Source organism: Mustela lutreola, chromosome 4, assembly GCF_030435805.1.
Source record: "Mustela lutreola isolate mMusLut2 chromosome 4, mMusLut2.pri, whole genome shotgun sequence".
In the NCBI taxonomy this organism is placed as follows: domain Eukaryota; kingdom Metazoa; phylum Chordata; class Mammalia; order Carnivora; family Mustelidae; genus Mustela; species Mustela lutreola.
Window position 1 is genome coordinate 135,084,170 of NC_081293.1, and position 72,089 is coordinate 135,156,258.

General features: G+C 35.9%; 1 protein-coding gene across 1 annotated transcript; it reads left to right on the top strand.

Annotated features, from left to right (window-relative positions):
- The first annotated feature begins 402 nt into the window (after positions 1 to 402).
- Positions 403 to 60,338, top strand: SDHAF3 (succinate dehydrogenase complex assembly factor 3). Its single transcript, XM_059171188.1, has 2 exons — positions 403 to 646; positions 59,561 to 60,338. Exons 1-2 carry the CDS (start codon positions 473 to 475, stop codon positions 59,762 to 59,764), a joined length of 378 nt encoding a protein of 125 aa, XP_059027171.1. The 5' UTR covers positions 403 to 472; the 3' UTR covers positions 59,765 to 60,338.
- Positions 60,339 to 72,089: the final 11,751 nt, after the last annotated feature.

A 72,089-nucleotide genomic window follows, 5' to 3' on the forward strand; every position in this document is an offset into this window, starting at 1 on the left:
GAGAGATTAATCCTAATCCCACTCTGATTCCTCTCGGACAACACAGGAATTTGTAAGATAACTGAAGTGGGTCTAGCTAAACATGGAAGAGGATTTGATGAAGGCTTTCTCAGGCCTTTATCAGCAGAGAAGGGTGAGATGAATGGAAGACAGGATGCGGCGTGACTGAGGTGGGTGACAAAAGGCCCACGTCAGTCCTCTGGCCGGCTGCCTCTCTCGTTGGGACAAGTTGAGCTTTAGCAATCTGGCCCGACCGCAGGTCCGTCTCCACCGAGGCCACGCCCCCTCCAGGCAAGAACCCGCCCACTTCCACGTCAGCCGCAGCGGCTCGGTTTCCGGAAGGTCCTGATTTTAGAGCGGACCAAACCGGATGAAGGTCGCGCGCCCTCTTCCGCTAATACCCGGCTTAAAAGTGCGGTAGGCGCGCTTCGTCCCTTTGCGCAGGCGCGGTGTGCGGTCCACGCGCGGGGCTATGCCGGCAGGGCACGTCTCGCGGGTCCGGGCCTTGTACCGGCGCATCTTGCTGTTGCACCGGGCTCTGCCCCCAGACCTCAAAGCCCTTGGCGACCAATATGTGAAGGACGAATTTAGGAGACATAAGACCGTTGGTTCTGACGATGCCCAGCGTTTCTTGCAGGAATGGGAGGCAAGTGAATGCCAACTTTTCTTCGTCCCAGACCCTAAAAGGTGCCCCTGTTTGTCCCCGTGAGAGACAGCCCGGGCGCCGCGCAGGATGCAGCAGCGGCAGCCTGTTCCGTTTGAATTAAACAGCGCAAAGCTGTTCCAACAGTACTTCCCAAAGTTACATCCGGAGCCCGTCTTTCTCCCCGGGTTCCTGGCTGCCGCTGATCCCGTTACCTCGGCGTCCCCAATACAGTTCCTCCTTGTAAGCTCCTGCGCGTGCCAACACCGGAGGGGTGAGAATGGCAGCTTACGAAACCGAATAAATCACGCCAAGTAGCTTTTTGCCCCTCCAGTGCCTTGCATATAGCAAGCTCCTGTTAATAAGTGAATGGTTTTCTCATTATCTAGTTTTCAGATTTACAGGATTGTTTCCGTAATTACTGTTTTTTAAAAAAATTTCCGTGCTCTTTCTTGGGTCTTAATGTTCTCAGTTGACTGAGACGGGTATCGGATACGACCATAAGCGGTAGAGGAGAAAAATGCTCAGTTAAGTCAGGCGAAAGTTGGTTTCTCCGGAGTCTCACATTGCGTTACTTTGTTTCATTGCCCTGTCTCTTTGCCCTAAATCTTAGACACCTGCATTAGCGATTAACTCTTTGACTACCCCCCACCCCCTTTTTGAGTGAGGGAAAAAGAGTATTTCGTGGGGTTGTGGGCCTAGCAGCATTGCTCTTAGATATGATTTGCAAATACCAAGAAATGAATGGAATTGGAAATTAGAGCGACATCTCAGGTATTTGAAAGCAGGAAGCAGTGTCGGTAAAACAGCAGGTAAGCGATTATTGGAAAGCCTCCCAAATTGGTGGCTAGACTGTCTTTTTTTTTTTTTTTTTTCTTTTTTTAATTATAAAGTTTTTGGTTAGGGTGAATACAGACCGTTTTCACTGTATCTTAGATTCCCGATTGTAGCTTGCAAGAGGGTTATTTAGGACAATCTTGAAATTTAGAACTTTAAAATCAAGTTTGTGAGCGGTAATTAGCCTGTATGGAGCCCGGGGAAGTTGAATCTTAAATGCAAATTGCTTTTTTTTAGTATGGTTACTTGGTCTTAGAGCGAGAAGAACTGGATTCAAGTTCAGATAATGGAATTTGTTAAATGTCATTATCACTTAATTTTTCCTAGTCTTCTTATTTGTGAAATAATAAGTATTTATGCACCTCTAAATTAGTGTCTGTAAATTCATTTAAAAGCGCTTTGTAAATTGCTAATTGCAGTGAGTCTGTAAGAAATTAAGAGTGTTTAAGTGACATCTTTTAAGCCAAGTCAGTTTGTGGCAGGACAGGAAGGAGAGGCTAGCTTTGTCTGAGAAGAAATAAGGGCACTTTGAGAGTTCCAAAGTATAAGAACTTGGAAGCTTTTTAGCAAAAGAGTAGAAACTCAGAATAAATTGATAATAAGCTGGAGGAGAGAGTATGGGTGAATGTGTTGATTGACTGAGGAGGTTTGGTATCAGGAATTCAGCTTTTTTAAAAAAAATTTAATAATTTTATACTTACAGAAGAATTACAGAGACAGTACTGAGTTTTCCTCCATACATCCTACATCCACCTTCTCTGTATATAAACATGTATGTAACCATGGTGCAGTTATCAAAAATAAGAAATTGACATAAAGAGATTAACATTGCTGCAGTGATGGTAACTACAGGCTTTATTCACATTTTGCCAGTATATCCAATAATGTTCTTACTCTGTTGCAGGATCCAATCCAGGATCCCACACTGCATTTAGTTACCCTGTCTCCTTAGTTTTCTCTAGTCTGACAGTTCTTCAGTCTTTTCTTATCTTTCATGTGCTTGACACTTTTTGACTATCTCTCAATTTGAATTTGTTTGTTTTTGTTGTTGTTGTTCTCATGATTACATTGATGTTGTGCATTAGTGAGAGGGATAACAAGCGTGAGGAGTTTTTCTCAACATACCATATCAGAGGGCACATGTTATCAATACAACTTACTACTTGTGATGTCAACTGTGATCATTTGGTTAAGTTTCTCCACTGTAAAGTGACTGTTTTCCTTTTTGAAATTATATATGCATTTTGGGGAGAAACTCTGAAACTGTACAAATATTCTGTTTCTCTGATTTTGCCAACTAGGTTAGCATCATTGATGGATCTTGCCATTGTGTTCTCTTGGTGATTTTCTATTTCTCTCATTCCTTTTGAATTTATTTATTGGAAAGTTTCAGTGGGTAAAGCCATGTACCTTCTTCCCCATTATTGATCTAACATTTCCACTTATTTTTTGGAATGAAGAAAAGTGTGTTCTGTGGGAGTAGGGCTCTGTAGTTAATGAGTTAACAGCTGGGTAAAGTTCAGTTTAAACCTAGTAATCTAACTGTTTGGATAGAGTATTAATTCTCACAGTTGTAAGGCAGCTCAGTCTAAGCCTGGGAGTTGGAAGGGGTGATGTGGGCTCTGCCAAGAGAGCCAGTTTCTCTTTTTTTCAAGGATGAAGGATAAAGAAGATTCTAATGACTTGGAGGGGAGAAAATATTGGCTAGGGCAGTGATACTGGAAAGTGATATCCTCCAGTCTTATGGGCTTTTCCCTCCTATGAGTTCTTCAAAACATCTAATTTATGATTATGTTATACCTGTTGTGACTAGTTATGGCCTGGATTTCTGTTGTTTTGGTTAATGATGATTACATATTTGGCACACATGAGTATTACTAGCTTGATGCCTATGTTTCTGTCAAGCTAATTGAGAGTAACACAGTTGTGGAGTTCCTGTGCTTTGTGGACTTTGGGTTTTGATACTCTCTCACTTCTAAAATTACTTACGAACTTGAATGGGTTCTGAATTTGTTGTACTTTACGGGGCAAACTTAGGTATGGGTCCCACTGGAGAAAAGAGAAAGCTCAGGCATCTTAGAGGCCCCAGCATTAGGAGGAAGTTTCTCTGTTCCTTTCATTTGTAATCATGGAAAACCATGTCAAATGATAGAGGGAATTCAGCTGGGGAAGTTTCTGTTCCAGGACCACTTAGGGGAAGGTAGGAGAAAGTATTTCATTTTATCCTAAGGATAAAAATGTATATGCTTATTTACAGAGTAAATTGTGAATTTATATAGTATTTTACCACAAGAGAAGAAAAAGGGAGGTTCAGAAGAGCTGTTGGAAATATTTGAAGGAGAATGTTTGATATCTGGTTGGTAAAATATTTATTGTAATCTTAAGTCTTTTAGGAGGCAACTGTTAGAAGTGGAATTGGGTCTGGGTGGATCAGAGGTCTTATTTATTATTGCATTTTTGAAGTTCTGGCTGCTCAGTTTGGAAGAGAAGCTGATTTAGGTAATACTTTCCATTTTTTTCTCTGGTGTCTGTCCAGTTGTGGAGAGAACTTCTTACCACTTATTTTCTGGGAAATTAGAATAAGTGCTGAAGATTAACTGGCAAATAAAACATGTTTGTGATAGAATGTGAGATGAAGGGTAAAAAAGAGTGAGCTCTCGGGAGCCACTCAGAAGAGACTCCATACGTTTAATTTTTCCTTTTCTGCCCTATTTGTTTATGTCTTCTGCTTTCTTTCTTGGTTTCTTTTGCTTTGCTTAAGGAACTGTTTTGCTCTGTGTCTATAGTTTATAGATGTTTACAGTAGAACTTGTTTCTGGAAAAAGCCAAATGGATTACACATTCTAGAAGTAGATATTGATCATTTATTATTGCGGGGCAAAGTGCTAGGCATTGTGGGGCACAAAAATGAACAACAATTGCATTTTACTTTGACATGTCCTAGATTTACTTGTGTGTATTATACAATTATAATACAGTATGAATGTGTGTCTGTTAAATGTGATGGGAGCAGGTAGAGAATGGACGAAGTTGAGGGCCACATACAATGTCTGAGCTGAGCCTTGAGTAAGTCAAAATTACCATGTCATGAAAAAGACTTCCTAGGCAGAGGGAGTAACATATGCCGAGGTACTGAAGTAAGAAACAGTGTGACTTTTTCCAGGATCTTCAGTAATGAGCTTAAAATTTAGTCTCTAAAGTGAGCAATTAGGAAGAAATAAAGCTAGAGAGGTGGCCGGAGACAGGATATTCTTCTAAGGACTTTAGATTTTTATTTGGAATTACTGAAAGATTTTAAGCAGTGGTGAAATGATTCAAATTATATTCTAGAAAGACCACTTTAGCAGCAATATAAAGGAATCATTGAAGAATGAGTCAAATTGAAGGTAGGGAGAATTGTTAGAGTTGTAGTAGAGATGGTATCTATCTGTCTTTATATATGTTGAGAATGTAGGGTATGGATGTGTGTGTTATCTTTTATAAGGCAAAAATGGGACTTAACTTGAGGACCCACATAGGATTAGTGAAAGGGAAGGAAATAGAATGGAAAACTCTCAGGCTTAAGATCATGATACCAGTAACCAGACTATGTATTTAGAAGGAGCTGGGTAAAGAATGAGTATGGTATAGTACATTTTGTGGTAAGCATTCTGGTGGGACAATTGGAGATGTTCTGAGGTATATATTAGTCTCATACTCAGGAGAGAGATTGTAGCTGGAGGTAGAGAACTGAAATTCCTTATCTGTAGTTAGTTGCTGGTTCAAAGTTGTGGCTGAAAGTGCCCAGATTGGGTAAACTGTGGGGGAACGTATTCACAGGTAGACCACTAACATTCAGGAGTTAAGAGAATGAAGGCAGTAGTATGGTGCTCGCACTGTTCTGTTCTTTTCTTCTGTATCTGGTGATTTCTGGCTACTTCTGCAAAGGAACATACTTGTGTCCTTCTTGTGTTTAGTTATTTATATTTGTATGGTGGTCTAGATATCATATGTAACATTTGATGTTTGTTTTGTTGTATTTATTGGAGAAGAGGAAGTGCTTCATATTTCCTGTAACCATCCATTTGTAACTCACATGGAATATCTTTGTCTTACTTAGGACTTTGAAGTAGATCATCAGATAAAACATGTATGATTAAGTTGCCTGTTGCCTATATTTAAAGTTTCCTTAACTTAGGATAATTAGGCTTGGATGGGTATTCTGCAGTTCTTAAAATTGTATGCCTTTCTTGCCTAATTTGGGGACCTCATTTTGTTGCTTTTGAACATTCTGATTTGTAGTTTGTATTTTAGCTTGCAGAAGAAAAGGAATGAATTACCTCTCTGTTCAGTAGACAGATCATATATGTCCGGGATGCATCTGCCAAGTATGAGTGAACCTCTCAGTTGTACGTTTATTCTGCATGTTACTCAGTGTAGTGTTTTTGTGATAGTTTGTTGGATGTGATGGTTTACTGAATAGTGATGTATGTTTTCAACATTAAACTTTACCTCTTAAAATTTTTTCAGTCATATTCTGGTCCTTATCTAGTGGTTGAAAAAGGGATAAAGGAGAGGATATGAAACTCAATCATTGGAACATAAAACATTTTTTTCCCATTTCTTAGCATTTGGCTTTTCAGTGATACTTTTCAGTGATACTGTTTTTATTTAGGAATATTTAAATTTTATTGGTGTCATGAGATGTGTTCTAATAGAACTTTTGTTATAAAGGTATTTTAAAAATTCTAATTTCATCATTATTGTCTATATCGATTGTTGTTACCAAAACATAGAGGTCTATTTTATTTAAATGATTTAAAATTTATTTGAACTTACAGATTTAAAATACCGGTGATAATATAATAATAATATACTAGTGATTATGCTTCTAAAATAGATCTCTACACCCACTTTAGGGCTTGAACTCAAAACCCTGAGATCAAGAGTTGCATGCTCTACTGATTGACCAGCGAGGAGCCCTAAAAAAATAAAATAAAATAGATCTGTACATGTGTACACATAACACATAGTCTTAAAGATTTGAAATAAGTTTTTGCATAGAATTTAAGAAGATAAAGGATTGTGGGGTGCCTGGGTGGCTCAGTGGGTTAAAGCCTCTGCCTTCGGCTCAGGTCATGATCCCGGGGTCCTGGGATCGGGCCCCGCATCAGGCTCTCTGCTCCGCCGGGAGCCTGCTTCCTCCTCTCTTTCTCTGCTTGCCTCTTTGCCTACTTGTGATATCTGTCAAATAAATAAATAAAATCTTAAAAAAAAAAAAAGATAAAGGATTGTATATACATAGTTTTACTGGTTTTACTTGTTTTTTAAAATATATTTTACAGTTGCTTAATAAGAACAAATGTCTGAGATTTTACATAAAGAGTATTCGAATTTAAAGGGAGCTTCAGATTGCTGTAGTAAACTCTTATTTTTTTCAGTTAATGTACTTAAATTTAAAAAAAATCAAAGTAATGTTATGTGATTAAAAAATTAGTGTTGGAGGGTTTATAATAAAGAGCAGTATTTTCTATTCTTATCTCTTTTTAAGGTGACATTTTTCTTTTTATTTTGATGTCTTTTATGTTTCAAATATCTTAGGAATTTTGGTTTTCTGTCCTTATTTACAAGAAAGCAATAAGAAAGAGAACTCTGCCTACATATAGGCCTTGTTGATTGGAAAGTTACTTTTAGGCTTACAGAGTTTTCATTATCTGCCTTAGATTTGCTTCTCACTCCTGATTTTCTTACCTACGTGGTATCTGTGTTCAGTTGGTTATGGCAGTTTGGCTTTTTCTTAAGCTCTGTTCTTTCTTTTCTATTCTAAGCTGTAGATCCTAAATCTGCACTGTTTCATGAGTTCAGTCCTCTACCTGCTTCCTGTCTTGAGAAATTCATTGAAATCTGTTGGTGGCTAATGCCTCCATTTTTGTTCTCGGTCATTATGGATTACTCCTTTTGAAAATCCTTTACTATCAGTTCAAAGGAGTTTGGGGAGGAGAGGAAATAAGAAATATGCTGCTATGATTTCTCCAGTATGTCCTCTTAAACCCCAGTTCTACCATTTTAAAGAGAAAGTAACTGAGGCTTATAGAAGTAAAATGACTTGTTTGGTATCACACAGCTAGACAGGACCAAAGTCTTGTGTTCTTACTTTATGAAATTAATGTTTCCAAAAAACTATTAAGCTTTTGCAGTATAAAATGCTATCAATACTTTTCTTTTGAATTTTGCTTGTTTGCTTGCTATAATTTGTGTATTTGCTTCTCCATTTTTTGTATTTTTCCTAAGGGAAAGAGAAGCTGCTTTTCTTTTTTTATTTTTATTTTATTTTTATTTTTTTTTTTTTTTGTCAGAGAGAGTGAGCACAGGCAGACAGAGTGGCAGGCAGAGGCAGAGGGAGAAGCAGGCTTCCTGCCGAGCAAGGAGCCCGATGCGGGACTTGATCCCAAGACGCTGGGATCATGACCTGAGCTGAAGGCAGCCGCTTAACCAACTGAGCCACCCAGGCGTCCCTGCTTTTCTTTTTTTAAAAAAATATTTTATTTTTTTATTTGGCAGAGAGAGACAGAGAGGGAACACAGGCAGGGGGAGTGGGAGAGGGAGAAGTAGGACTCCCTGATGAGCAGGGGTCTTATCCCAGGACCCTGGGATAATGATCTGAGCCCAAAGCAGCTGCTTAACAACTGAGCCACCCAGGCGCCCTTGGAAAGAGAAGCTTCTTAATCATGTTTTTATCCTGTATACCTCTAGTGTAATAAAATGTTTAATTATTGTTTAAAAAGTGATTTAAGTTTATTAGCCCAGGGTGTGGTTTTCAAAATTCTTTTTTTTTTTTTTTTTTTTTTTTTTTTTTAAAGATTTTATTTATTTTATTTGACAGACAGAGATTACAAATAGGCAGAGAGGCAGGCAGAGAGAGAGAGGAGGAAGCAGGCTCCCTGCCGAGCAGAGAGCCCGATGCGGGACTCGATCCCAGGACCCTGAGATCATGACCTGAGCCGAAGGCAGCGGCTTAACCCACTGAGCCACCCAGGCGCCCCAGCAAAATTCTTTTCGGTAATGAAATGAGAATAGAAGTTGCTGTGATATAACTGTTAAACTAGTTAGTTAGGCACATGTATTTTCTATGAAATTTTTGGAAGCCTTATTTAGGCCTCAGTGGTCTCAGTTGGAAAAATAATGTTTTATCCTTGAAGATAAGGATGTACCGATAAGTTCTTTTACCTCTAAGATACAGTTATATTAGATGAGTTAAAACTATATCAAATGGCTTAACCTACTTTACACTTTTCATTGGTAACACAGATTTTTTTCTCTTTCTTCTTTTCTGTTAGTTTTAGGGTAATATCTTTTTATAGTAATAGAATGGTTAAAAAAATTTGTTTTTTATAATAGTTATAATTAACATAAAGTTAAAAACCCCTGAATTTTAAAAAGTTAAAAAAGCAAATGAAATGTATTTTGAATTAATGTGATACATGCTTAATTAATATAAAATGCTGGTTAGCTTGGATTGGGAAAACACAGCTTTTAAAAAGAGTGGGCAGGGCGCCTGGGTGGCTCAGTGGGTTAAGCCGCTGCCTTCGGCTCAGGTCATGATCTCAGGGTCCTGGGATCGAGTCCCGCATTGGGCTCTCTGCTCAGCAGGGAGCCTGCTTCCTCCTCTCTCTGCCTGCCTCTCTGCCTACTTGTGATCTCTCTGTGTCAAATAAATAAATAAAATCTTAAAAAAAAAAAAAAAAGTAAATAAAAAGAGTGGGCAAAAGGGACCCCAGTAAAAGAGCAGTCTATGATTTATTTACAAGGATATTAATTGTGCTGTATATATATGGTAATAATGACAAATCAAAAACAGTATAGATATCCAATGATGGAGAAGAATGAAATGATAGCATAGCCATATGATGGGTGGGTTACTATGCAGCTAGAAATAGTGTTTCAAAAGAACTAATGACTGGGAAAACTGTTCATGTTATAATTAAATGTAAACGGTGTTTATCTTTGGGTCGTATGGTAAAGGATGATTGTAATTTTCTTCCTTGAACCACCTATTTTCCAGATTCTCTGCGAAGATGAGTGCTACTTTAGTAATTACAAGAAAAGCCAATAAATGTTATTTTTAAAAATGCAGCTGGATATACTCAATATTTTTGTTACCAGTCTCATGTCATAAAGCACTTGAGGTAAACACATTAAGAGTCAAATACCAGCACCTTATAAATACATTTCCTAATTTTGCCATTTAAATTTTGTAAGTTAGGGGCGCCTGGGTGGCTCAGTTGGTTAAGCCTCTGCCTTTGGCTCAGGTCATGATTCCAGGGTCTGGGATCTAACTGGAATCGGGGTCCCTGCTCAGTGGGATGCCTGCTTCTCTGTCTCTCTCTGACCCTTACCCCCCAACCTTGTGCATGTGTGTGCTCTCTCTCTGTCTCAACTAAATAAATAAAATATTTAGAAAAAATAAATTTTGTAGGTTAACTTAAACTACTTCATGATTAATAAATAATGTCAGCTATATATTTTATGATTCTTGCTGAGTTTTGTAAATGAAATGAAAAAAAAAATCTAAACATGTATTCAACAATGTAAATGGCCACTTAAATGAGACAAAAGAAATGAAAGGTATCCAGATTGGAAAGAAAGAAATAAAACTCATTTTATTCACAATGGGATTATGTAGAAAATCTGATAGAATCTACAAAAAAAATCTAAAATTAGTCAGTTTAGCAAGTTTGTATGATAAATGATCATTATACAAAAGTTAACTATTTTTATGTACTAGCAATGCAGACTTGGAACTTAAAACTTAAAAATACTACTTACCATCAAAAAATATTAAATACTTAGGGATGATGTAAACAAAGGATGTACAAACCTGTACATTGAAAACTATAAAGCACTGCTGGAAAAAAGATATGTAGACTCAAAACAAAACTTACCTAGTTATTCTTTTTTTAATTTTTTAATTTTTAAATTAAAAAAAATTTTATTTATTTTTTAAATTTCTTTTCAGTGTTCCAGAATTCATAGTTTATGCACCACACCCAGTGCTCCATGCAATACATGCCCTTCACAATACCCACCACCAGGCTCACCCAACCTCCCACCCCGCTCCCCTCAAAAACTCTGTTAGTTCCTCAGAGTTATTCTCTTTTACCTAACCACTGGAAGATACATTTTAGAATCTTTAGTGCTCTAAACTGATATCAGAAAAGAATCATCAGGGCCATTTTCTGGTATAGTATTAAGTTTATCTATTTATTTTTAAAAGATTCTGAGAGAGAGTGCATGTATGCACACAAGCGGGGGGCGGTGGGTGGAGGGGAGACAGGAGAAGCAGGCTCCCCACTGAGCAGGGAGCCTGGTGTGGGCTGGATCCCAGGGTCCTGGGATCATGTCCTGAGCTGAAGGCAGCTGCTTAACTGACTGAGCTACCAAGGTGCCCCATGTTAAGCTTTTTTTTAAAACAACTTGAAGAATCTTCTCTTGCTTAATTTCCTAGATATCAAACTTAAGTATTCATTGATTCTCCAATAACTTAATTTGATCAAAATTAAATTGCTACTTAATAACTTAAAAAAATCTGTAGTAGTTTAATTGTTCACATTTTCTTTTTCTAAGTATTATTAGAAGATTTGTCAGGCTGACAGGTGGGACTGGAAGGGAGATTGGTTAACTATTGGTTAGTCTTCTGGTAGGTTAGTCAGAGAAGATGGAAGACCTGTAAATAGGCTGAATTGGTGGCTTGGAAGCTAGTAGGTTAAGAAAGCAATTCCAGGTGGATATATGTCACTTAACATTGTGGTTATAATTCCTGGTAATTGACCTTGTAGGTCTGGAATTAGACTTTATATACCAGTGTACCCAGAGATGATCAGATGTTGGCATCAGACTCACACTAACTAAATTTATAAATTTTGAAGTATAAACCAGAATGATGATTGAAGTATAAACTAGAATATTCATTTTTGTTGGTTGGTTATGGGTACTGGTGAAGTGGAGGGTGGGGGTAGGGCTCTTCTTTGAGTCATAATATTTATATTTACATCCAGGGAACTCTTTTTCGGATGTGTCTCAGAATACAGAATTTTTTAGATTTTTAGAAAGGTAATAAGGACTATGACTGAATTTTAAGAAATAACTGGGGTGGCACCCTGTAATCAAATACATTAATACTCCACACTAAAATATTTGACTTTTAATATTAAGTGAAGTAAATAAAGGGTTTCTGTCCATTGAGATCAGGATTTGCTGCCAGGTAAGTTCTGAAAAAGCTTTTGTTTGTCGAAACTTTTTGACTTCAGAACAGTAAGTAAGGGATTGTGGACCTCTATTAACTTTCTCGGAAACTGAATTAGTGTTTAGAAGGTTGCCGAGTAAACATGGAATTAAAATAATGGGAAGTGGGTAGGCATGAGAGATTTTTCATCAGGCCTCACTATATCTATAGCAGAGGACATCATGGATTCTGCTGCTTTCCTGCTCTTTTTTTCCTGGACAGTGTGAACACATACTAGCAAGTTTGCCCCCTTGTAATAGTTTATTATTTTATTATTTTCATTGTAAGCACTTTCTTTCTGTCAAAGCATTATTATTATTGCCATTAATGTGTTAATAGATTAAGCTAGCAAATTTCTCATCTGGGCCCTAGAGAATTCAGGTACTTCCCATGGTATGTGGATTTAATTAGCTTAATTCCAAAGGGAGGATCATATTTATCTTATTTACAAAGTTTTGCTCTTCTCAACTCCTAAATCACTAGAACTTGGAAGCATTTCCAAAATAAACTGCATTTTGACTTTTGTGCTCTCAAACATTAAAATATTTATGCTTTATTTGAATAGATTTTAAAAACATACACCCACATGGTTTATTTTCCTTTGGAAAGTTATCATTATTATAAACAAAAATTGTAAAATGTTGTTTATTGTATGTTTAAATTGGAGAGGTTTCTGGTCTTTGATGCAGTGACTCTTCGCTGAAGGTGAAGAGGTCTACAGTTTGTTTGAAAATTGTTCCATTGAATAAAAAATGCATACACTTCTCATAGAACGCTTACCCCTTCCAAACTAAGAACGGCCAGAGGTGGCATGGCAGACACACATGTACACATATACAAAATCAGCTACGATGACACCGGCGTGTAGTATCAGCGGGTGTAGCTTCACAGCAGACATTCTAAACAGTGACTCTTCAGAGACGCATCTTGTTCTAGCACCTCCCACTTCCCAGCATGGGCCTCAATGGTTTGTGCATGTTACTTTTACATTTTATAAGCAATGGATATGTGCACTTGATAACTCAGAATTTCTGGCCAATAACCTTAGTTAACAACCTTAGTTAATAACCTTTTTTAGCTTGTAAAAAAGGCCATGAACATCTTTGGATGCTTTTACAAGGCCAGGAGCAAGATGCACACAGTGAGAAAAACTTCTTATTTTATTTTATTTTTTATTTTTTTAAAGATTCCATTCATTTATTTGACAGAGATTACAAGCAGGCAGAGAGGCAGGCAGAGAGAGGAGGAAGCAGGCTCCCTGCTGAGCAGAGAGCCCGATGCTATGCGGGGCTCTATCCCAGGACCCTGGGATCGCCACCCGAGCCAAAGGCAGAGGCTTTAACCCACTGAGCCACCGAGGTGCCCCAAAACTTCTTAGTTTAAAATATTTGGAAATATGCATAACTTTGATAAAGTGTCTGAGTGTGCTGACTCCCTTGGCTACTTCATTCATGTAAATCACTTAATATTTCTAAGATTTTTTTTTAGAAACTGCAGCATGATCATATTCTAACTTTGTAATTAAATCCGATGAGGGGCTGCTCTTTTGCTGTCAGATTATTCCACATCTATTTGGTCTTCAGTGGATATGCCAGGGTTTTTGGATTCGATCATAAGCTAGAACTCTGAACAGAACAGGAAAAAAATTAGCCAGTAATGACCATTTGGGGGCATTAGGATCTTTCCTTCTTCTCTTAGTTGGCCCCAAATGCTCCATTTTTGGACCATCATGTTTGGATTTCCCAGATACTGTCTTCTACAGCTCAGAGCACTTGGAGCACTGCAAAGGAAAGACAAAGCAAAAACTGCAGTGCTGTTTGGGATCTCTGGATTTTTCTTTTTTTGTACTTCTGGCTTACTTGACTGAACAAGGCAGAACAGACTCTTTGTTCTTTAGTTTCATGGGTCACTGTTAGCCATATTGAGTATTGTTTGCTAATTTGTACATATAATTTTAAAGAAGAATTGGTAGTTTAATTATTATTATTAGGTCAGTTTTAAAAGTATATATTTATATACTATATTTAAGATAGGACTATTTAAGATAGACATTTCTATGCCATTTTTGGCTATTTAATTTGTTAGTTTCACCTAGATTTGACAAGCTTTTGGGACAGAGTTTGTAATAATAGAAGTTTCTGAAGCTTGATACTTTTTGTAACTACTTTTATGCTATATTTCTGAGAAGTTGTTTATAAATTAATTGCTTTTGAAATTTAACTATATTTTAAGTATCTTGGCAAACTTACTATTACAGGGAATTCTTTTGAGAATCCTTTTGTGAAGTGAATAATCAGCCCATAATTTGTTTCTTTGTGTAAACCTGCATTTGCATACATCAAATTTGTTTTAAATAGGGTGTGTCTACAGATGTCGATGGCGTGTGTCTAAAAAGAATAAAATTTAATTTCTGTTTGATGTGAAGAACAAATTCAGATTTGGCACTTTTGATGAGTGAGACATAACAGATCATTTTAGTTCTATTCTTTTCAACTAAATGCTATCAAAATGTGCTCTACACCCTAAATTAAGGAGGTGGCAAGTGTTCATATATTAAGATTGAACTACAGTATATTTTAAACTATATTTTCTTAAATAGTAACAGAGTTAGTACGAAGTTATACAAAGTTTAAAAAGTTATTTAGTAGTTTTATCTTTCTTAAAAGCAAACTGGATCCCAAATCCTAATGATTTGTTTTTCTTTTTGTTTTATCTTTTTAATTACAGAAGTGTATGTTGCTTTTAATACAACATGTTTGTTAGCTTTCTACTTTAGTTTGATTCCCAGCAGCTTACTGCCTTGCTTAATACTTGGAAGATACTGATAATTCATCCTCCTTTTATGGATACTGAAATGCTTTTAACCAGAATTAATCATAAACAGCTATTTAGTCCATAATATAGCATAAATATGGTACACTTATAATGAAAAAATAAAATGTAATAGCTATTGTGTAATATTCTAACTGTTCTGTGGTTAAATAGACTTTTTCTGCAGGACAATCTAGGAGTCTAACTACTATTTGTTACGTTATTTCTCTGGGAAAGGATATACAAATCAAAGCTGATGGCATTGGGAACTTGGCCCCATCTTTCAGATCCTCTGCACAGCCTAGTGGATAGTCTATCAAAGGAGAATCTTCTCAAAATTGACATGGGTACTGTTGGATCCCATGGAAAGTCAAGCCTTTCTTTGATAACTGTGGAGGGAGTCAGTGGCTTAGGGAACCATTGGAAATGTCCTGGGATTTAGGAGAAACACCTCTTTCAACATAAATAGAGCTAGCCATTTGTTTTTCCATGGTCTTTACCAATTGAGGGTGATGATAGGTAATCCAGAGGACATTAATAAGGTCGAAAACTGGAAAGGAAGCAAAGTATCAGGAGAGAGTTTTCATCACATCCAAGGTAGGACCTGAAGAAATTGTTCCAAATGTAGGCCTTGAATTTTGTAAAGATGTTGGTCACACTGTGCCAGGGAGAACTAAACAGAAGCAGCCCACCTGATTTGATTTCATTCAGTGCCTCATTCAGTGTTCATTCATTCATTCATTCATTCAGTGCATACTGTTTTTCAGGGGATTCAGAGATTAATACATGGTCAGTATCTTTAAGGAGCTTATTAAGTTTGCTACAAGTCTGTATAAGATAGTATGAAATCAGTTTACCTTAAAGAATAGTGGTAGAGGGGTGCCAGGGTGGCTCAGCCAGCTAAGCATCTGTCTTTGGCTTGGGTCATGATCCCAGAGTCCTGGGATTGAACCCCGCTTGGGTTCTCTGCTCAGCCGGGAAGTCTGCTTTTCCCTTTCCTTCTGCCCCTGCTCGTGTTCTCTCTCTCAAATAAATAAATAAAATCTTAAAAAAAAAAAAAAAGTAAAGTGGTTGAAAATGTTGGTCTTTTGTCAATGGGTACTATGAGTTAATTGGGAAGAAAACTTTTTAGCCAATTGAATTCATGATTAGTCAGTTTTCTACTCAGTGTATCAATCTTGTCACTTGTTCCTTGATATGGATCCATTCTGTTGGATTTGAAGATCTTTTTATCTTTGAGCTTGTTTAAAAAATATGGCTTACCCCTATGGGAGATTGCATTGTAAACTTTCGTTAGTAACACTTAAATGATTATCTGACATTGGCTAGCATCCAGTCACTTACCTTGTGACCTTGGGTAATTTGATGAACCACTCCAAGCCTGTTTCTTCATCAGTAAAATGGGAATACCAGCAGTAGTTACCTCTTAAGGTTAAGGAGTCAGTAAGATGATAGATTCATAACAGTTGCTTTGTATGGTAGTACTCTAGAAATGCTAGCTATTTTACCTCTAGTGTAGGGTACGATGGAGATTAAAAGCAAAGAGGCAAGATTTTCAGGGAAGACCTTTGAGGGTGCTGAAAACAAATTTTGTGATTTCATTATTTTTAATTCTTCCTTTTCTCTTATCTTATATAGCCAATTAGTTGCTAAATCCTATTGATTCTGTTTCCTTTTACCATGCCAGAACCCTGACTTACTGTCTCCACTCTCATTACCTCTAGATGTTTGTAGTAATTTCATGAATAATCTTGCTGTTAGTCTCTTAATTGTCAGCTTATAAAACACAACTTTGACCATATTATTGCCTCTGTCAAAATCATCACTGTTTTCCCATTGACCTCTCCTTAACCTAGAGTTTACAACTGCAAAATCTGGCTCGAATATATTTTATTTTATCGTTCATCTCCGTATTCTCTGCTGTGTATCCTACCTTCCGCTTCTACTTGCGTGCTGTTCTCTGGATGTGGTCGTAAATTGTTTGGCTTTCACTGTTCATTTGGCCTAAATATTTTCCTATATCTGTATGACCAAATCGTAAAGTGACTTTCACAACAGCCCTAGTACTTTCCTATCCATTCTTTCTTAATTAATTCTTCCAGTAAAAAGCAAAATTCTATTTTCCAATTTCCTGAACAGTATTTTTTTGGTATTTTTGTTTTGATACTTAATGCTTTCAACATTGTATTATAGTTATTTGTGTACATCCTTTTGGTACTGTTGGTGGTAAGTTTCTTGAGGATAAAAATTATGTTTTACCTATCTTTGTGTACTTTAAAGCTCTTAGGATGGTATTTTGCTTATAATAAATGCTCAGTAAATCTCCCCGCCCAAAGAAAAAATGTATGATTATATTTCAGATGAAGACCAAATATACTGATGTCCATAGTTAGATTAAAAAGTTAACCAATCATTTGAATGTGTGAATTGTAGTCTTTGTAAAGATTAATAGTTTAAGCAAAGGCTTTTATTCTTATATGAGAATTCTTGCATTGTATTTTATAAATACATAAGAGATTTTATTATTTATTATATTATATATTAATATATTATTATATATTTATTATTATTATTAAAGATTTTATTTATTCATTTGAGAGAAAGAGACAGAGAGAGTACAAGGAGAGGCAGAGGCAGAGGAAGGGGAAGAAGCAGACTCCCCGCTGAGCTGGGAGCCTGACATGGGGTTGATCCCAGGACCTGCAGGCAGAGGCTTAACCATGTAAGCCACCTAGGCACCCCTACATAAGAATTCAGTGCTGTATTTCATAGGGTACTATGAATTCATGTTTTTACCTAGCTATTGATAAGTCAGCAGGCATCTGAATGTATGAAAAGCAGGCTCAGTTTTTATTTTTTATTTTTTGCTATGTAATTGTTAATAAGCTTTTGGTCTTTATAAAATTTATATTCAACACCTGTGGTTCCTAATTACTCAGGACAAGTTAGTGTAGCTTTATATTCCTGTCTCCTTTTCCCCTGAAAATAGTCTTGTAAGTACCTAAAGTGGGAAAGAGATGAGGAGTGAATATTTAAGGAATTTAAGATCATGAACTGGGAGAGACCTAGGATAGCCATAACTGCTAAGAGTCTTGGAAACAAAACAGAGGTTGACTGTCTGTCTCGCAGTTTCCTTAAGCTGCAAGGAACACTGTCTTTTCTTAGGAAGAAGACAGGAGCGAAGAGTTCCTATGCATGATCATTTTCACTAAATTCTTCTAAGAATATGGATCTAGCTTATAACTGTATTCTAATATTGGGAAACAAATACTTAATGAGATGCTGGCATTTTTTTGTGCAAGTGTAATTTCAAAATTTTCCACATGATGGCAGAAGATCCTTTTATCTGGAAAGGCTAGTCACTGAAATTCAGAAAAGTTGGTTTCAATTTTATCTGAAATAGTATTTATCTTTCATATTGCAACTAGTAATTTTCATGTTTGTATTGTCTGATATAGATATGTTATTGCTATTTTAAGTATTTTAAATATTTTCACTAATTTTAAAGTGGGTTTCCTCCCCATTTTCTTGTATACAGTTTAAATCCATTTTTGAAGATTTCGTGGGTTTTCCTAGAATAGTTTTTAAAATAATTGTTTTGGTGTCTTTTTTTTTTTATTAGTGTAGGGGAAATTTAATATGGTTATTTACTATCTATGAAAGTATGAAGCTCTATAGGTAGATTCGTATTTGACTTTATTTTAGAAATTGAGGAATTGATGTAACATGCATTTTTTTATGTTAACTTGCTTAGAATTTTGAATGGCTGTTTCATGTTTCTTGCTCTCTTTACTGTTTTCCCTATCATTGTCAGGTCTTCTCTGAAATCACCCTTGTCTTAATTTAAGAAATTCATTCATTCTATAATTATTTATTAAATGCTTGCTGTGTTTCATATACCACTATAGACAGACGATAATTCATAGTGGTAAAAAATTTCACCAGATATAATCTGTTTTCTGGAGTTCAGTCTTACAAGCAGACAGCTACCCAGATACATTGTTGTGTTTGAGTTAATGTTTGTGATTCTCACTGAAATAGTATACTTCTGCTAAAATCTTAAACACCCTGCAAGTTTTATGTAGGTACAGCCGATTAACTGTAAAATTATGAATTACTCAAATGAAGACTTGAAAAAGATTAAAATAAAGATTTGAAAATTTCATAAAAACTTAAATAGGCCAATTGTTTTGCTTGTTTTGAAAACTAGATGATTATCTGGTTTAAAAAAAGGGGGAATAACATGACATTTTTTACTTGTAGCTAGTAACATTCTGGCCTTTTTCAGTGTGCAAGTGTTTTATCTTAAATATTATCTGTATCATTTGTCAAAACTGAAATGCTTGAGAGTAAAAGCACTAAAATTGTAAACAGACATAAAATGTATATTTATTAACTTATATATTTGGCTTATATTGGTAGACCTGTAAAATAGCTCTTTATGGGGGTTCCTGGGTGGCTCAGTCGATTAGGTATCTGCCTTGGGCTCAGGTCCTGATCTCAGGGTCCTGGGATTGAGTCCCATATCAGGCTTCCTGCTTGCGGGGAGCCTGCTTCTCCCTTTGCCTGCCCCTTGTCCTGTTTGTGTGCTACTCTCGCTCTTTCTCTGACAAATAAATAAGATCTTTAAAAATAATGGCTCTTTATGAAAACTGTCCAAAAATAAATTGTCAAAATATAAAAATTATATATATATATTTGTTTACTTTAAGGCAGACCCCTCACCCCATAGTGATTATATGAACAATACAAAAAGAACATTTAACTCTTGGGATACATTAATATTAGACCTTTCTTTTTAGCTGTTTCTCTCTGTAATTCTGGGTCCCCTTTTTGTGAAGAATATAGTTTTGGCCATATGGTTTTGTTATTGAAAGTTTTCCTTTAAAATTGCTTGCTGTAAGCTTTTTCAAAGTTCTGTTTTATGATTAACAGAGTTGAATTATTGATTTCTTTAATTGAGAAAACTTTTCTGTAGGTGTTGAGATATCAAAGGAGTTAAAGGTAAATTCTGCTTAATGGACGATAGTTTTCAGATCAATGTTTTGTGACATTTAAATGTATCAGTATTTAAGCCCAAATATTTTAATAGGTACTATTTTTTAGTCTCCATTTAGAATAGTTTTCTTAAGTATTTTTAAAAATATTTTATTTATTTATTTCACGTTGAGAGAGAGAGAGATCACAAGTAGGGAGAGAGGCAGGCAGAGAGAGAGGGGAAAGCAGGATCCCTGCTGAGCAGAGAGCCCGATGCAGGGCTTGATCCCAGGACCCTGAGATCATGACCTGAGCCAAAGGCAGAGGCTTCATCCACTGAGCCACCCAGATGCCCCAATTTTCTTAAATATTTTTATAAGACAGAACTTGACAGACAACACAGAGAAGTTGTCTTTATGATTATTTTGAATGTTTTGCCAAATTCAGATGCTCTAAAATCATAGGACTTTTCAATTTTTATCATTTTAGTATGAATATAAATACTTCCAATTATAAATAGCCTTTTTAAAAGATTGCTGTCAGAAATTGTGATAGATATGTAATGATAGAACTTGAGAATTAATTTTGTATACTATTTGTGCCCTTAAAATTTGATTTCTTGTTTTAGTAGCAGTAAATTTCAGTCTTCCTGCTTACAAGCTTTGTTTTTTTAAAAAATGCCATTTGTCGCAAGTTAAAAGTGTAAGCTTTTTGCCTCTTCGTCTCATATGTTAAGAATTCCTACTGATTTGAACAAAATGTAACCCAAATTTAAAGACTCGTTTACAAAAAAGCTCAATATTATTGTAGAATACTTAGATTGATTTACAAATTAGTTTTTTTTTTTTTTTTTAAAGCTCCAGTATTTTTTAAATCTGTAGATGAGAGGCAGCACAAAGAGAAAATTCATGCAGCCATGCTGAAGTGTTACATTCAGTATCAGCTTTTTAAAAAAATTTTGTGGATTACTTTTACTGTGTAAATTATGGCTTTTTTACAAGTGTCAATTTTGACAACAAATTAATGTTTTGATTAGAATATCACAGTTTGGGCACAGTTATAAATTATGTATGCATCACAACTAATTCCAAGTACATTCCTTCTCTGAGGGTCTCTAATAATAACTGTTTCTTTGGCACTCCACCAAAATATGTTCATATTATCACTGTAAAAATGATGTTGAACTACTCCCTCCCCCCCGGCAGAATTTGCAGTAGCATTCAAATGTCAGATATTTCACCTTTAAGGAGTGAATTTCTGTCTACTCTAGACTGGAAAGTTAAGAATCTTCAGCCACTGTGTGTGGGTACCCTTGCTTACCAGTCAGGTGTTGCTTGCTGTCTTCAAAAAGAACATGTTAGTTACACTGCATCAGGAAAGGGTCAGGAAAGAGACGTGGGTTATTAATTGTCATCTTCTAGATTTAACAATGCATTAAATTGAAAGCTTGTCTTTGTTGCATCTCTTACACTACTAGACCAGACTGGCGGAAGTTGGAGGTACAAATGAAGGCTATCTTAATGCAACTGCTAATACTTTGGTAAAGAGTGAAAAAATTTCAGGACAATTTTAAACTGGATGAAATGTGAAAACCATGGTAAAAAACCAGGATGATCCTTTACCATCCAGAATGTGTGGTTGTTATATTTTATCCACTTAAAGTTTATCAGGCAATAGTTTTGGTAGCTAAGTAGTGTACTATAGTTTTGGGAATAAAATACTGAATTTAGTCAAGATTTCTTAGTTCTTGACTGCACTGATTTGCTCTATCACCTTTGTCATATTTCATAGTTTATTTGTTCTTTAATTTCTCCATCTTCCAAATAAAAAGAATATTTGCCTCATCCATTTTGCTAGAAAGTATTACATGAACAAATTAGACCTGGCAAGACATTTGGATCTTAAGAAGCAAGTATAAACCTAAAAGAATTATTGGCCGCATAAGGTGAAAAGTTAGGGCTGCCAATAATAAGAAATACCAATGAAAACATTCCACTAAGCTTATGGGTTTAAATCCAGACCTTGCTGGAGGGGGCATAGCTATAACGTACTGGATGACAGAGAAATTGCTGTGGTGCCACGCTGGCAGAATGTGCTAGAAATCTGCCTTTTGAAGTTTGCCAGAAATTAGAATCCAAGCAATGTACAGGGCAGTGTCTCACTAAAGAGGGGCGCCGTTGGCCACGGTTGGTTGGCCACTGGGCACTGCTTGAGTTGAGTGTCATAGAGGAGCTCTGAGGGAGCAAGTCTGAAGAGGGAAAGTCATTTACTCCTACGGAGGCTCTCTTATGCCCTCTACTGACAAAGATTAATACTGTGCTAGCTGGAAAAGAAAAATATTTAAAGGGCCCAGGTCTGTTTTACAGAGCAGTCTTTAGGTGAATTTGGAGCTATAAATTAATAATTTGGCACAAAACCAAACAGCTTCCTCATTTTGCTCTGCTCTGGTAAATTACAGTTGCCATTCGTCGTGGAATTTGTAATTGCTTCTTCCAAGGTTTTTTTCTTTTCTTTCTTCCTTTCTTTTTTCTTTCTTTCCTTTTTTTTTTTTCTTGCATATTCTAATGTGCCTGACACTGGTGCCTAGAAGAACATCAGTTGAGCTGAAACAGTTTGTGGACACTAACTGGGTTGGTTGTATGCCTGTGTGTAGTACTAAAGTTATGCTTGCACTTTCTTCCCTTAGTACAACACAAGACAATGTCTTTACACAATGCAGGTTTTTTTTTTTTTTTTTTTTTAAGATTTTATTTGACAGAGATCACAAGTAGGCAGAGAGGCAGGCAGAGAGAGAGAGAGAGGGAAGCAGGCTTCCTGCTGGGCAGAGAGCCTGATGTGGGGCTCGATTCCTGGACCCTGAGATCATGACTTGAGCCGAAAGCAGAGAGGCTTAACCCACTGAGCCATCCACGTGCCCCTACACAATGCAGTTGTTAAAGTAAAATGTTTCCTATCAAAACAGGAAGGTTATGTTTATTGGGGAAAATATTTTATTCAGCTCAAGTCCATTTTCAAAGGAATTGCCAAACTATATTCCAGAGTGACTGCATCATTTTACATACCTGTATGTAATATATAACTAACCAGTTTCTCTACATCCTTGCCAGCACTTACTGTCACTATTTTGGTAGCCATTTTGGTAGTTGTGTAGTGATATCTCATTATGTTTTAATTTGCACTTTCCCAATGACTGATGATGGTGAACATCTTTGCATATGCTTCTCATCTCAGGTATGTTGTCTTTGAAATGTCAGTTCACGCCTTTTGTCCATTTTCTAATTTTTTTTTCTATTGAATTTTGAGAATTTTTTATCTGTATTCTAGATTTTAGGCTATTGTCAGATGTGGTTTGCACAAATTTCTTCTAGACTGATTTTTTTTTTCATTCTCTTAAAATAGTCTTTTTCAGAACAAAAGTTTTAGATCTTGATGAAGTCCAATTTATTATTTTTTCTTTTTATGGATCATATTTTTGGTGTTAAGACAAAGAACTCCCATGTTCTGAAGATTTGCTCCTATGTTTTTTCCTCCCTTGAAGTTTTATATTTTTAACATTTAAGCCAGTGAACTTAACACATGTAAGCCAGTTGAATTAACACATGCATACAAGTGTAAGGTTTAGTTCAAGGTTCTTTTTTTTAAAGCAATGGATGTTCAATTGCTTCGGTACCATTTGTTGAAAAGACTGTTTCTCTACCATTGAATTGTTTTTGCACCTTAAGTCAATTAGGCGTGTTTGTGTGAGTGTGTTTCTTGGTTCTCCATTCTGTTCCATTGATGTGTGGCTATTCCTCTACCACACTATCTTGTTTGCTGTAACTATATAGTAAGTCCTAACATTGAGAAGAGTGATTTCTTACACTTTATTCTTTTCCAAAATTATTTTGAATATTCTAAGATCTTTCCCCCTCCATATACGTTTGAGGATAAGCTTATCTATTCCTACAAAAGCATTTCTGGGATTTTGATAAAAATTGTGTTAAACTTGGGGGAGAATTGTTATCTTGACTGTGCTGAACTGTTTCAGTCTTTAAATGAAATAAAATTAAGAATACAGGTTCTCAGCGGTGCCTCAGTAGCTCAGTGGGTTAAAGCCTCTGCCTTCAGCTCAGGTCATGGTCTCGGGGTCCTGGGATTGAGCCTCGCATCACACTCTTTGGCAAGGAGACTGTTTCCCCCACTCTCTCTACCTGCCTCTCTGCCTACTTATGATCTCTCTCTCTCTGTGTCAAATAAATAAATAAAATTTAAAAAAAAGAATACAGCTTCTTAGTAATCATTATTTCAAGAGTTCAGGAGTCACATTGTTTAGTGGCTATGCTCTTAGACAACATGGCTCTTGACTCCTATACATGCCCATCCCCTTTTTCTGGAACATCTTCCTCCTTTTTAGTTTGACCAACTTCGTATACCTTGAGAGTCGGTCTAGATGGCACCTTGTTCCAGGCCTCTTCTCTGCCTCATGTCTTATTTCTCAGCCCAAGGGCTCCCATTGAACTCTAAATTCATTTCTATTTGTGGCAGTTATTCTCTCACTGCTTTTTATGATTACATTGTGTATTAATTACCTTTTTAGTTCTCTGTTTGATCACTAAATTATAAGCTGCTTTGAATCAGAAATTATATGATTATCCTCGTATCTCTAGCACCTGACATTTAATGTGTACTCAATAAATAATTGGTAATATATTAACAGTAGTATCACATCTAGTTAACCTACTCACCAGTTTTTACAATTGTGGTCTCCATGCTTTGGGGGCATAGATTTATATATACTTACTATTTTATAACTTGTGAGCATGTCTTATCATTAGCCAGTATCTGAAGCACAATATACACTTCAGGCCGAATGTTCATCATTAACAGCAGTGAATATAAATTTGTATTGCAGGTAGTCTTGATGGTTTTGAAAATTTTGGGCTGAGTTTTTTAAACCTGAATATGTTGCCATTTTTCAAAAAGTAAAGCATATTTATCACAACCAATGAAGTTCATTCTGTATTCATATTTGTTTAGTTTTAACCTAATGACCTTTTTCTGTTCTAGGAACTTGTCTAGGAGACCACATTACATGTAGGTGTCCTGTTTCTGTAGACTCTTCTGGACTGGGAGAGTTTCTCAGACTTTCCCAGTTCTTGATGACCTTAACAGTTTTGAGGAGTGCAAGTTGGGTATTATGTAGAATGTGCTTCAAGTGGGACTGTTGACGTTTTCCTCATTAGTAAACTGGGTTCTGAGTTTTGGGAAGGGAGACCATAGAAGTAAATTCTGTTCTCATCACATATCCAGGGGACATTTTTGCCATTGTTTTTACTTCATGAATCTGGTTGATGTACTAGCAGTACAGGTACTATTAGTGTGATGTACTAGTGCTAGTAGTTGGAAAAGCGACTGTTGTATTTGCTCTATCTTCTTTGCTGGCGCTTGTGTTATTTATTTATTTATTTTAAAAGATTTTATTTATTTATTTGACAGAGAGAGACACAGAGAGGGAACATAAGCAGGGGGAGAGAGGGAGGGAGAAGCAGGCCTCGATCTCAGGACCCCAAGACGATGACCTGAGCCGAACGACTGAGCCTCCCAGGTGCCCTGGCACTTGTGTTATTAATGCTGTGTTCAACCAAAAGATTCTTCATAGGCATCTTTTAAAGCCACCTCACCATTTTATGAATTAGTTAAATTAGGTAATATAAATTGAAAATCTCTTTAACTGGTTTATCAAACTAGCACACCCAAATACCATACACCAGAAGCAGACGGAGAGGTAAGAGGGAGAGGTCTCTGTCATCTTCGGTGTCACCGAGGACCTGGAAAACTAACCTCATGTACTGTGTGAATCCTACATGATTGTGTTACACAGTTAGGAGGGTGCCAGTGACAACCTGTAACTTAAATACCAATAAAACAAAATTTCCCTTATTTTTTAAATAAGAAACTTATGTGGAGATTCTGATTCTTTTCTTCCCTTGCTCTGGTGGGTTGCCTTGCTGGAATCCTGTATCTCTCAGGAGCTCACATCTCACCCTGGAGACAATGGGCTAGTGAACTCAAAGAATTTGGAAGATCATTTGTCTCCCTAAATTGATTCTTCTCTATATTCTCCAGACTTCTTCAAGTTATTATTCCTTTGTGCATGATACCCTTGTTAGGACAATTTCCTTCTGTTTCCAGATAACAAGACTGAATGTTTTGGTTTCTACATTCCAGTTAGTTAGAAGGGGGACCCTTAAAGAAATCACAGCCATTGTTAGGTTCCTTGGTTTCCTTTTCAGGGTGGGTTAATGAGGAGATTATTTCTAGGAGACTGACATACATTTCTTTAGGAATATAGAATTTGAATGCTGTCATTGTTTTTCCTTTTTTCTTTTTAAAATTTGCATTTCTTTTAAACTTATAACCACTTTCCTAGTTTCTTTATAAAGAATTCTTTGAAGTGGGAAGATACATGTGCTATAATGCTAGAAAAAGTAATTAGAAAATAATATAGAACAAAATCATTTTAAGGAAACCCAGTGTACAGAATATGAACTTAAGCTGTGGTTAATTAGGACTGATGATTTTATTTCCAAAGGGATTTTTTTAAACGTTAAGAGTTTTAAGAATAAACCCTTTCAATCTGTAGTTCATTTAATAATTCAACTTATAAAATTAGGTGCATGTGACTTTTTCAAAATTGTCCATTATAAACTAAGGTATATATCTTTAGGCATTTTCAACAGATTCCTATTGTTAAGAGATTTCAGTTAATAGATTCTGAATAAAGCAATATTTGGACAATCTGTGCTGCCATAGATTACAAATGTAATAGTTAATGAGCCATAGTTTTGGTGGGGGGCGATTTGGGTGGGCATCTGTAATCTTTTTAAGGAAAACATTTACCTTATGCATTTAGTCTATAATCTATTTTACCTCATATAATACTATATATTCTATATATATTAATATAATTTTGTTACTTTTACTTATTTTAGCACTTATGGGCTATATAATAATCAGAAAATTGAATGTACATTAACTAAATAATACCAACTATTAAAACTCCAAATAGGAGTGGTAAATTGGAAAACTCAGTAACTGGCATTATGATGCTGCTGTAAGAAAAAGAAACTCATGATACTTTTAAATAAGGCGTGTGGCAACATGCTCAAGGAAATTAATATTTTATGTCTATTCGACATTTTTTGAGATGCTTCCAATTTTTTTTCTGTATATTTTTTAGGGCATTTTGTAAAAGTATTGTTGATTTTTTTTTTTGTTTAAAAATACGAATTCAGGATGAATGCAGGCTTAGAGCTTTGGTCATTCCAGGTGAACTGTTAACAATTGCACATTTTTCATTTGTTACTTTGCCTTCTCATTGTTTCAAGAGATTCTCTTTTTATTATTCACAGTTATTCTTTGTCATATAGTTGTCATCTGAAGCATTACCATTTAGAAGAATAATTGCATGGATTTGAATACATATGAATATATTTGTATCGATTGTGTTGTTCATTTTTAGCTTGAAACTAGTTCATAGTTGTTATTTTCAGTTATTGCTCCCAGGTGTTAATGCTAAAACTGTCTGACTCAAGTGAAACTGACCTTTTTAAGGAAGATGTATTCTAGCAAAGTTAAATTTGAGTACATGAAATTCTATTTACCTAATAATATGTATTATGAAATTTAAGATGGGGGGGCTAACATGTACTGCTCTAAATAACTTAGAGAAAAATATACCTATATACACATACGAAAACAGCCTATTTTTATGTTTTCTTTTCAATATTTGTTGATGATTCAACAACATAAAGAAAATATATTTGCTGAGAGCAAATATACAGAACATAGTATAAAAAAGTCACTCATTTTCTTTAGACAAATTCTTCATTTTACAGCAAAATAGCATGCATATTTCTAGGTTCCTTAGATTCTAGGTCTGTAATATTCATATAATTAATGGCAACTTCTGTAACAATCCCAAAGTCTCAGTGATTTATAGTAAAAATTTGTGTCTTCCTCTTAAAAAGTGTGTGTGTATGTTCCTGTTCAGGCAGCCCTCCTGGAGGGCTTTCCTCAAAGCAGTGACACAGAATCTAAACTCCTTCAACATTTTAGACATGTGGCCATTGTATATGACCTTTAAATTTCCAGAAATATGTGGGTGCTTTCCAAAACCTTTATTTTGCAAAGCATCTCATTCATTAGCCTTTTATTCCAAGTTTTTTGGTTAGTCTGTTTTTTTTTTGCCTCAACTGTTAATCTCTTGCCCCAGGCATCAGTAACTTGTATGTTTGCCGGATATATTTTTGACAGATGTCCCTGTTGATCCCCCCCAGCACTGGGAGAGTTCCGAGAGGGCAGATAAAAGCAAGCCCTTTGAGCTGCTCCTCTAAGGAGTCACCAAACAGTTCTCAACAAAAAAATCCTAATTGTTTGAGAATAAGGTCTGTTCTGTTCCCTCTGATACTGGATACCTGTACTGGGAAAGTAACCTGTTGTCCTTCACCACTGTCCAGCTGGGGAGCATGGGACAGGACCAAAGTGAGTTCAAATATCACAGAGCTCCCTGAGCTCCCTGACCAAGATTTGACAATTTTTTCGTGGCTAAACGTTTCCTTGGTTGCTACAAGCTTTCCATTAGTTTCCAGAGTTCTGAAAAAGTTGGTTTTGATAGTTTTTGTCAGTGTACTTGTTGCTTTTATGGAGGGATAAACTATTGGAGTTTCCTACTCTGTTATTTTTGGTGACATCTGTTTGTATGATTTTTAATGTTTGAGAATGATTCTGTTCTGAGGATATTGGGAAAGACAAGGACATGTTACCTACTGGATGCTGATGAGAAAGTATCCAAATGGAGAACTGTAGGCAATTGTCAATACAAGATTGTAATGAAAGGCAGAGATGTCAAGGTTTGAGATTAGGCTTAGGACTTGGTAATGTTGAAACTTGGGAATTGAGAAGTAGATTTGTGAAAATAGCAAAGGGCTGCTAAGGCCTTTAGTTTGGATAACAATATATAGTCATTGTGTAAAAGGAAACCTGTGAAACTGGTGTAGTAGATTTTTTTTTTTGAATGCGAGAATGTAGGGGATTTAGTATAGACTAACACATGTGTCAGTTTCTTTGTCACCCCTTTTTTATTTCTGAAATTTCTGTATTTATTGAAATGTGATTGAATACATTATCCTATTAGTTTCAGGTGTACATCATAGTGATGCAGTATTTTTAAACTTTTTTATAAAAATATTATATTTTTATATTTTTATTATATTTTTATTTATTTTTATTATTATATTTTTATTTTTATTATATTTTATTTTTATGAAATCCCCACAATAGGTCTAGTTACCATCTGTCACCATATAAAATTATATTATTATTGACTATATTTCCTATGCTTTACATCTCCATGATTTATTTATTTTGTAACTGGAGGTTTATACTTCTCTCTTATTTTTTTAAGATTTTATTTATTTATTTGAGAGAGAGAGAGAGAATGAGAGAGAGTTTGAGAAGGGGGAAGGTCAGAGGGAGAAGCAGACTCCCTTCCAAACAGGGAGCCCAATGCAGGACTGGATCCCAGAATTCCAGGATCATGACCTGAACCAAAAGCAGTTGCTTTAACCAACTGAGCCACCCAGGCACCCAAAAGTTTGTACTTCTTAATCCTCTTTACTGACTTAGTCCTACCTATCCCCTCCCCACTCTGGTAATCAGCTGTTTGTTTCTTGTATCTGTGAATCTGTTTCTATTGTTTGTTCTGTTTTTTAGATACCTCATATAAGTGAAATCATATGGTATGTCTGGCTTATTTCATCTAGTACAATACCTTCTAGAGCCATCTGTGTTGTCACAAATGGCAATATTTCATTCTTTTTTAATGGCTCAGTAATAGTTCATCACACACACACAGACACACACACCCATATATTTATCATTGTACACTTAAGTTGCTTCCATATCTTGGCTACTGTAAATAATGCTGCAGTGAATCTAGGGTCTTTGTCATCTTAAAAAAAATAACTAGCATGTTGTCTGTGAGACTGTACTTAATAATTAGCTGCTATTGGGATTGGAAGTAAGAATGATTACAATAGCAGTGTTTCTTAGTTTTAAATCAGAGAATCACTAATTTGTACTAAATAAGAAAGACCTAAATGCTCAGAGTCCTCTTTATTTTTATTACTCTTTTCCCCTCACTTTGCGAATTCTTTCTTCCTTCCAAAACTCAGGTAGCTTATTTCAAGTTACCATTAATACCAGAACTTTTAAATCTCTGCTGAATCAACTTGAACAACCATTTTAACAAATACTTTCTGCTATCCTGTCCTTCAGGTAATCAAACTGATCTTATCCTGTTCTCCATTTCTTCTCCTTCCCATATTTACTTCTTCATATTTAACAGTTTGTTGCAAGCCTGCAGGCATTTAAGAAAAAGCAATGAGATGAAATTTATAAAAAATTCCAATATACTTTGCCAATTTCCAGGATGGAATACCAGAGGCTCTAATTATTTGGAACTGAAAAAAAAAAATCCCATTAAATTTAAAAAGTGTAGTTCATAAATATAATATAGACTGAATCATAGCCCTTTGGGAATTTCAAAATAATTTTTCTCTAGTGACTTGTAAGTTATTTGTCTTTTAAAAATCAATACATAATTAGACTGGAAAGGGAAGGATCTATCGTGAAAGTTTTAATTGCTCCCTGAGTGTATTTTACCAAAGTAATAGCATTTTTTTTTTTTAATTGGAAAAGGACGACTGTATAATATTAGATTGTGTTATTGAAATCAGAAATACCAAAAGCATTTTCCCTACCATAGTGGTCTAGTTAATGTTAACAATTTGTATATGTACTAATGAAGTGTAGAGATTTTAAGGAAATTCTATTTAGGGCTGAATATTCAATTACGTGAAAATGTATTTTTTAAAAATATTACTGTTCTATCATTGTATGAGGATTAGTATAAAAAGTTACCTCTTTACACTGGAGATTATGTATATGGTTTGGAAGCTGGTATCATTTCAAGGTCAGGGCCTAACTCAGTGAAATGGGGAAACTTATTAAGAGAGATGGGAGCATAAATTCTGTGGAGTGCGGCATTTCCATTTCTCTGTATTTTTTTACTGTCTGAATATGACCTTCCCAAAGTGGGAAGTGAAAAAGATGAGAAGTAGAGCATGCTGGCTCAGTTCCCCTTGACTCAGTAGGTGGCATGGGGGACAGGTCCAACATACTCAGTCACTGTATCATTTTTCTTGGAACCTGTAGTGATTAAGATTCTTAGTAGCTGCAGTGGTTCTGAGCTCAGCTTGTTAAAACTATAGTATAGCAGGTCATACTGTTTTTGGAAAAATAGTCTAAGGTCTAGTTCAGCTGAGCAGAGTATACATCAAATGTAACCATATGTGACTTGTATTATCCTCACTATTGTATCTCTTTGTTATTATGGCAGTTGAGAACTGTTTGTTGTGGGAATTAATAATATTTACATTTTGAGATTTTGTGGTTAAATTGTGTTTAAGAGCCTTTTAAAAATAGGGTCCTATTTCTGTTTGAGAAGTAACTTTTTAAAAGAAGAATAGATAAGACTGTATGTGAAATTGTAAATTTGTTTTGTAAAAGAAAATTATTTTTCTTAAATTGATTCTACTACAGTATGGTATAACATTGAGAAATAAGCCAGAGTTAACAGTTGGTCTTAGTACTATGTGGTATAATATTTATGAGAAATAAGACAGAGCTTTTAGTTGGATGTACTATGTAGCCAGGTGCATTATAAATGATTAGAAATTATGTCTTCATAGTTTTCACCTTGAGTCATTTTATAGATCGGCCATCATAGAAATTTGTCCAGTTTTTCTTTATTTTGATTAAAGCCTAGAATTTTTAAGGTGAAATTATTTGCTATATGTAACACAATATGGACCTCTTGTTTCTAGTAAATCTAGGCTAACATGTTTTGGTTGAAAAAATTTTCCAGAAACATTACTTTGCTAAATATATATATAAAACTTTTTTGCATAATATTTTTCTTAATAATCATTTATAAGTCTGTTATATTCATCCTGAGATCATACTGAATACATTAAATTTCCACTTTGGAGTGAATGTGTGACTCAGTGGGTTAAGGCTCTGACTTTTGATTTTGGCTCAGGTCATGATCCTAGGGTCCTGGGATTGAGGCCTAGTTCGGGCTCTGTGCTCAGCAGGAAGTCTGCTTGAGGATTCTCTCTCTCACTCTTCCCCTTCCCTGCTCGGGCATGTTCTCTCTCTCCCTAAAATAAATAAATATTTTTTTAAAAAATTCTATTTTAATATAATGAATAAAAGTTTTATTAAGGAAAGTAACCTTCCTCCAAATCCATACCACTGAGTATATTAATATATTTGTGTTTGCTTGAAAGTGTTTGCAATTTAAGATAAACCAAAGTAGGATAAAATTACAAAAAATCTTGCTAAGACTCTGACCTGTATAGCCACTTTAATTTTAATACTAATTTTTAGATACTAAAACTAGCTACATATTATGATTCCTGCAATTAAAATTTACTTTGGTACATACTAAGCTCCATTTAACTATATTGTTTTCAGATTTGTTCCAGGGTCCATATTAGCTTTTCATTGTTAGAATGACAGCGACAATTGGTTTTTCCAAATATTTATTGCTGTGAAGAATTAATAATCCTAAGAAGCTTCATTTTGGTTTATTAGCATTTATGGGTATGTGCTATAGAACACATTCTATGATGTTATTTGATGAAGAATTAAGAGAGGATGAGTCAAAGTGATAAAAAGTGATATTGTAAGTACCTCTTTTTTTTTAGTGTTATAGTAGTTGTTTTTATTGTCATTTATAGTTAAGAAAGATTTTTTAAAAAATTATTTATTTATTTGACAGAGAGAGGGATCACAAGTAGGCAGAGAGGCAGAGGGAGGGGGAAGCAGACTCCTCACTGAGCAGAGAGCCTGATGTGGGATCGATCCCAGGACCCTGAGATCATGACCTGAGTGGAAGGCAGTGGCTTAAACCACTAAGCCACCCAGGCGTCCCATAAAAGATATTTTTATTTGATGAAAAGCTCTTCAGGGCATTCCTTTCATACTGTTTCTTTTTGTGCAGCACTTAAAACATTGCAAATTTATTATTAAACATTATCAGTTTCTGGATATTAGAGGTGGAATTAAGAGCAGGGTTGGTGATAATTGGCCCCCTTTCCCAGGTATTTATGTTAAGTAGCACCAATTTTTTGCATGGGCTGTGAATGTATATCTTTGTTTATATGGATATTGTTAGGATGCAACCTTTGTGAAGGAAGAAGGAGTCAGGAAAAGAGACTGTTAAACTATTATAGTAGTGGTTCTCAAACTTCAGGGTATAGAAGAATCATTTGGTCGGCTTCTTAAACCACAGATTATTGGATCCCACTTGTAGTTTCTGATTCTGTAGATCTGAGGTAAGACTAGAAATTTGTATATTTGTAAGTTCCTGGTGATGCTAATGCTGACTCTTCTTGTCTTAGAGATTTAAGACTGATAAAGCTGACAGGAAAATCTGTAGACAGACTTCACTTTAGGAAATGAATGTGGATTAGAAATCTAAGAGGCATTAGGGTATATGGTCACCTGCCAGGAGGACATAATTATCAAACATTCTTTTTATTTTTTCAAAGCTGTAAGTTTACATAGCTTTAAATGTTAGTAGCACCAAGACATTTATAATAAACATTACTGTCCTATCCCCTTCTTTTCCATTCCTGCATTTTTTTGCTTCCTAAAGACTATCACTTTTAATTAAGTCAGGTGATACGTTCACCTGATCTTTCTCTCACAAGTGTGCACACACAGAATGCCTTTATAGTGTATGCACATTGCCTGTACAAAGCAAAGTAAATTTGTAAGCATCTAGTTGAAATACAGAGAAGGGAAAGCATAAACATTTCTAATGTGCAAATAAGTAGAATTGGACAAATTATATTAATTTACTGTCTAGCATTTTTTAAAATGTGAATCTTAAAATATGAAGAGCTCTGATTGCTGTAGTTTTAATGTTGGTCTACCAAATCTTCCCTACAAGGTTTTAGATTGATAAGTAAGAAAAAGGAGGGCATTTCAGATGGAAAGAATAGCTAGTGTAGACGTTTAGAAGCAGGAAAAAGCAGACGTAGAGATGGATCTAATGAGAAAGGTGATTTGGTATTTATTTTTGTAATTCATTGATCTTTCCTTACCTATTTGAATAAAATATCTTCCCTGCTAAATAGCAGCGTCTAGTGGCCGTGATAGATACATAAGTCAAATAATAAAACTGTGGTACATGCCAGCATAGAGTCAGATACACACACACACACACACACACACACACACACACACAGTAATATATATTATTGTGGGAGTAGGGAATACTTGTTTAAGTTGAAAATAATTTTGGGGTTGGTTCATAGATAAAATTTAAATTTGATCCAGTGGGAAATAGGACAGACACCATTGTGGTTTCTAACATAAGAGAATGACAATATTTAATGTCATTGTTTCTGAATGTATAGTGGCAAGGTAGTAATTATCTCCAAACTAAACTTATGGTTTGTTGATTCATGGTTCTTTTATATATCTATGACAGTTGTACTGCTGGTCCTCTTGATGAATTGTTTGAACAACCAGGAGTGAAGTTGTAGAGTAAAACCTATCTACCAATTTGGGGATGGAGGAGGACAGACTAACATAATTTCTCTTAATTTGTTGTACACTGAAGCCATATACTATTATATAAATAATTGAATTGTGAACTTAAAACTGTAAGAAAGATGGCAAAATAAATATATTAGGGAACATAGTTAAAAAGTTGTTACCGTGGCTATGAGGAAACTCTACTGGGAAACAGTAGCTTGGAGTTCTTAGATCAGTAATGGAGTAACTCACTTTTAAAAAGATTAAACTGTAGCTGGTTGAAAAGGAGAGAGGTGGTATCCCAATGAGAATCATCCTCTGAAAGTAATGGTTTCTGTTAAGCAGTCTTTAAATTTTAATCATCATTTGACAAAGTTTACACATACATAAAATAGCTACATTTTATCATTTACATAAAAATGAAAAGCTAAAGGAAACTGATGTGATTGTTTACTACTGAGACTATTTTAGGATATAGGTTTTACATACAGAGGAAGTGAGGAAAGTATGGATGTCCTTACATAGAGGAAGCGATGTCCTTAGAACTGCTTTTAAGTTTAGTTTTAGAAGACCGGGTTATACTTGTATTTATATATTGGCAAAATACATTTCTTGACTTCAAATTAGGTTATCTGAAAGAAATTTTCCTGTTTTTGTTTTGTTGCTTGTTTTTCTTCATTTTGGTTACTGTTTAGTATTTATTTGGATGGTTTTTAAAGTATTTTATTGATTTGAAGATTAACATTTGACTCTTAAGTATAGGATTAAAGAGACTTTTCCTTTTAAATATTTTTTGATGAAAAAATTAAGATTTTAGGGCAGATTCTGTGAAACAGTATGAAGGAGACATGAAAACCACCCCCAGACAATCACATTTTTATTAATCCTCACTGAATATCTTCATTTTATTGGGATAAATTAGGGTCTGAATTCTGATATTTAGATTTACAAGCTCATCCATTCAAATTTGTCCCGTTCTGTATGTTTTGTGACATGTAAGGGGTAATCTACAGATGGCTAAATTGGCTATTTCCCTCATAAGACAAACTTTGTCAGGTGAATTGAGAACATGGGATTTGGTAGGTCAGCATATTTTATTCCTTTTCCCTGCCTGTTTTCTTTAATAACTATATATTGAAGTTGGTGATGCTAAACTCTGAGGGCATGAGTGCCTAGCCCTGCTCCTTTGCCGGCAGGTTTTTGACTTCAAAGTCTAACCTTATAAAGAACATAATAACATAAATAATTGCTGTAAGATATATGCTAGAAGAAATATGTACAGAGTGCCAGGGGAGCACCGCAGGCAAATGGGTTAGGGATACAGATGTAATGGAGAAGAAAGTGACACACGAGCCGAGTCTTGAAGTCCTATGCTGTGGAATGAATAAGGATATTCAAAATAGAGGGAATATATTATATGCCTGTTGTTGATGTGTGAATGAGACTGGGATCTGTTTGGGAACTATAAGTGGTTTGTAATGAGTCTGGTGACATAAGCAGTTTGAAGGAATTGCATGTCTGAAAGTTATTAAGCATACTAAGAGTGACATAAAAGGGCTTTTATAGTGGTATAACTTTCTCCACCATACGGTCATGCTTAGGGGATCAAAATACTCATTTGACTGATCCAGGCAGTTGGACACTTGAAAATGCTTGATAAAGTTTTAAAAAATTCAGTGCCCTTTTCGCGCCAAGGCACTTAAAGAGGAATGTTGAGGATGGATTTACACTTTGGCTTTGTGTTTTCCTCATGCTTTTGACTTTAAAAAAAAAAAATTGTGTTGTTTATAAACTAATTTCTGTTCTCTCTTCTTGTTATTTCTCTTTTTTAATTTATCAGTAAATATCCCAAGTTCATTCTTCATATGCCTAATCATATAGTCTCTTTTATTTGTGTTTATTTTTTCATTTTTTGGTTTGTTATAGGTAAATGTTTTCTGGGTAACTCATATAGTATATCACTGTGACAGTGATAATGCTACACTCTCTTATTTGGTTCATTAGAATAATGTTTAAACACAGAAAATAACTTTTTAAGACCTAGTATATTCTAATTTTCTGTTATATTTGTCTTCTGCAAATAAAGTAGTATTTAACCTGTTTTGGATCATGGCATATGACCCCAAATTTAAATGTAAAATTGCTGTCAATTTCATGTGTGATTTAAAAAATATCTTAGTTTGATCAGGAGTAACTCACCTGATCTTTTAATAGATTGCTTTGGCAAATATCTGAGGATTGTGTAAATTATTTTGGATTTTTTGGGATGCAAGCCAAAATATAAATTAGTAATTAGAAAGTAATCATTTTCTAAAAAGATTACATCAAGGTATAATTTGAATGTATCCTGTTCTTTCTAAGTTAGTTTATGTAATTGTTCATTTCATCTGTTTTTAAAAATGGATTATCCTGCCCTGTAGATGACTGGTAAAAATATTTTAAAAATTTTAGAAAAATGTATAGACTTTATACAGCTTATTTAACAAATGTAAATCTGTAGAATAAGAAAGTAAAATAATTACAAAAATGTATATTTATTTTTTATAAAAAATAAAAAGGCATGAAGTTGACCTCTGTACATTATCTTTCTAAAATCCTGCTTTTTTTCTATTTTCTTGTTAATTATGAAACTGAAAGTAGTCTTGATGCCTAAAAATTTTAATGGTAAAGTATTTGGTAAAGAAAAGAGGTTTTTTTAAAAAAAAATTTGTAATTTTTTTAATTTTATTTTTTTTAGTGTTCTAAAATTCATTGTTTATGCACCACACCCAGTGCTCCATGCAATATGTACCCTCCACAATACCCACCACCAGGGTCACCCTATTCCCCACTCCCCCTCCAAAACCCTCAGTCTCTCATGGTTTGTCTCCCTCTACAATTTCCCCCAACTCACTTCTCCTCTCCGTCTCCCAGTGTGAAAAGAGGGTTTATTAAAATGCTTTTTGATTCTTGTCATAATGATACCAGAGTATCATCCACATAAGCTGTTTCTGTTTCCTATGAATTATTAAATCAGTTATGTATTATATTCAGTTATGTATTATATTCTCACTTATTCTTGCCATCTTTAGATATTATAGTTAATTTTATCTCCTTGCTGATTTCTTGAACTCCCCCTCCTCCAGTGGCATTCGGTTTTGAAGAGGGAGTAAGTAAGGAGGGGGTTGGCTAGTTTTTTTTTTTTTTTTTTTTTTTTTTTTTACCAACTTTACTGTAGACTATTGATCTACAGTGATTTGCATATATTAAAGTGTACATTGGATGAATTTTGACCTGTGAATCTATCACCACTATCAAGATGACAAAATACCTATCACTCCAAAAAGTTTTCTTGTGCCTCCTTCTAGTCTGTTCCTTTTATTGCTTTCCCCCTTCCTCCTTGGGCCCATGTCATCAGTGATTGTGTCACTATGGATCAGTTTATATTTTCTAGAATTTTATATAAATGGTATTATACAGTAAGAACTTGTTTTTGCCTGGCTTCTTTTACTCAGCATAATTATTTTTGGGATTCTTCAATGTTATAGCTGTGTAATGGGTGGGTAGTATTACATTGTATGGCCATACCAGAATTTTTATATCTATTTATCTCTTGTTGAACAATTTGAGTTTCCAGTTTTGGTTATTACAAAGCTGTTTTGAACATATAGGTACAAGTCTTTGTGTGGACATATACTTTGATTTCTCTTGGGCAAATATCTATGATTGAAATAGGCATTTCTTTAAATTTTAAGAAACTACCCAACTCTTTTCTAAAGTGGTTGTATCATCTTCCATTGCCAACAGTTGAGAGTTCTGGCTGCTCTGCATCATTGTCAACACTTCATGTGGTTAGTACTAGTATGTATGGTTAGCCATTCTAGTGGGTGTGTAGTCTAGCTCACTGTGATTTTAATTTGGATTTCCTTATTAATGATGTTTAGCATTTTTCCATGTTCTTATTGCAGTCCCTATTCTCTGTTCAGATCTTTTGCCCCCTCTCTTTTATTGTTGGTCTATTATCAAGTTAAAAGAAATCTTTTTATATCCTATTCAGGTTGTTTGTCAGATCCATGTTTTGCAAATATATTTGCTCAGTTTGTGGCTTATCTTTTCATTTTTCTAACAATTAAGTCTACTTTATTAACTTTTTCTTAAGCAGATTGTTTTTATTGTTGTATATAATTTTTACATATCCCAAGGTCACAAAAATATTTCCTTATGATTTTTTTTTTAGTTTTATAAATTTTTGTATGTGGTGTGAGGTATGGGTTGAGTTTCACTTTTTTGCATTTTACAATTACTACAGCTTGTTTTGTTGAAAAGATAATCTGTTTTCCAATCGGTTGCCTTTGCACCTTTGTAAATAATCATTTGGCTGTGGGGGCTATTTCTAGATACTTTATTCTCTTATTTTGTGTCTTTTTGCTAAGAATACCACATTTATCCTGCAGTGTAGCTTTATAGCTAGTCTGGAAATCAGGTAGTGTAAATCTTCCAATTTTGTTCTTGTTTCTCAAAACCATTTTGACTATTCTAATTCTTTTGATTTTCCATATATGTTTTAGAATCAGCATGTCAATTTCTACAAAAACTCTGTTGGAATTTTGATTGGGATTACATTGAGCCTATAAATCAGTTCGGGGAGAATTGACATGGTTTATTTCTCTAAATTATCTTTGATTTTTATGTGTGGGGTGATGCTGTTAATTTAGGTACTAACTCATCTTACTGAGCACCCTTACTAATTCCAATGTTTTCAGTCAATCTTTTAAAGTTTTCTTGATTGGTAACTGTATTATATGTCAATTGTTTTGCCTGTTTTTCTGTAGTTTTGTCTTATTTGTTTCATATCTTACTGAGTTGATGATTGATTTCTTCATATTTTGGCACGTTTTCTCCCAAACAGAAATTTTAGAGATATTAATCTTGTTTTTATAGATTGTATTTTTGTTAAATCCTAATAGCAGTTAGATAATTGATAACTAGAGTAGGGACTTAAAGAAAAATGCAAAGTCAAAAAGAAGAGTAACTCTTCTAGAAGACAAGTTGGAATCTTCATATTAAAGATGAGGTTTTATAGTTCTACTAATGTTTTCTCAAGTATGTGCTTTGAGATCTGTTTAATTTCTTCATTAAAGAGGTTCTGTAGATTTTTTTTTTTTTTTTTTTTTGGAACATTTGTTAAACAGTTATACAGTTTTTCTTTTTCTTTTTTTTTTTTTCACTTTGGTGCTTCTCAAACCCTAAAATGCTAACAAATAGAGTTAATTTCTAAGAGGGAATATAGGATGCAGCATTTTCCAAATCTAAGCAGAGAATTTTCTTTTCTAAGGAAGAGCAAATAGTCAGTGAAAAATACTTTGTGAAAGACTGTGCTCTAAAAGTGCAGTTGATGGTTCAGAACCAATGATGGTAAAACTGCTAGCACTTAAGCACAAATTGAGGCCATAGCACAGGTAGAATTGTATTCATCACTGCTTTGCACTTGCAGTTTTCTTTTTTACTGAAGTTTTCTTTTTTACAGTGTTATACTGGTTTCTAGTGTACAACATGGATTTTACAATTCTGTACATTAATTACTTAGTGCTTACCACAATATGTGTAGTTACCATGCAACATTACTACAGTATTATTGACTATATTCCCTATGCTGTACCTTTAATCTCCATGACCCATTTTATAACTGGAAATTTGTACCTCTTAATCCCACTCATTATCAGTTCCACTCATCCTCTACCCATCTCCCTTCTGGCAGACACAAGTTTGTTCTTTGTATTTGAGTGGTTTTTTCTTTTCCTTGTTCATTTTGTTTTTTAGATTCCAAATATAAATTAAATCATATGGTATTTATCTTTCTCTGACTTATTTCACTTAGCATAATACCCCTTCTGCCCATTCATGTTGTTGCAAATGGCAAGATCTCGTTCATTTTCATGGCCCAGTAATATTCCATTGTGTGCGCATGTGTATATACATATATATACATACATATCTATATACACCATATCTTCTTTATCCTTTCATTTATTAATGAGCACTTGGGTTGTTTCCATATCTTGGCTATTGTAAATAATGCTGCAGTAAACATAGGAGTGTGTATGTTTTTGAATTAGTGTTTTTATTTTCTTTGGGTAAATACCTAGTAGTGGAGTTAACTGAATCACATGGTATTTCTATTTTTTCTTTTCTTTTTTTTTTTTTAAGATTTTTATTTATTTATTTGACAGATCACAAGTAGGGAGAGAGGCAGGCAGAGAGAGAGAGGAGGAAGCTGGCTCCCCACTGAGCAGAGAGCCCAATGCGGGGCTCGGATCCCAGGACCCTGGGATCATGACCTGAGCCAAAGGCAGAGACTTTAACCCACTGACCCACCCAGGCGCCCCTCTATTTTTAATTTTTTGAGGAACCTCCATACTGTGTTCCACAGTGGCTGTACCAATTTACATTCCCACCAACTGTGCACACAGATTCCTCCTTCTCTACATCTTCATCTACACTTTTTTCTTTTTTATGCTAACCATTCTGACTGATGTGAGGTAATATTTCACTGTAGTTTTGATTTGCATTTCCCTAATGATTAGTGATGTTGAACATTTTTTCATGTGCCTGTTGGCTGTCAGTGTTGTCTTTGGAAAAATGTTTACTCAGGTTCTCTGCCCATTTTAAAAATTGGATTGCTTGATTTTTTTTTTTGGTGTAGAGTTGTAGGAGTTTTTTGTATACTTTGGATATTAGCCCGTTAGCAGATATATCATTTGCAAATATCTTCTCCCATTCACTGGATTGCCTTTTTGTTTTGTTGATGGTTTCCTTTGCTGTGCAAAAGCTTTTTATTTTATTTTTGTGTAGTTTCAATAGTTATTTTTTATATTTTGACAGATTTTATTTACTTGAGAGAGAGCACAAGCAGGGGGAAGGGCATAGGGAGAGGGAACAGCAGACTCTTCCACTGAGTGTGGAGCCCAATGGAGAGCTTGATCCCAGGACCCTGAAATCATGACCTGAGCCGAGTCAGACACTTAACCTATTGATTGAAAAACCTATGATTTTTAAAAATGTATTTTTTATTTTGGTTTGCTAATATTTAGTTGAGGATTTTTGCATCTATGCACACCAGGGATATTGGCCTGCAGTTTTCTTTTTTTTTGTAGTGTGTTTGTCTGGTTTTGATGTTAGGGTAATGTTGGTCTTGTGGAAGTTTTCCTTTCTCACTTTTTAGAGGAATTTGGTTTGGTAGAATTCATATGTGAAATCATTAGGTCCTAGACATTTGCTCAGACTTTTTTGATTGCTGATTCAGTTTTTTTGCTAGTAGGTTTGTTCAGATTTTCTTGCCCCCACCCCACTTAGTTTTCGAAAATTGTATATTTCTAGGAATTTATCCATTTCCTCTAGATTGTGCAATTTGTTGGCATATACTTTTTCATGATAATCACTTATATCTTTGCATTTCTGTAGTGTCAGTTATTTCTCTTCATTTCGGGTTTTATCTTCTTGGTTTCATTAATCTTTTAAAAATTTTATGTGTGTGTATCTATATATCCATCTATACACATAATTTCCTTCTATTGGGGTAGGCTTTTTCTTTTTCTGTAAAGTTAGTTCGTTTGAGATTTTTTGTTTTGTTTTGTTGAAGTAGTTCTCTATTGCTATAAACTTTCTTAGAACTGCTTCTACTCTGTCCCAATGATTTTGGATTGTGTGTTTCCCTTTTTATTTGTGTCCATGTGTTTTTTGATGTCCTCTTTGATTTATTGGTTAACTCACTCATTGCTTAGTAGCATGTTGTTTAGCCTCCATGCATTTGTGTTCTTTTCAGATTTTTAAAATTTCTGATTTCATATCGTTGTGTTTGGAAGAGATGTGTGACATTTTAATCTTCTTAACTCCACTTTCTCTTCCACATTTTAAGTATATGACCTCATATCTTACATCTTTTTGTGTCTCTTGAGTAATTTATTGAGACTTATTTTGTGGCCTAACATGTAATCTGTCCTGGAGAATGGTCCATGTGGACTTGAAAATAATGTGTATTTTTGGATGGAATATTCTGTATATATGTTTGGTCTATTGTGTTTTTCAGATCTACTGTTTCCTTGTTTTTGAGTCCAGGTGATCTTTCCATTGATATAAATAGATGTTAAAATTCCCGATTACTTTATTGCTGTTAAATTTCTCCCTTTATGTCCATTAGTGTTTGCTTTATCTATTTAGATGCTCCAATGTTGGGTGCTTAGATATTTATACTTGTTATATCCTTTTGTTGGATCAATCCCTCTATTTAGTGTATTTCTTTGTCTTGCTACAGTCTTTGTTTTAAAATCTATTGTGTCTGATATAATTATTACTGCCCCAGTTTTGTTTTTTTAAATTTCCATTTAAAAAATGGTTTATGTTTTTCCATTTTTTTTTCACTTTTAGCCTGTATGAGTCTTTAGGTCTGAAAGAAGTCTCTGGTAGGCAGTATATAGGTGGGTCTTGTTGTTGTTTTTAAAATCTATTCAGTTACATATATTTTATAGTTGGAGCACTTAGTCCATTTACATTTAATTTTTGATAGCTATGCATTTATTGCCATTTTGTTAATTGTTTTCTGGTTGTTCTTGTAGTTTCTCTTTTCTTGCTCTCTTACCTTATGTTTGATGGTTTTGTGTGTATCTATAGTTTTTTTACATTATGGTAATGCACATGTGTATATTTGTATTAAGTTGATGGTCACTTGAGTTTGAACATATTCTAAATTGAGCACATTCTAAAACTGCTACATTTTTACCTCCCCCTCCACATTTTATGTATATGACTGCATATTTTACATGTTTTTATTTAGTGTCTCTGGACTAATTTTATAGACATAATTCACTTTACTACCTTTCTATTTTAACCTCCGTACTGGCTTTATAAGTGATATATCTACTACCTTAACTTATGTTTGCTTTTATAATACACTTCAAGTCCCTTTAACATTTCTTGTAAGGCGAGTTTAGTGTGATGAGCTCCTTTAACTTTTTCTGTCTGGGAAGTCTTCTGGTCTGCAAAGTTTCTGCTGAAAAATCAAGCGATAGTCTTACAGGGTTTCTCTTATATGTAGCTTTTGCTGCTTTTAGAAATCTCTCTTTATCATTACTTTTTGCCATTTTAATTATTATGTGTTTTGGTGTGGAACTTCTGGGGTCAATCTTGTTTTAGGGGCTTTCTATACTTCCTAGATTTGGAAGTCCAATTCCTCCCCCCGCCCCCATTAGGAAATTTTCAGCTATTTCTTCAAACATGTTTTCTGTCCCCTTCTCTTTAACTTCTTTTTTTAGGGATTATTATAATATAAATGTTATTACACTTACTAGTGTCACTGAGTTCGCTTAATGTATTCTCAATTTTTATTACTATATTTTTTTCTTTCTGCTGTTCAACTCAGTTGCTTTCCATTATCCTGTCTTCCACATTGCTGATCCATTCTTCTGCATCCTCTATTCTGTGGATTCCCTTTAGTGCATTTTTTCACTGCTTGAATTCTTGAGCTCTATGGATTCTTTCTTATATTATCCATCTCTTTAAGTTCTCACTGAGTTCTTCCACTCTTTTATCAAGTGCAGTGAATATTTATGATCATTACTTTGAATTATCAGGCATTTTGCTTATCTCCATTTCATTTAATTCATTTTCTGTCCTTTTGTCCTGTTCTTTCATTTAGGATACATTCTCCTTTCTCCTCATTTTGTCTAACTCTTGTGTTTGTTACTATGTATTAGAGAAGCTGGCTCCATTCTCCTGGTCTTGAAAGTAGTGGCCTTGTGTACAGCAGGTCCTGTGGTGCCCTGTCGCTCAATCCCATTTAGTCATCAGAACCAGGCACTCCAGGGGTGTCTTCTGTGTGGACTGCATGCACCCTACTCTTGCGGCTGAGCCATGCTTCTTTTCAGCCTAGTTAGCTGCAATGACATCTGCCTGCTGTGAGTGCACCTGTCAGGGTTTTGTCCCTGTGCTATTGGGCTTTACTGAGGCCACCACAAGCTTTAGGTGGGTGGGGCCAGCAGCCAGACTAGGTGTCTGCAGTTAACCTCCCTGCCACAGTTGCGGGTGCATTGAATGGAAGGGCTTGCTCCCTGTGCAACCAGCTAAGAGGCTCAGCTATAGAAGAACTGCAGGCATGCTGGTGACTGGGGTTATCCTCCCCTCTCCTCAGGACAGTCGTCACTTTGGAGTGGTGGTCTCTGTGGAGGCTGCTTGCAGGGTGTGGTAGAGCTGGAGGTGCTTTGGAGGGAAGTCAGCCAAGGCAGGCAGGTTAGATGGGTAGGTTCTTAGGAGAATGCAGGGGCCAGGCACGTTGTACTAGCAAGATAGATACTGTTAGTTCTGGCTTTCCAGGTTGGGGAAAGGAAACAACAAAATGCCAGCATTTTGTTCCTGGAGAAGTTTCCTGAAGATCCCTGCCCTGCCTACATAGGTTCTGAGATTAGTAAATACATCTCCTTCATGTATATCCAGGCACTTTCAAACTGCTGCTTCTGGGCTGTGTCTCTGGCCCAGTTCATTATGCTGGCTCTTAAAGAGCAGGGACTAGGTTTCCTGTCAACCTTGGCCCTCCCTGGTATTAAGCCCAGTGAGGTTTAAAGTACCTGGAGTTAAGTCCTGCTTATTTAAAAAGCTCGTAAAGTTAAGCCCCACTTGTTTTCAAAGCCAGATGTTTGTTATGGGGACTCATCCTCCCAATGTGGGTCTCCATTGCCTGGTATGGTGTCTGATTTTCTGGCTTCTCTGTGCTTGGGGTGTCCCTCCAGTTTGTGTTTAGTCTTTTTGGAGTTTCTGCCTCTTCTGCCTTTTCAGTGTGGCCTCCTCTCTGTGAGTAATGTGGAAGGTCTTTTCTGCTAGTCTTCAGGTCATTTTCAGAGCCAGTTGCATATATGTAGTGGTTATCTTGTTATGTCTGTGTCTGTGGGATGAAGGGAACTCAGTCTTCTTCTGGATCTTTCCTGAACTTCCCTGCCTCTCTCTCTCTCTCTCTCTCTTTTTTTTTTTTTTTTCCGAAAGTCAATTTAGTTTAAGAATATCCTTAATGAAACAGCAAATGTTATTAATTTTATTCAGTCTTTACCTTTGAGTATGTTCTTTAAATATTCTCTGTGAAGAAATAAGAAGTATTTATGAAACAGTGTGGCCTCATACCAAAGTATGATGATTGTCTTGAATAAAAGCTCTTATAAAGATATTCGGGTTGAAAGTTGAGGTACTCACTTTTTAAAGTTTACAGTTTTTACTGAAAAGAATGTCAACAAGTAGTCATTTCTCAGATGAGGGTATTTGCAGATATTTTCTCAAAAATGAATGGAGTGAGCCTGTCACTTCATGGAAAATTGACATTGATGGCCAAAGATAAAATTTGAGCTTCTGCGCAAAAATTTGGATTTTGGAAAACTGTCCTCCCTCTACCCCCAATTGGTAGACAGTTCCCAAGACAAAGAGTCTTCTCATTTTATCAGTGGAGTTATTAGTAAATGTAATTTTAAAATACTGTATAGTAAAACATCAACATTTGGGAGATCAGTATAACTCAGTGAAAGTAGTGATTTTACAAATGACTAGTGCATGGTATTACAAAGCCATGTAGAAATAAATATTTCATTCAGAGAGTAAAGTGGAGCAACTAAGAAAGGTTTATGGATATGGAACATTGCAACTTTCCAGAAACTCCTACTTGTTTAGTTTTGGTGTAGTATCAAAGAATAATAAACACAATTATCAGAAAAAGTACTAAAAATGCTTCCTTTTTACAACTGTTAATCAGTTTGAGGTTAGATTTTCCTTATGTACTTCAAAATTACATATCGCAATAGAAAAGAGAATCCAGATGTCTTTGTAGTGAACCAGTCATTAGATTTGCAGACCTATAAACCAGTACCATCCTTCTAAGATGTTTTTATCTTTAAGTTATTTTTCATAAAAATGTGCTGTTATTTTATGAGTTTATTGGTAATTTTTTTTTTAAATAGGCATGGTGTATTTTTTTTTTTTAAAGATTTTATTTATTTATTTGACAGAGATCACAAGTAGGCAGAGGCAGGCAGAGAGGGAGAGAGGAGGAAGCAGACTCCCTTATGAGCAGAGAGTCTGATGCAGCGCTCTATCCCCTTCCTCTGAGGCTTTAACCCACTGAGCCACCCAGGCGCTCCTTAACTTCATAGTTTTAAAAATGACCAGGAAAAAAATTTTTAATTTTGTTTTTGGGTGATGAAGAGTTGCCTTTAAGTAAGATATCTTATGTTATAATATTTACCTTAAGTACAATGGATGAATTTCCTAAACAGAAATGTACTTACATGTACTGACACTCTGCTATTACAAAATACTTGATTTGTTTGGGACTAATGTCAAGGACAAATAGCGTTCAGAGTAAACAAGTATAAAGAGTGTTTGTGAACCAGATCTCCTCTGCATTTCCTTACTACATCCCTACCAGGAACCTTCCAAGTTCATGCTTTTAGTCTTTTTTTTTCTCTGCTTTCAGTAGCAGCTAACACCTTTTTTGCTTATCCCTGGAGTCACAGGTGAGTCCTGAGTCTGCCTCCCTTCCCTGGGGAACTTGATTCCAGAGAGGCCCAGCTCATGGCCACCTGAGAAATAGAAAGAAAAACTACTTTCTATTCTTGTTGTTTGAGTTCTGTGAATCGGTGTGATGTTTTAAAACTATTCGGGTGCTGAAAAATAGTGTAAGTGGTATTTGATGTTTTGTGCTATAACAATAGATCTACGATCACTGACATGAAAATTATAAAATCTATCAGCAACAAAACAAAACAGATTATTAACATAGATTCCTTTTTTTCTATAATATAACATATTCTGTATTAACGACTTGGGCAGCTGTGCTTCAAATCCCTAAGGTGTCTTTGAATTTAGTTATTGTAATTCAGGTAACTTTCAGGTTTCTTATGGAGGGGGGTGTTTTTGTTGTTTTTGTTCCTCCAGAAGGCATGGCATTTTTAATCAGTTCTCCAGGGAAAGCTTGACTGAATGTTCCAAACTTTGTTGGTTCAATGTTGCTAAATAAAATCTTCCAGTAATTAATTTTGGGGAGAAAGGTAACTTTCCTTCTGGATCTACTAGTTGTCTTTCTCTTTGGGAGTTTACATTGAAGGAGTACAAATAATTAAATTTAGCAAGACTCTGAAAGATTACTCTTATTTTAGCTTTCCAGGAGATTGTGGGCATGGCAGCACCATATATGCCTAGAAGGGGTATTGATATGATTAATAATAATACATATAATACATAGTCCAAAAGAAAGATTAGGCTTCCTAAACCATTTGTTTTCACTTTTCAAAGGGGCCTATGATAAATGCTTTTCTAAATATGAATATCCTTTTGTGAAGCGATTTTATTTAGGGTTTGACAATTTGCATTATCGTATCATGATTTTTGGGCTGTTCAGTTGTAATTTTGTTTTAAAGAACAAAAGGCAAGTAACAGATATGTGATTAAACAAAATGAGAATTTGAGTTTTCTTTTGTTCGTCTTTCTGACAAATTGATTTGGGGCAAATCATGAAAACCAGAGCTGTAACTTCCTCCATTCCAAAATTTGTCAAAAAGAGCTTTTTGCTTTGTTTTCCTTCCATTTAATTACTTAAATAATATTCAATATTATAAAAGATCAAAACATTACAGAAGTGAAATATTCAGAACAAAATATGAAAGACCACCCCCCAAACTTTTGTGGGCATCCTTTCAGCTTCTTCATTTACATGTATAAATACGTAAGTATTCTATTACCTATATAAATGTGTATGAATTTTAAAAACATATAAAATGACTTTTTTTTCAAAAAATTTTTTAAAATGACTTTTTTAAAAAACAATCTGCAAACTGCTTTTTTCACTTAGGGGCCTCTTTTTAAATGTTGCATAGTTTATGTGTACTATATTTAATTTGACCAAACCTTATATCTGTTTCTATATACATGTAAGACTTTTTTTTAAAGATACGAATGGGTCTAGTACCTTTTCTGTCCTGATAGTCCTATTATTCACAATTATAGTCTGAACTGCCTGAAGTCCATAGATTTATTTACTTGATTCCTGGCTTTTTGTGACTCTATCACTGTCCCATGTTCAAATGTTTTTCTCTTATCAACAGTGTTCATTATTGGCATCTTAAAAAATTGTGGCCCACATTTGTTTCAATTTTTTGTATGCCAGGTTTATAAGGAGTCTTACCCTACTTTGATGCTGGCTTGTGGGGCAGATGGTGCAAATCCAGTGATTCATATTATAAATCCAAGTGGTAATTTAATGGTATATAAAGTGAATTTAATCAGGGTTCACAAGCATATGCTACAGTATCAAGTTGAAATCCTATTTATTCTTTTGGTAAGGAAACTGCTGTGAAACCTATTTAAAAAGTTTGTTATGTCTTACTTAGATTTTAAAAAATATGTATGGCTTAAAAATTATGGCAATGGTAAGGTATTTAAGAAATAGTTCCAAAAACAGAAAGAAGAAAAACTGCTAGTAACAGTAGGGTTTTTTTCATTAAAGAACCTAAGTGTGTTCTCTAATGAACATTTACTACAGAGGAAGGAGAAACTTTAAGAAGTGGCTAATTGGCAGGAGAGTGAGGATCAAACAATAGTAATTAGCAGGAAATAAAAGGGACAAAACTTTGTTACCCAGGTAATCGTTAGGACCTAATTAGAAATAAAGATCTCCATGTGGGGTGGGGGGCGGTGCCTGGCTGGCTTAGTATGTGGAGCATGTACTCGATCTTTGGGATGTGAGTTCGAGCCCCATGTTGGGTATAGAGATTACTCAATAATGTGTGTGTGTGTTGGGGGGGGGGTGTATGTATAGTTTAACAGAAGTTTATTTCTCATTCCCATAAAGTCTCATTCCCATAGGACTGTGGGACTTTCCAGCTGTGCTTTCCATGTAGGGCCTCAGCATTCCAAACTACTTTGAGTTTCTGGCCCCTTTTTCTGTGTGGGCTTCCATGACTGAGGCAGGAAAAGTACTAGAGTCTTGCAACAACAAATAAAGCCTTAAGCCCAGAAAATTAAGTCTTTAAAAAAATTTTTTTGAGGATAGCCTCAGAGCAAACTAGTTTTCTTCTTTGAACCCTGATGACTCTGTAAGTAAAAAAAAGTTATTTTAGAAGTTGACATGGCAAAGAACAGTTAATACTTAATCTGAAAAAGTTTTTTTTTGACTTACAAAAAATAAATTTAGCAGTAAAAACTTACTATCCTTCATACGTTCAAACAAAAAGAATTGAGAGCTATGATTTTTGGTTAGAGAACTTAATATTTGAGAACAGACTAGTCTCGAGTCACAGGCCTGTGCTTAGATTAGGCCAGGGGAGCTTTCCAGTGCTTTGGGAAGCTTTGTAGGTATATTTAAAGGACTGATTGAAATAATAGTTTTAGTTGAATGGTATTTATACATGGCTAATTCTGTTTAAATTGCTGTGTTACATGTGTGCATGTGTGTGTACATTTTTCAGTGAATAGAAAAAATTTCAAACATACACAAACATAGAATATAACAAGCCACCAAGTCCCTCTCACTTGGCTTTAGTATTTTTCTACTATGGCTAGTCTTGTTTCATTTGTACCTTCATCTACTTTGTTCCCTCACCCTCAGATTATTTTAAAGCAAATCACAAGCATAATTTTATTCACATACTTTAATATTTATCTATAAAAGGAACTCTAAAATTGTGATCATAATACCATTACCATATCTCCAAAATTAGTGGTAAATTCTTAGTATAATCAAACATCCAGTTTTTTAAATTAGCATTTTTGTTTGAATAAAAATAAAAATAAATTGATATATCATAATTGATGTCTGTTAAATCTCCCTTTTCTTGAAATTAAAAAAATATTTTAGCTTTTTAATTTGAATTAACTTTAGATTTACAGTGGCAAAAATAGTCTAGCTCCCCTCCTTGTTAACATCTGGCAGAATTATAGTACAATGATCAGAACTAAGAAATTAACATCAGTACAATATTATTAACTACTTAGTATATTCAGTCTCACCAGTTCTTATGCTAATATTCTTTTTCTGTTCCAGGGTATAATCCAATGTTCTACAGTGCATGTGGTTGTCATGTTGCCATTGTTTCCTCTGATCTGTGACAGTTCTTTAGTCTTTGCTTTCATGACATTAAAACATTTGAAAACTACTGGTAGTTATTTGATGAAGAGTCCCTTAGTTGCAGTTTGATGTTTTCTTATGATTGCATTGAGGTTGTACATTAGAGAAATATTATGGAGATGACATACCCTTCTCAGTGCAGCATTATCAGGGGTTCCATGCTGTCAATATCACTTATTACTGGTGATGTTAACCTCGATCATGTTAAGGTGGTGTCTTAGTGGTTTCTCACTGTAAGGTTATTTTTCCTTTATTTGTTCTTAGATTGAGGTTGTTTTTGTAGTTTTTTTTGTAGCCTGGATTTTGCTGATTAACATGTGATTATGTAAACTGGGTTAGATGTATAGGGTTCTTAGGTACAGGTTGATTTTTGGTATAGGTGATAAGTATCGGGGGGTACTCCTGTCTGGTTGTTTCTCTTGTTAGGTTATCCTTTTAGTTTTATTAATTTCCAAATCTGGCCAAAAATTAAAAAAAAATCAACAGTTCACTTTTGGGGGGGGGTATTTATTTATTTATTTACAACATACAATATATTATTTGTTTCAGGGATACAAGTCTGTGATCCATGAGTCTTACACAATTCACAGCACTCACCATAGCACATAACCTCCCCAGTGTCCATTACCAGGCCACCTATCCCTTGCATCCACCTCCCTGCTAGCAACCCTTAGTTTGTTTCCTGAGATTAAGAGTCTCTTATGGTTTGTCTCCCTCTTTAGTTTCTTCTTGTTTCATTTTTACCTCCCTTCCCCTATGATCCTGTTTTGTTTCTCAAATTCCTCGTATCAGTGAGGTCATATGATAATTGTCTTTCTCTGATTGACTTATTTCAGTTAGCATAATACCCTCTAGTTCCATCCACCATTTGTTGTAGCAAATGGCAAAATTTCGGGTTTTTGATGACTACATAGTATGCCATTATATAAGTGTGTATGTGTGTATCATATATAATATATATATGATGTCACATATATGTCACATATATATATGACATTTTCTTTATCCATTCATCTGTTGATGGACATCTAGGTTCTTTCCATTGTTTGGCTATTGTGAACATTGCTGCTATAAACATTGGGGAGCATGTGCCCCTTCAGATCACTACATTTATATCTTTAGGGTAAATACCCCATAGTGCAGTTGCTGGATTGTAGGGTAGCTCTATTTTCAGCTCTTTGAGGAATGTCCGTTCTGTTTTCCAGAGTGGCTGCACCAGCTTGCATTCCCACCAATAGTGTAGGAGGGTTCCCCTTTCTCCATATCCTTGCCAGCATCTGTCATTTCCTGACTTGTAAATTTTAGCCATTCTGACTGGTATGAGGTGGTATCTCACCATGGTTTTGATTTGTATTTCCCTGATGCGAAGTGATGTTGAGCACTTTTTCATGTATCTGTTGGCCATTTGGAGGTCTTCTGCCCATTTCTTGATTGGATTATTTGTTCTTTGGGTGTTAACTTTGATAAATTCTTTATAGATTTTGGATACTAGTCCTTTATCTGATATGTCAGTTGCATATATCTTCTCCCATTCTGTTGTCTTTGGTTTTGTTGACTGTTTCCTTTGCTGCTCAAAAGCTTTTGATCTTGATGAAGTCCCAGTAGTTCATTTTGTCCTTGCTTCCCTTGGCTTTGATGATGTTTCTAGGAAGAACTTGCTGCAGTTGAGGTTGAAGAGGTTGCTGCCTATGTTCTCCTCAAGGATTTTGATGGATTCCTGTCTCACACTGAGGTGTTCATTTTGAGTTTATTTTTGTGTGTGGTGTAAGAAAGTGGTCTAGCTTCATTCTTCTGCATGTGGCTGTCCAATTTTCCCAATACCATTTGTTGAAGAGACATTTTTTCTGTTGGATAGTCTTTCGTGCTTTGTTGAAGATTAGTTGACCATACAGTTGAGGCCCATTTCTGGGTTCTCTATTCTGTTCCATTGATCTATGTGTCTGTTTTTGTGTCAGTACCATACTGTTTTGATGATGACAGCTTTGTAATAGAGCTTGAAGTCTGGAATTATGATGCCACCAGCTTTGGTTTTCTTTTTCAACATTCCTCTGGCTATTTGGGGTCTTTTCTGGTCCCATGCAAATTTTAGGATTATTTGTTCCATTTCTTTGAAAAAGTTGATGGTATTTTGATAGGGATTGCATTATATGTATAGATTGCTCTAGGTAGCATAGACATTTTTGCAGTATTTGTTCTTCTAATCCATGCACATGGAATGTTTTTCCATTTCTTTTTGTTTTCTTCAGTTTCTTTCATGAGTACTTTATAGTTTTCTGAGTACAGATTCTTTGCCTCTTTGGTTAGATTTATTCCTAGATATCTTATGGTTTTGGGTGAAGTTTTAAATGGGATTGATTCCTAATTTCTATTTCTTCTGTCTCATTGTTGGTGTATAGAAATGTAACTGATTTCTGTGTACTGATTTTCTATCTCTATATTTTACTGAATTCGTGTATGAGTTCTAGCAGTTTTGGGGTGGAGTCTTTTGGTTTTTCCACAAGTATCATATCATCTGCAAAGAGTGAGTGTATTAGCTGTTGTGAGTAAACTGTTATGAACAGAGGTGTGAAAGCATCTGAGTTCCTGCTTTTATTTATTTTGGGTATATACCTATGAGTGGAATTGCTGGGTCATATGGTAATTCTTTCACCTTGTGAGGAACTGCCAAATTGTTTTCCACAGTGGCTATACCATTTTATATTCTTATCAGCATTCGCTAAGGGTTCCATTTTCTTCAGATTCTTGCCAACACAACAGGGCTTTGATTTGCATTTCCCTAATGATGTTGAATAACTTCTAATGTGTTTGTTGACCATATGTATATCATCATTCGAGAAATGTCTACTTAAGTCTTTGTCCATTTTTAAATAGGGTTGTTGTCTTTTTGTTGAAATGTAGGAGTTCTTTTTATGTAAGTCTGAGTTTTTTCATCAAATAAATAGATTGTGAATATTTTTTCACTTTCTTAATAATGTTTTCTGCGACATAGAAGCTTTTGATGAAGCCCTGTTTATTCTTGTATTGCTCATGTTTTGGGGTCATATTTCAGAATGTGTTGCCAAATTCAAGGTCATAAAGATTTATCTGTTTTCTTCTAGGAGTTTTATGATTTTATCTCTTATATTTAGGTCTGAAATTTCATGGATTTTTGTGTTAAGTTTTGTTTATTATGGGAGGTAGGGATCCAGTTTTCCCAGTAGTATCTATTGAAGAGACTATTCTTTCCCCCACTGAGTGAACTTGACACCCTAGTGAAAAACAATTGGTGATATGTGGAGGGTTTATTTCTGGACTCTTAGTTTTATTCTGTTGGTTTGTATGTTTATATTTTGATTATTTAATGTAGCTTTGCCAGTTTTTAAGTTGTATGCTGTGAGTGCTCCAACTTTGTTCTGCTTTTTCAAGGATGTTTTGGCTATTCGGAGCCTCTTACCTTTCTATGTGAATTTGAGAATGAATTTTCCCATTTCTACAAATGAATAATTTTTTAAAATCCACTTTTTGGATTCTGTTTTGGACATTTGTCCATGCTAATAGGGATTTACTTAATTTACCTGTTAATGGATTATAAAGTAGTATCTGAAATTCTAGTCCAAGATGGCAACATAGAAGACCTTACCTCCAACATTGTCACACCAAATCCATAACTATTGTTAGAGCAATTCCTCCTGAAAAAAAGCTGACAGGTGACTGAACAGCTTCTTCACAACAGAACATAGATATACCATGTTTCTGTTTCTTTTGTTGTTCTCTACGTGGTAACATATGGAACCTGAACCACTGCAGACTATAGTGGGGAAGGATATAGTGGGGAGGGACTATAGTACTGAGGGATGCTAAGCAGATATGTTTGCTCTAGACCAAAGGAAAAAACCTGTGGTTTAAAACGGCAACTAGAATTTCAAGGAATCAGCTCTAGAGCCCTGCCAAACAGCAGGAGAGCTGTTGGTAAGTACCAGGCTTTGTGTTCCTCCTCCTCTTGGAAGTACAGCTGGGAGAAGAGGCTGGGTGCCTTGACAGGCCTGCTGCCTCAGGGAGCCCCAGGCCATCTAGTGCATACCAACACCAGATGCCTTGAGGCACAGTAAAAAAGGCTGCCATTTAAAAAGAGCAACTAAAAGAAAAAGAACTGGAGACATCACAATTCCAGACTTCAAATTTTATTACAAAGTGGGAATAATTAAAATTGTATAGTATTGGCATAAAAATAGACCTATAGATCAATGGGACAAAAGAGAAAACCCAGAAATAAAAATGATTATATAGTCAATTAATCTGTAACAAAAGAGGAAAGAATATACAGTGGGAAAAAGACAGTCTCTTCAACAAATGCTGCTGGGAAAACTGGACAGCCATAAGCAAAATAATAAAAATTAGACCACTTTTTTTTTTTTTGCTATATGTAAAAATAAACTCTAAGGGCCTAAATGTAAGACTTGAAACCATAAGTATCCTAGAGGAGAGGATAGGCAGTAGTTTCTCTGACATTGGCCATACCAACATCTTAGGTCTGTCTCCTGAGGTAAAGGAAATAAAAGCAAAAATAAACTATTGGGACTACAGCTAAATAAGAAGCTTCTGCACAGTGAAGGATACAACCAACCACATGAAAAGACAACGTACTGAATGAGAGAAGATATTTGCAAATGACCTATCAGATAAAGGGCTAGTATCTAAAATATATAAAGGACTTAACAAACTCAACACCCCAAAAAACAATCCGGTTAAAAAATGGGCAGAAGACATGAACAGACATTTTTCCAAAGAAGACATGCAGGTGGCTGACAAACACATGAAAAGATACCCGGTATCACTCACCATTAGGGAAATGCAAATCAAAACTACAATGAGATATCACTTCATACCTATCAGAATGACTAAAACCAAACCGCAAGAAAGTGTTGTCAAGGATGTGGAGAAAAAGGAACTTTCATGCACTGTTGGTAGGAATGCAAGCTGGTGCAGCTACTGTGGAAAACAGTATGGAGTATCCTCAAAAAGTTCAAAATAGATTCTATAATCCAGTAATGCTGTAATAAACTATGGAAGGAGGCCAAGTGTCCACTGATGTACAAATGGATAAAGTATGGTATGTATATACAGTGGACTATAGCTGAGCCATAAAAAATGGAATCTTGCTATTTACAACAACATGTGTAGAGCTAGAGAAAATAATACTATGTGAAATAAGTCAGAGAAAGACAAATACCATATGATTTTACTAATGGGGGGTGAGGGAGAAGAGAGACACCAAGAAACAGACTAAGAGAACAAACTGATGGTTACCAGAGGGGAGATGGGTGGGAGAATGGGTGAAATAGGTGATGAGGATTAAGGAGTGCACCTGTCTTCATCTAAACAAAACAAAAACCAAAGAACAACTACAGTATAAAGGATCTGAACAAGAAGGGAAAATCTGCCAAACAAGAAGGGAGCTGTTGAAATTCTTTCTGGGTAGGAGGGGCTGATAAGAGCCTTGCTTTACTTTTCCCCTTCACCTTGATAGCATGGACAGGAGAAGGATATGGGTGCGCTAGCTGACCTATCACCCCAGTGAGCCCCGGGACCCTAGGCCACACCAGCCCCAGCCGTCCCACCAAGGCAGCCTCAGAGCAACATAAACCAGGACTCTCATGGTCAGCAGTTACTGCAGTTCCAGCCATCATCAAAGGTGACACAGGTACCAACCACCTTGGAACACTCTAGACCCACACCACTCTGGCTCCAGATGGCTTTGCTAGGGCCCTCTCACCTCAGAGTGCTCTGGAACCTCCTATCTTAAGTGTACTGAGCACCCTGGGACTTTCAGCATCTGCCCCACCAGGGCACCTTCTGCATTGAGTGCCTGAGGACACCCCACTTTTCTTTCACTTTGGCTGTCCTGCCAGGGTGCCTTCTGCACAGAGAGATTGGGGATGACCATATAAAAGACCATTCCTTAAAGGTTAGGAGAATTCTAATTCATAGAAAGAAACACTAGATGTCAAAGTGAGACAGAGGAATATACTCCAAATGAAATGGAGATAAGCAATATGTATGATAGAATTTAAAGTGGTGATCAGGAAGGTGCTCACTGGACTGGAGAGAACTCAGAAAATATAAAACAGAACCAGTCAGAGTTGAAGAATACAATAACTGAAACAAGAAATACACTAGAGGGAATCAACAGTAGATTAGTGGATGCAGGGGAACTGATCAGTGATCTAGAAGACAAGGTCATAGAAAGCATCCAAGCTGAACAGCAAAAGGAGTTTAAAAAATGAGAGGCTAAAAGATATCTTGAACAATATCAAATGCACGTTCACATTATAGAGGTCCCAGAAGGTGAAGAGAGAGCGGAAGGAAATAGACATCTTGGTCAAGGAATCACACAGAGTTCCAAACAAGATGAACCCAAGGAGGTCCACATTACTTGACACATAGAAATTGAAATCTCAAACATTAGAGATAAATAGAAAATTTTAAAGCAGCAACAGAGGGAAACAGCAGCAACTTTGAATGTATCTTATTACTCCCTTTTGGCCTGTAAAAAGCTGAAAGAATATTCTTGGTTGTAGGCTTTTCTTTTTTTTCCCCTATTTGGCAAAGAGTGATAGTTTTCCAAAGAAAAGTTAAACTAAACCAAGCTTACAAGAAATTAGTTAAAGGGACTTCTTTAAGTGGAAAAGAAAAGGCCCTAACTGGAAGTAGGGAAATATGAATAAAAAGATGTATAATATGCCAACATTTATATGAATTGTGGAAGTGGGAGTTAAAAAGTTCCTTTAGAATGTTTTCAAACCTAAGTGGCCACCATTTTAATGTAACTTGTAATGTTACATATAAACCTCATGTTAGTCACAAATTGAAAACTTAGAGTAGGTACACCAAAAAATAAAGAGAAGCCAAGCATAACATCACAGTCACTAATCACAAGGGAAAAGAGTAAGAAAGGAAGGAATGAGCAGAGAACTACAAAAGCAACTGGAAAGCAGTTTAACAAAATGACAAAAACATACCTGGCAATCATTACTTCAAGTGTAAATGGTTTATATGCTCCAATCAAAAGACATTAGATTACTGAATGTGTAAAAAAAAAAAAAACAAAGACCATCTATATGCTGTCTACAAGAGACTCATTTTAGAGCTGAAGACACATATAGACTGAAAGTGAAAGAATGGAAAAAGATACTCCATTTTAAAAGGGAGGGGAAAAAAACGGGGAAGCAATACTCACATCAGACAAAATAGACTTTAAAACAAAGACAGTAACGAGACAAAGAAGGGCACCACATAATGATAGAGGGATCATCCAACAAGAGGAGACAGCAGTTATAAATAGCTATACACCCAACAGATAGAAAGGGAGAAATTGGGAGTAATATAGTAATAGTAAGGGACTTTAACATCCCACTTACATCAATGGGTAGATTATTCAGGCAGAAAATTAATAAGGCAACAGCAGCTTTACATTTTTTTAAGACCAGATGGACTTACATATATAACATTCCATCCAAAACAACAGAATATACATTCTCTTCAAGGGCACTTGGCAATTCTCCAGGATAGATCACATGTTAGGCCACAAAACAAGTGTCAGTAAATTCAAGAAGATTGAAATCCTATCATCCGTCTTTTGCGACCACAAGGGAATGAAACCAGAAATCAGTCACAAGGAAAAGATGGAGAAAACCCAAACACATGGAGGCTAATGAACAAGCAATGAGTCAACAAATAAATCAAGTGGAAATGAACAAAACAAAACATGGAGACAAATGAAAATGAAAACACAACAGCCCAAAATCTTTGTGATGCAGTGAAAGCCATTTCAGGAGAAACTTACAGTGGTACAGGCCTACTTCAAGAAATAAGATAAATCTCCAACAACCTAAGCTTACACCTGCAGGAGCTAGCTAGAAAAAGAACACACAAAGCCCAAATCTAGTAGAAGGAAGGAAATAATAAAGATCAGAACAGAAATAAATGAAATGGAGATGAAAACAATAATGGAAAAGATCAGTGAAACCAAAAGCTGGCTCTTTGAAGAGATGAAGTATCTGAATAAACCTTAGTGTATTTGTCCTTCCTCCTACTGAAAAGTACCATGAGATCGCTTCCATTTTTGCTTTGACAAGTAATACCAAGCTTCTTGTGCTACTCATTCACATGTTTGAAAGTGTCTTTACGGCCATAGTTCTCAACCTGGGTCAGTTTTGCCTGCCAGGAAATATTTGGCAATGTTTGCAGACATTTTTGATTGTCAAGATTGTCAAGCATACCTCAGGGAGGTATACCACCACAAAGTATTATCCAAATTATCCAATTTGTTAATATTGCGAAGGCTGAGAAACCCTGCTGTGGGGTATACTTTGAGGTGGGATTGCTAAAGCTTGGGGTATGTGCAACTCTTTTCTAGTTATTTTATGAAACAGATTTCTGTAAAACAAATATTTTCAATACAGGTAAAGGTTTGGAATGTCTTGAATTACAGTTTCTTTGGTGATAATGGCAACCCAGCAGTTATAAGCAATTTAATTAAACCAGATGGAGTTAGTGGCATTACATAGAGTTAACTGATATATTTACTTACATAGAGGGCGCATATAATCTTTTAACTTCATGAACTAAAACACATGGTTGCCTCCTGTCTGATGAAAGATTGACTATACAGGAGAGTCTGCTTCAAAAAAGTATCCCCTGTGTAAGACAATAGTAGTTGGAATATTAGGCTGAAGATGATGATTGAATAAGAGAAAAATGATAGCATGAAAAATGTAGAATTTTTTCCTGACAGAAATTATTATTAAATATAGAAGGGTTAAAGGTTTGAAAACATTCTCTCTAGTGTGATTTAAATTAATGCTTTAATTGTAACAAGGGAATTAATCATGAATTTTGCAACCCACTTTTAAGTTTTTAAGAGCCCTCCCTCCCCATAAAAACCCAAGGAAAGCTACAGCCCCAGAACTATCGGCAATGCTTATGTGCATACAATTTAGCACATGACTGTTGGGTGGTTTATGCATGTTCTTTGAGTCTGTTCATGGGTCACACCCAGCACACAGATTTCTAGGTTAAAAACTTTTCTAAAAAGGTATATTTGAAATTGTCAGTGAGTAGTAAAGACACAACTATATTGTTTGTATCTTCAGTGATGGAGAGAAATAGGTGACTTGGAATTAGAATTTTTCAAGTCCTCTAACATTAAATGGATGAGTACTTAATTATATAATTATATATATATAAGCCTTTTTGTTTTTTGTCTTATTAGGTGTATGCAGCAGTGCTATGGCAACAGACTAATGAAAACAGACAAAATTCAACAGAAAAAGTATGTTTTGGAGCTGCCCTCCCAGAAGAAAAACTTAATGACTTTCGTGATGAACAAATCGGACAGTTGCAGGAGCTGATGCAAGAAGCAACTAAACCCAATAGACAATTCAGTATGACTGAATCCAGGAAACCAAAATGTTAGACTATACAATAAAGCTTAACAAGTATTTTAAGTTGCACTACTGGTTAATTACCCCAAAGATACAGATGTAGTGAAAAGAAGGGCCATCTGTACCCCAATGTTCATAGCAGCAGTGGCCACAGTCATCAAACTGTGGAAAGAACCAAGATGTCCTTCAACGGACGAATAGATAAAGAAGATATGGTCCATTTATTATGCCTCCATCAGAAAGGATGAATACCCAACTTTTATATCAACATGGACGGGACTGGAAGAGATTATGCAGAGTGAAATAAGTCAAGGAGAGAAAGTCAGTCATATGGTTTCACTTACTTGTGGAGCATAAGGAATAATATGGAGAGTATTGGGAGGTGGAGAGAAGTGAGTTGGGGAAATCAGAGGGGGAGACAAACCATGAGAGACTGTGGACTCTGAGAAACAAACTGAGGGTTTTGGAAAGGAAGGGAATGGGGGGTTGGTTGAGTCTGGTGGGGGTATTAAGGAGGGCACGTAGTGCATGGAACACTGGGTGTGGTGCATAAACAATGAATCTTGGAACACTGAAAAAAAATTAAAGAAAAAATAAGTATTTTAAGTTCAGAAGCCCTTATTTTAACTCCCCTGGTTTTTTTTTTTTTACTTTATTTCTTAAGCTTTTAGGCTTTAAGAATGCCTGGTATTAATGAAATATTTTATTTTGGGGATGTTATTAATGCTGTCTGTAATATGTAGATCAATATGAGTAGTAGACAAGACTTCATATTATTGAAGTAACACTACTTGCTGGATAGGATTTGATTTTTGGACTAAATAAGAAAGTGACTCTTTCTTGGAAAAGTTGTGGAATTTTGTCAGAAGTTTTTTTTATATATAAATTTAATGCTGTTCTTGTTCAAGCATTATTAGCCTCATGGTTTTAGCTTCAACAGGTAAGTATATTGTGATAATAACAGATGTGGAGTTCCAACAAGGTTGTTATTTACATGCATTGTCAACCTGAAAGTTTCATCATTTTTACTTTAATAATGAATGATTATTTTTGTAAACAGCCCTTCTCCAGATACAATGAAAGATTAAAAAGCTTTAAGATTCGGTATCATACATTGTATAACCCATCATATAAATGATAGTGTAATGTATTTACAGTGTTTATCAATAACAGATGACCCATTAAATTATATAAAGATATAAAACACTTTCATAAAATTTTTTGTTTATAAACAAAGTTAAGTGGTAATCCCATGTACATCCTAAAATGTTTAATTTTAAAAAATTACTAAAATGACTTGTAACTTTTTAATTATGTATGTCTACTTTGAGATTCTGAAGTGATCATTTTTTCAGATGCTATTGCATTTATTCAGATCTTTAAAAATTGATCCATATTTACTCTCTTGCCATATTGGGCTGCTTCTCTGTGAACAGCTGCCAGACTCCTCACTCCTTTTAGCAGTCCTCATTGAGTCTAGAGCCCTCAATGTAAATTGATATAACCACTGTGGAAAAGAGCATGGAGGTTCCTCAGAAAATCAAAAATAGAAATACCATATGATCTAGTAATTGCACTACTGGGTATTTACCCAAGAATTCGAAAACACTAATTCAAAAAGATGTATGCACCCCTATGTGTACTGCAGCATTATTTACAATAGTCAAGATATGGGTCCTAAGTGTCCATTGATAGGTGAATGAATAAAGAAGACACAGTGTGTGTATGTGTATATATAAAATGAAATATTACTCGGCCATAAAAAATGAATAAAATTTTGTAATTTGCAACAAAATGGAAGGACCTAGAGGGTATTATTCTAAGTAAAGTAAGTCAGACAGAGAAGGACCAATGGCATATGATCACTTATATGTAGAACTAAAACACAAAACAAATGAACAAACAAGCAAAAATCGAAACAGTCTCATAAATACTGAGAACTGTTAGTTGCCAGTGGGGAGCGGGTGGGGAATGCAAAATAAATGAAGGGGATTGAGAGGCGTAAACTTTTGATTATAAAATAAGTCATACTGAAAAATATGAAAAAATTTTTCATATTTTCACTGAAAAATACAGTATAGAGAATATGACAGTATTCTAAAATAGTCTATAATATTGTAATTACTGTGTGTAGTGACAGAGGGTAACTACACTTACTGTTGTGAACACTGTGTAATGTATAATTGTTGAATTACTATGTTGTTCACTTGAAACCAGTATAATAGTATACATCGACTATATACTTCAATTAAAAATAGAAAAAGTAAAGCGTAGGTTATATAAGAAGAGAATAAAGGTATTTTAATTTAAGTATAAATATGATTTCTAATGTTTAACTCATTTTTATATAACAACCACTTTAGTGGTTACATGTTATATAGAATTTTTGAATGTAAAACCAACCACTAAAATGATTGTTTTATAGAAATGAGTGTGTAACTTTCAAGCTAGTAATTGAGGAAAAATGAGGTAGAAAACAATTTTATAAAATAAGGAAAGTAAAAAGAAAAACAGAATGATGAACAGAAAAAATTTGAGATTATAGAATAAATAAAATTTGTTAGTAACACATCAAATATGTGGACTAAGTTATCCAGCTGGAGGCAGAATAAACTGATTGACAAATATAAATAAAACCATTTATATACACACCTACAGCATAAAATAAAGTTTGAAAATAAAATTTTGGTGAAAGTTATACCAATGAAAAGTAGTCTGATATATTTATATCTGAAAACAACTGTGAAGCCAGAAACACCATTAAAGAAAGCAAACTTATTATAATGAAAGGTTTAATTCACCGAAAGGGTAATTTTTAAATCGGTTTACCTAGAAATAAATGATTAAGCAGCTCCATATTTTAGGGAGTTAACACAGTTGTAAGTCACCAATGAATCAATCAATAAATACTAATGGATCCTAAAATATAAGTGGAAATGAACACTGGTGAAATACTCTGAAATTTATGGGCTGTAGCTTAAAACAGTAGCTGGAGGAAATTCATAGCTTTGTATCTAACAAAAAGAAAGACTGAATATTAATGAGAAGTATCTATCTTAATAAATTAGAAAAACAGCACAAAATAATCCCAAAGGAAATAAAGATTAGAGCAGAAAGTAATAAAAACATGAAGTTTATTCTTAGAAAAAGACTTCTTTTCAGTGAGAAATCTCTGGTAAAGTTGGATAAGAAAAAAAAAGTATCAGGAGGGAAAAGAGGACATAACCATTTCTTTTCTGACATTTAGTAGATATACTATGGACAACTCAAAGCCAGAAAATTTGCAGCATAGAAGAGCTAATTTTTAGAAATTATATAGCTTAGCAAAGTAGATCATCCCCCCCCCAAAAAAAGGTTCTATAGCTCTTCCATTAATTTTATCAATATTAATAGAAAGAAAATTTGAGGCTTAAACAACTTCTTTGCTGAGTTCAGCTAAATATTCAAGAACTTAAACAAGTTTTTCTATAGAATAGAAAAAGAAGTATACTTCTTCCTAACTCATTTTGTGAGACGGTCAAATATCTGATACCAAATAATGGTATTGGTAAGGAAAACTACAGGCCAATTTCACTTATGATATAGATGCATAATTCTAAATATTAGTAAAACAAATACAGTAAAAGAAGACTCATCATGACTTGGTCATGTTTATGTTAGAAATCTAAGGTTGTTTTCACATTAGAAAATCAATTACTATGATCCACCACATAATCAAATTAAAGATTTAATTGTGATCTCATTAGAGCTATAAAAAGCATTTGCTAAGCATTCAACATCTATTCATGATAAAAATGCTCCTAGCAAACTAGATATAAAGGGCACTTCATCCGTCTAATTAAAGGGTTTCTATCAAACATCTGCAACAAACATAATGAATCCTTGAAAGCTTTCTCTTTGAGATTGGGGAAAAGACAAGAATGTCATCACTGCCTTTCAAATCAAAACTGTAAGTCTGAAATAATTTTAATGTATATGTTGAACATCCCCAAGAATCTACAAATTATTAGAATTAGAAATTTAACAAGTTTGTTAGATGCAAAAATTGCTGTATAAAAATCAATTGCATTTCTTTAAGTTTTTTTTTTTAAAGATTTTATTTATTTGTCAGCGAGCGAGAGAGAGAGTTTGCACAAGCAAGTAGAGCAGCAGGCAGAGAGAGAAGCAGGCTACCTACTGAACAAGGTGCCCAATGCAGCACTGGATCACAGGACCCTGGGATCATGACCTGAACCAAAGGTAGCAGCTTAACCGACTGAGCCACCCAGGCATCCCCAAATATCAATTGCATTTTTATATAAACAGCACCAATGTGAAAATTTATAAAATATTAAAATAATAAACAGAAAGCAATTTCACAAAAGGTATTCAACTGGAGAAAAATTTGAAATTCTACTTAAAGACCCTAAAGAAAACTGAAAATGTGCTATTCTTTTGTTCACTTTGTTACATTTGTATAGTTCTGATTGCCAAGTGCTCAGGTAACATGGGACAAAGCAAAATTCTTTAAAGCATTAAAGGTCCTTATACCTAAGGCTAAACCTTGACTATATTATTGAATTCATTCATATCCTGAGGGCTAGCAAATCAGCACCTGCACATTTGGCATGCTTCATTTTTTTGGATTTAGTTTCTCATTGCAGATTTGTCAATGTCCAGTGAATTTTGTTAATTTGTATCAAGTTTATGAATAAAGAAACATTAAAAAATTAAAACCATTAAAAAAGAAACATTAAAGTGTTACTCCATGCTCAAGGAGTGGGAGATTTAGAATTGTAAATATAATTATTCCCGAACGCTTTATAGTTTCTAAGTAATCTTCATCAAAATTCCAAATGGTTTTTTAATTAAAAAGCACACTTAAAGATTTATATCAAAGTGGAAAGGACCAAAACCAGCCAATTGACTAAGAAGAAGAATGTAATAGAACTTTCTCTGCCTGCCAGTATTGAAACACATTATAACTAGTTATGAAGAGAGTGCAACATTTTATTATATGGAGGCATAGCTGATGGCAATGGTGGTACCATCCTATAGGGCAGAAGGGACTGCTTTTCAACAAATGGTTCTGGGAAATTTAGGTATTCTTATGGAAAATAAGTTCTTGGGTACCTAGAGTTGTAGATTTCTTAAAGATCAAAAGGTAGAAGGCAAAATTATGACACTTTAAGAATACAGTGTAAAGAGTATCTTCAAAATACTGAGATAGGAATGGATTTTTTAAAAATAGGCTTCACATCCATCATGGAGCCCTATGCAGGGCTTGAACTCACATCCCTGAGATCAAGACCTGAGCCAAGATCAAGAGTCCGATGCTTAATCCACTGAGCCACCTTAATCCAGGTCCCCCAGGAGGGTTTTTTGTGCAAAAGTGAGAGAGAGAGCACAAGCAGGGGTGGGAGTGGAGGGGCAAAGGGAGAAGGAGAGAGAGAATCTCAAGCAGGCTCCACATCCATTGTGGAGCCCAATGCAGACTTGATCCCACCATTCTGAGATCATGACCTGAGCTGAAATCAAGAGTCAGATGCTTAACCAACTGAGCCACCCATGTGCCCTGGGGGAGGATTTTTTAAAGACACAATCGGCTCTAGCTGTAAAGGAAAAAAGTGAACATATCTCAACAATTAGCAAGTTATTTTTTCCATCAAGAGCAATAAGCAGTCCAAATGCTTGCCTCGGATTATGAAGAGGTAGTTGTATCACATCAATAACGCTCAAAGAAATAATACAACATCTAAAGAACTATATATCAATAAGAACGATGTAAGATCCAAAACAAAAGGGAGGAAAACCTTGAACAAGAGATTCATAAATTCAGATGGTCAGTAAACAAAACAAAAGCCTTTGTTTCATTTGTAACAGAGAAATGCAAGTATAAATCACAATGATATTGTATTACACAACTTTCAAATTGCCTAAAATAAGGAAACTGACAATAACATCTCATTGAGAATGATAGAAATTAATGGAAACTCTCCTGTCTTGTTAATGAGAGTGTTAATTAGCATAACTTCTTTTAGAAAACAATTTGACATTCTCAAACAAATTTGAAGATGTTAAACTGTCTAAACACTACTGCATTATGATGTGGTGGTTAAGTACAGACTCTGTTGCCAACTCCATGGATTTGAATCCCATCTTTTTACTTCTATGACCTTGAGTATGTGACTTCATATATAAGAGGAAGATTTTTTTTCTCTTACTCCCAATTACTGTCCTAGGAACTAAGTTTTGCCCTCATGGGATTTTTTTGGTGACGATTAAATGAGTTCATCTATGTAAAATGCTCCTAACAGTATCCAGAACATCATAAATACTACAAAGAGTTTTCTATCATTGTTATTGCTATCATTATTATTAATATTACTTTACAACCCACAAAATCACTCTGACATGTACACGAGATAATCTTGTGCATTTGTAGAAGATTAGGATACTATACAAGAATGCTCAGAGAAGAATGATTTTAGCAGCCCCAAGCCAGAACCGATCCTAATGTCCCTCAAACAGACTGGATAAAAAGTTATGGTACATAGAGAGCAATGAAGCAGAATGCACTACAGCCTCTCCTAACTACAAGACTGATGGAAAGAAAGAAGTCCTATCTAAGCACACACAGTATGAATCCATTGGTACAAAGTTCAAAACCAGGCAAAGTGAAGGAATAGTGTAAGGGATGCAGATATTAGTCGTAAAACTATAAAGAAAAGCAAGAAAATAACAGTCACAAAAATTAGGAGGATGGTTACCTCTAAAGGAGCAAACAAAGCTAGGGCTGAGAATGATACATGGGGCTTTTCAGGGTTCCTGGATGATGGTGTTTTATATTTTAAAGGTTTCCGTGAATGTTTACCATTATTCCTCTCTACGGCAGACTGGACCTTGTTTAAAAAAAGGAGCATTGCAGTATTGAGTATGATATTGGATTAAAATCAAACAAATCAGATACCCATACTCAATATTCAATAAAGTAGGAAAATAATCATTTTATTTTATTAAGAATCAACTACAGATTTTCTTTAATTTAATATAATTAGTTCCGCCTTTTTTAGTGTAATCCAACTGTCTACAGTTTTGATTTATTCATAGCATTTCATGAATGTGTTCAGTATGTACTGCAGGAATGCACTGGCTTGAGAAGGAAAATAAAGATAAGGGTTAGTTTTCTGTTTACTCTTGTTTTTTGTTTTTTGTTTTTTTTTGTTTTTATAAAGCTCTTTGCTTTCTAGCCCTTGGCCCTATTTTATGTTGATGTGTTTCAAGTGAACTTGGTTTTGCAGTGAATGGCAGGTGAAGTTTGTATGAGACTGACAGACAAAAGACTCTAGGACTTTTATAATGTCAATTAGATTCATATAAAGCTGTTTAATCGGAAGAGGCAGAGAAGTTTATCTGGTCTAACCACATTTTTCACCTTTTCATTTTTAGAATTTATTTGGTCAAGAAATGCATCTTCACTTTCAAAGATTAGTGAATTTGAAACACAAATTTGCTTGTTTCAACTAGTTTTGTGGTCTGAATATCTCTAACTGTGATAGAAATGTAGAAATGCTGGGCTCAAGCAGCAATTATTATGGGCTTCAATAAATGGGTGATTTCTAGACAAGCTCTAAGACTTTGTGCTATTTTAGCAAAGAAATAATGGAGTTCAATGCTAAATACCTGACATAGTACACCCTTTTCAGGGTTTCAAAACATCTCAGTGCAGAAGCTGATAGAAGCTGAATGTTAAATAATTGTTGCTAAGCAACTTTAAAATAATAACTGTCTGCAGAGGAACGGCCTATCTGGTGAATGCCGCCACTCACATGAGATCACTGGAAAGGGAATCAAGCACCAGGATAAGAAGAGGAAAATTGTAAATTTAAAATGTGTATCACAACGAACTTGTAAGACAAGCTCACTCAAAAGCAATGTGATTTTTATTTTTATTTTCGTAAAGATTTTGTTTATTTATTTGGCAGAGAGAGAGAGCGAAAACAAGCTGGGGGAGTGGGAGGAAGAGCGAGGGAGAGGGAGAAGCAGGCTCCCAACCTAGGAGCCCAGTGTGAGGCTCCTCCCCAGGACCCTGCCATTGTGACCTGAGCCGTAGGCAGATGCTCAACCAACTGAGCCACCCCGGCACCCCAGCAACGTGATTTTTCAATGATTAATAAAAGAAAACATTATGGTTAAAACATTTGAATGAACTAGATTTGAATTAGTTGATCTTTTACACCAACTATTCTAATGTTAAGGAGATGTGAATTGGATCTCAAAGCTTTATGAAATGTTCTGCCTTCTAGAGACAGGCATCTCACATTGTTTAACTGGTGTCCCCATCTGTCTTCCTAGAGAATCCAAATTCCATAAGGGCAGGAATTTTGTCTTGTTTGTTGCAGTTTTGTCAGTATGCACAGCTGTGCCAACCACACCGCAAGCACTCAATAAATATTTGTTCAATAAAATAATGATATCAAAAATAGCGCATCGGTCAAGATCGTTCTGGAAACAGAAAACCATTAATTTGAATATAGAAGGTTTACTATAAAAAAGTATTAACTATAATAGAGAAGCAACTAAGAAGACCTAGGGAGAACTCTAAAGGATGCACTATCCAAGGAAGGACTGAGTTGGAACGGGGTTCCCTCCCCAAGGCTGGGATTCAGAGCTTGCTGGAAAAGATGCGGTTGCAGCCCGCGGGCCAGCAGAGATGACGGTTGTATTTTCCAGGTTAGAGGTGGTCTGTCTTTCTGGGCAAACAGGAAGCTGGCAGGTGGGTTTGCAGAGGTTGCTGGGGGTAGTTGGATCCTGCTCATCGCAGGGCAGTGTGCAGCCCGGGGTATGCGGTGTACATTTCTGGAGGACCCGGTGTAAGAACTTTGGGAGTGTGGGCAGGCTGAGGCGGGCAGCAGGCACAGAGAGAATCAGGTGCTGGGAGCCTGGGAGGGCCATGTGAAGTGTTCGCCAGGCCAGGCTACAAGCTTGACAAGAGACTAAATCTTGGGTGTGCAGCCGGGACAGAGCACCCCTGGATATCCCAGACCTGTGCCACTGACCCCCAGAGGCTGCAGGATCCAGAAGCAAAGATGGCAGCACACTGTCATCAGGGAGAAAAATCCATCGACAAAGCTCAGTACTGTGCTCACTGCAAAGGAGGACTGAAGTCCGCATTAGCATAGAACTGGTGACACAGGACGACTTCGGAAAGGAGAGGCAATAAACTGACATCCGGCACATCCAGCTAACAGAGATGCTCATTTCATGCCAGCCAGGCTTCAGATGGAGCCTCTCACATAAACATCAGCTCTCTCATTGTTGGGTTGCTGTTATTTTCTGTTTTATAGATGAATAATCTGGAATTTAGAGGAGTGAAATAACCCACTAGAGATGAGAGAGCTGGTAAGTACAAGAGCTGGGATCAACGTTTAGGAGTTTGCTAGCATCTGTGCCCTTCACCCCTGCACTGTCACACTTCCTCCCGAAGGAAAACGGGATTGAATTGGTAAAGGTGATAGACGGGCCCGCTGTTGGGTCAACACTTATGGGTCATGTCCTCATCAAGGGACACATCAGACACTTGCTTTCCGGTGGCCTTACCCTCCCAGAGAGTCTCAGGTTCTCAGCGTGCTATTAGGCACCCCTGCATCAATTCCTCCTAGATGAGTGCCCTGCGCTGGGCACCTGGTGGTCAGGCCAACACACAGGACAGTCCTCGCTGGAGTCCCCTATGCAGGGAGACAGTCGTGGCAGGAAACAGTACATGACACCTCTCTCAAAAGTAGGAGACTGTGTAGTAAATTTCCCAAAGTTCTGACGTCACACAAATGGCCTCTAAAACACAACAGAGCCCTTAGGATCTTTCACATTCAGGAATGGAGAGAAATACACCTGTTCACTCTGAGAACCACACGAAACACCCTCCCATTTTTGTTCTTAGGATTTTAGCCTTAGATCTCTTCACTCCATTCTCTCCCTGCGTAGTCTGTCAACTCCGTTGACTCTCGGTACCATGTATTTTGGTAATCCCCAAATCTCTGTCTCCAGATCACATCTCCTCCTCTTGGTCTCCAGATCTCTGAATCCAACCACCCCCAGATGTCCTAAAAGCCAAAGCCCGCAGTTCAAAGCCAAATTCATTAAACGCCTTAAACTTGATTACCCCTCAGTGTTTGGGCTTCTTTTCTGTGAATTGGATTGCTTACCTAGCTGTCATCACCAGAGACTGTCAACCTGGATAGTTTCCTCTTCCTCACTTCCAAAAGAATTCATTTCCTTCCCTCCTTTCCTACTTGATCCAATCCAGCCCCAAGTCCTGATGGTCCTAACTACTGAGTAGCTTCAACTTCATTTTGTTTGTTGGTTTGTTTGTTTTGTTTTGTTTTGTTTTTAAAATCAGCACTTATTTCATTTCTTCAGCTCAAGGCATTCTCTCATCTGGATTTCCCTTCTTAAATGCCTCCAGGACTGCCCCCTGGAATGTATTCTCCAGAATGCAGCTTGGGTACTTTTTCTCATTTGAAATCTCATTGTTACTTTCTTGATTAAAAAACCCTGCAGAGCCATTTTATTGAGACTAAGTCCAAACTTCTTAACGGTTGTTCTAAGACCTTTATGATCCAGCCTGAGTGGATTTTTTTGGTATCACTTGAGGGTTAGGCACAGAAACCACACCACAGTCACTGCCACTGGGAGAACCAAATACAAAGAACTATTAACTCGTTACTGAGGAACTGACAAATCCGAAAGAGAACGCTGAGAGGGCGCAGAAGCAGGGATTGCAAGAAAGGGCTCTTACTCTGCAGGAGGGCTGGAGGAATGAGGGAAGAAGGGGAAGTGATTCAACTTGAAAAGCTTAGAGGTGCTGCCCTGAGCTGCTCAAGCTCCCCAACACCCCATGCAGACAGGGCAGTGGGCAGCGGGTGCTGGTGGCTCTGAGACGAAGCCTGAGGAGGTTAGTTTGCAGCTGGGGGAGAAGGGGCTGCTGCATCCTGAGGGGAGAAGTGAGGCCAGGGTGACACTCACAGAACGAGAGCAAGTAAGGAGCAACAATACGTTTCCGGACGGAGCCACCCCTCCCTGCTCTGATCTGCTTTATCTGGCATCCCCTATTAGCAGAACTTAACAAAAAGCCTTTTGGCGGAGCAGACATGTGATTTGTAGAGTCCCGGCCCCCAAATCACAAACCAGGTAGAGAGGGCTGGGTTCGAAGCTAACCAAGAATGACTTAATAACAGGCTGATCTGTCCCTTGGGCTGGTCAGCATGCACACACGTCCTTTCTGTGCCTACGGGTCTTCCAAACGACGACAGAAACAGGTCCGTGTTTTCTTCTAGCAAGGTAACCATCCTTTGCACAAACACGTTCTCATCCTTTTTTCAAAATGAGGAACCCAGAGACTCAATAAACACGTCTACCTTCTTTAGTAACCTTACCATTTATCTATAATACCTGTTCCTGAAATTCGGTCACAGTTCCATTTGAGTATTTAATTGCCTAAAGGCTAAATTGTAACCTGCTAAAACAACTTGCATAAAATAATAAAGGATAGGATGTAAGAGAAAAATAAATTTGTACTTACGAATACACAAACATATACCCATTCATCTAATCAGCAAAGAAGAAAAAACTGATAGCCGTTAGTCATTGTTTCTACAACTAGTCACAGGGCCACTGTTTATATTTATACCTTCTTCTTCCTCTGCCCATCCCATGTTTCCTTTGCTCACAGCCATAACTACAGCAGGTCAAGGTATTTTAATTGGTGAAGGTTCTAAATCTTCATTCGTAACAGGTCTGATTCTTTAGCAGACCTGCCATTTTTGGGGCAGAGAAATCCCTAGATTCCACAGGTCGTCCTCCCTGTTCCAAACCAGCTTCCTTCTACTAACCAGGGATAATCCTCTCAACCAGCAGATCAAGTCCCCCTTCGCTTACTGAATCAGTAGCCTGAGGGACTGTCGATGGTCAGGAGGTAGTCTCTGTTTCTCATTCAATAGAACCGTCCTTGAGACTCTTGATGAAAGCATTTCTGCCTTCCGAACCAGCCAACCTCAGAGGTGTAGGGAGAGAAAGCAGGAATTCTGCATGTGGAGTATGAATGATGCAGGAACCATATGCAATTCCGTATGTTGATTCCTGGACCATATATTCTAACTGTGGGAGAGGCTGTTTTACTGACTGGTCGCTGATTGAAAATATGAACCGGACCCTATAAAACAGAATCCTGTCCTTTCAGGATATCATTTCCCAACTGGCACCCTAACAGCCTTCAGTAAGCTGCTTCCCCACTCTCCCGGGCAAACTGCTGCTAGGTGACGGCTATTGGAAAACTAGCGAACCCCCTTGGCATGAGCCCAACATATGCCTTCTTTGCTC

What these genes read in the sequence shown, in the direction of transcription:
- SDHAF3 (XM_059171188.1), top strand. Translation starts at nt 473, where the DNA reads ATGCCGGCAGGGCACGTCTCGCGGGTCCGGGCCTTGTACCGGCGCATC. An exon ending in GTTTCTTGCAGGAATGGGAG is followed by an intron (nt 647 to 59,560) that starts GCAAGTGAATGC and finishes TTGTCTTATTAG; the next exon opens with GTGTATGCAGCAGTGCTATG.